Raw genomic sequence first — 72089 nt, 5'->3', positions numbered from 1 at the left:
TATGACGTTTTTTATGACATTTTGAGGTCAAAAAATTTTTTGACATTTTTTGGCCGATTTTGACGCCTTACTATACTATGACGTTTTTTATGACATTTTGAGGTCAAAAAATTTTTTGACTTTTTTTGGCCGATTTTGACGCCTTACTATACTATGACGTTTTTTATGACATTTTGAGGTCCAAAAAAATTTTGACTTTTTTTGTCCGATTTTGGCGCCTTACTATACTATGATGTTTTTTATGACATTTTGAGGTCAAAAAATTTTTTGACTTTTTTTGGCCGATTTTGACGCCTTACCCCCCCATGACGTTTTTTATGACATTTTGAGGTCAAAAAAATTTTTTGACTTTTTTTGTCCGATTTTGACGCCATACTATACTATGACGTTTTTTATGACATTTTGAGGTCCAAAAAATTTTTGACTTTTTTTGTCCGATTTTGACGCCTTACCCCCCCATGACGTTTTTTATGACATTTTGAGATCAAAAAAAATTTTGACTTTTTTTGGACAATTTTGACGCCTTACCCCCCCATGACATTTTTTATGACATTTTGAGGTCAAAAAAAATGTTGACTTTTTTTGGACGATTTTGACGCCTTACTATACTATGACGTTTTTTATGACATTTTGAGGTCCAAAAAAATTTTGACTTTTTTTGGACGATTTTGACGCCATACTATACTATGACGTTTTTTATGACATTTTGAGGTCCAAAAAATTTTTGACTTTTTTTGTCCGATTTTGACGCCTTACCCCCCCATGACGTTTTTTATGACATTTTGAGATCAAAAAAAATTTGACTTTTTTTGGCCGAAAAAAAACGCCTTACTATACTATGACGTTTTTTATGACATTTTGAGGTCAAAAAAAATTTTGACTTTTTTTGCCGGAAAAAAAAGCCTTACTATACTATGACGTTTTTTATGACATTTTGAGGTCAAAAAATTTTTTGACATTTTTTGGCCGATTTTGACGCCTTACTATACTATGACGTTTTTTATGACATTTTGAGGTCAAAAAATTTTTTGACTTTTTTTGGCCGATTTTGACGCCTTACTATACTATGACGTTTTTTATGACATTTTGAGGTCCAAAAAAATTTTGACTTTTTTTGTCCGATTTTGGCGCCTTACTATACTATGATGTTTTTTATGACATTTTGAGGTCAAAAAATTTTTTGACTTTTTTTGGCCGATTTTGACGCCTTACCCCCCCATGACGTTTTTTATGACATTTTGAGGTCAAAAAAATTTTTTGACTTTTTTTGTCCGATTTTGACGCCATACTATACTATGACGTTTTTTATGACATTTTGAGGTCCAAAAAATTTTTGACTTTTTTTGTCCGATTTTGACGCCTTACCCCCCCATGACGTTTTTTATGACATTTTGAGATCAAAAAAAATTTTGACTTTTTTTGGACGATTTTGACGCCTTACCCCACCATAACGTTTTTTATGACATCTTGAGGTCAAAAAAAATTTTGACTTTTTTTGTCCGATTTTGGCGCCTTACTATACTATGATGTTTTTTATGACATTTTGAGGTCAAAAAATTTTTTGACTTTTTTTGGCCGATTTTGACGCCTTACTATACTATGACGTTTTTTATGACATTTTGAGGTCAAAAAAATTTTTGACTTTTTTTGTCCGATTTTGACGCCTTACTATACTATGATGTTTTTTATGACATTTTGAGGTCAAAAATTTTTGACTTTTTTTGTCCGATTTTGACGCCTTACCCCCCCATGACGTTTTTTATGACATTTTGAGATCAAAAAAAATTTTGACTTTTTTTGGACAATTTTGACGCCTTACCCCCCCATGACGTTTTTTATGACATTTTGAGGTCCAAAAAAATTTTGACTTTTTTTGTCCGATTTTGATGCCATACTATACTATGACGTTTTTTATATTTTGAGGTCAAAAAATTTTTTGACTTTTTTTGTCCGATTTTGACGCCATACTATACTATGACGTTTTTTATGACATTTTGAGGTCAAAAAAATTTTTGACTTTTTTTGTCCGATTTTCACGCCTTACCCCCCCATGACGTTTTTTATGACATTTTGAGATCAAAAAAAATTTTGACTTTTTTTGGACAATTTTGACGCCTTACCCCCCCATGACGTTTTTTATGACATTTTGAGGTCAAATAAAATTTTGACTTTTTTTGTCCGATTTTGACGCCTTACTATACTATGACGTTTTTTATGACATTTTGAGGTCCAAAAAAATTTTGACTTTTTTTGTCCGATTTTGACGCCATACTATACTATGACGTTTTTTATGACATTTTGAGGTCCAAAAAATTTTTGACTTTTTTTGTCCGATTTTGACGCCTTACTATACTATGACGTTTTTTATGACATTTTGAGGTCAAAAAATTTTTTGACTTTTTTTGTCCGATTTTGACGCCTTACTATACTATGACGTTTTTTATGACATTTTGAGGTCAAAAAAAATTTTGACTTTTTTTGGACAATTTTGACGCCTTACCCCCCCATGACGTTTTTTATGACATTTTGAGGTCAAATAAAATTTTGACTTTTTTTGTCCGATTTTGACGCCTTACTATACTATGATGTTTTTTATGACATTTTGAGGTCCAAAAAAATTTTGACTTTTTTTGTCCGATTTTGATGCCATACTATACTATGACGTTTTTTATGATATTTTGAGGTCAAAAAATTTTTTGACTTTTTTTGTCCGATTTTGACGCCATACTATACTATGACGTTTTTTATGACATTTTGAGGTCAAAAATTTTTGACTTTTTTTGTCCGATTTTGACGCCTTACCCCCCCATGACGTTTTTTATGACATTTTGAGATCAAAAAAAATTTTGACTTTTTTTGGACAATTTTGACGCCTTACCCCCCCATGACGTTTTTTATGACATTTTGAGGTCCAAAAAAATTTTGACTTTTTTTGTCCAATTTTGACTCCTTACTATACTATGACATTTTTTATGACATTTTGAGGTCAAAAATTTTTTTGACTTTTTTTGTCCGATTTTGACGCCTTACTATACTATGACGTTTTTTATGACATTTTGAGGTCCAGAAAAATTTTGACTTTTTTTGTCCGATTTTGACTCCTTACTATACTATGACATTTTTTATGACATTTTGAGGTCAAAAATTTTTTTGACTTTTTTTGTCCGATTTTGACGCCTTACTATACTATGACGTTTTTTATGACATTTTGAGGTCCAGAAAAATTTTGACTTTTTTTGTCCGATTTTGACGCCATACTATACTATGACGTTTTTTATATTTTGAGGTCAAAAAATTTTTTGACTTTTTTTGTCCGATTTTGACGCCATACTATACTATGACGTTTTTTATGACATTTTGAGGTCAAAAAAATTTTTGACTTTTTTTGTCCGATTTTCACGCCTTACCCCCCCATGACGTTTTTTATGACATTTTGAGATCAAAAAAAATTTTGACTTTTTTTGGACAATTTTGACGCCTTACCCCCCCATGACGTTTTTTATGACATTTTGAGGTCAAATAAAATTTTGACTTTTTTTGTCCGATTTTGACGCCTTACTATACTATGACGTTTTTTATGACATTTTGAGGTCCAAAAAAATTTTGACTTTTTTTGTCCGATTTTGACGCCATACTATACTATGACGTTTTTTATGACATTTTGAGGTCCAAAAAATTTTTGACTTTTTTTGTCCGATTTTGACGCCTTACTATACTATGACGTTTTTTATGACATTTTGAGGTCAAAAAATTTTTTGACTTTTTTTGTCCGATTTTGACGCCTTACTATACTATGACGTTTTTTATGACATTTTGAGGTCAAAAAAAATTTTGACTTTTTTTGGACAATTTTGACGCCTTACCCCCCCATGACGTTTTTTATGACATTTTGAGGTCAAATAAAATTTTGACTTTTTTTGTCCGATTTTGACGCCTTACTATACTATGATGTTTTTTATGACATTTTGAGGTCCAAAAAAATTTTGACTTTTTTTGTCCGATTTTGATGCCATACTATACTATGACGTTTTTTATGATATTTTGAGGTCAAAAAATTTTTTGACTTTTTTTGTCCGATTTTGACGCCATACTATACTATGACGTTTTTTATGACATTTTGAGGTCAAAAATTTTTGACTTTTTTTGTCCGATTTTGACGCCTTACCCCCCCATGACGTTTTTTATGACATTTTGAGATCAAAAAAAATTTTGACTTTTTTTGGACAATTTTGACGCCTTACCCCCCCATGACGTTTTTTATGACATTTTGAGGTCCAAAAAAATTTTGACTTTTTTTGTCCAATTTTGACTCCTTACTATACTATGACATTTTTTATGACATTTTGAGGTCAAAAATTTTTTTGACTTTTTTTGTCCGATTTTGACGCCTTACTATACTATGACGTTTTTTATGACATTTTGAGGTCCAGAAAAATTTTGACTTTTTTTGTCCGATTTTGACTCCTTACTATACTATGACATTTTTTATGACATTTTGAGGTCAAAAATTTTTTTGACTTTTTTTGTCCGATTTTGACGCCTTACTATACTATGACGTTTTTTATGACATTTTGAGGTCCAGAAAAATTTTGACTTTTTTTGTCCGATTTTGACGCCTTACTATACTATGATGTTTTTTATGACATTTTGAGGTCAAAAATTTTTTTGACTTTTTTTGTCCGATTTTGACGCCTTACTATACTATGACGTTTTTTATGACATTTTGAGGTCAAAAATTTTTTTGACTTTTTTTGGCCGATTTTGACGCCTTACTATACTATGACGTTTTTTATGACATTTTGAGGTCCAAAAAAATTTTGACTTTTTTTGGCTGAAAAAAAAACGCCTTACTATACTATGACGTTTTTTATGACATTTTGAGGTCAAAAAAATTTTTGACATTTTTTGGACGATTTTGACGCCTTACCCCACCATAACGTTTTTTATGACATCTTGAGGTCAAAAAAAATTTTGACTTTTTTTGTCCGATTTTGACGCCTTACTATACTATGATGTTTTTTATGACATTTTGAGGTCAAAAAAATTTTTGACTTTTTTTGTCCGATTTTGACGCCTTACTATACTATGCCGTTTTTTATGACATTTTGAGGTCCAAAAAAATTTTGACTTTTTTTTTCCGATTTTGACGCCTTACTATACTATGACGTTTTTTATGACATTTTGAGGTCAAAAAAAATTTTGACTTTTTTTGCCGGAAAAAAAAGCCTTACTATACTATGACGTTTTTTATGACATTTTGAGGTCAAAAAATTTTTTGACATTTTTTGGCCGATTTTGACGCCTTACTATACTATGACGTTTTTTATGACATTTTGAGGTCAAAAAATTTTTTGACTTTTTTTGGCCGATTTTGGCGCCTTACTATACTATGATGTTTTTTATGACATTTTGAGGTCAAAAAATTTTTTGACTTTTTTTGGCCGATTTTGACGCCTTACCCCCCCATGACGTTTTTTATGACATTTTGAGGTCAAAAAAATTTTTTGACTTTTTTTGTCCGATTTTGACGCCATACTATACTATGACGTTTTTTATGACATTTTGAGGTCCAAAAAATTTTTGACTTTTTTTGTCCGATTTTGACGCCTTACCCCCCCATGACGTTTTTTATGACATTTTGAGATCAAAAAAAATTTTGACTTTTTTTGGACAATTTTGACGCCTTACCCCCCCATGACATTTTTTATGACATTTTGAGGTAAAAAAAAATGTTGACTTTTTTTGGACGATTTTGACGCCTTACTATACTATGACGTTTTTTATGACATTTTGAGGTCCAAAAAAATTTTGACTTTTTTTGTCCGATTTTGACGCCATACTATACTATGACGTTTTTTATGACATTTTGAGGTCCAAAAATTTTTTGACTTTTTTTGTCCGATTTTGACGCCTTACTATACTATGACGTTTTTTATGACATTTTGAGGTCAAAAAATTTTTTGACTTTTTTTGTCCGATTTTGACGCCTTACTATACTATGACGTTTTTTATGACATTTTGAGGTCCAAAAAAAATGTTGACTTTTTTTGCCGGAAAAAAACGCCTTACTATACTATGACGTTTTTTATGACATTTTGAGGTCAAAAAAATTTTTGACTTTTTTTGCCCGAAAAAAACGCCTTACTATACTATGACGTTTTTTATGACATTTTGAGGTCAAAAATTTTTTTGACTTTTTTTTTCCGATTTTGACGCCTTACTATACTATGATGTTTTTTATGACATTTTGAGGTCAAAAAATTTTTTGACTTTTATTGTCCGATTTTGACGCCTTACTATACTATGCCGTTTTTTATGACATTTTGAGGTCAAAAAAAATTTTGACTTTTTTTGTCCGATTTTGACGCCTTACTATACTATGACGTTTTTTATGACATTTTGAGGTCAAAAATTTTTTTGACTTTTTTTGTCCGATTTTGACGCCTTACTATACTATGACGTTTTTTATGACATTTTGAGGTCAAAAATTTTTTTGACTTTTTTTGTCCGATTTTGACGCCTTACTATACTATGACGTTTTTTATGACATTTTGAGGTCAAAAAAATTTTTGACTTTTTTTGTCCGATTTTGACGCCTTACTATACTATGACGTTTTTTATGACATTTTGACCTCAAAAAAAATGTTGACTTTTTTTGCCGGAAAAAAACGCCTTACTATACTATGACGTTTTTTATGACATTTTGAGGTCAAAAATTTTTTTGACTTTTTTTTTCCGATTTTGACGCCTTACTATACTATGACGTTTTTTATGACATTTTGAGGTCAAAAAAATTTTTGACTTTTATTGTCCGATTTTGACGCCTTACTATACTATGCCGTTTTTTATGACATTTTGAGGTCCAAAAAAATTTTGACTTTTTTTGTCCGATTTTGACGCCTTACTATACTATGACGTTTTTTATGACATTTTGAGGTCAAAAAATTTTTTGACTTTTTTTGTCCGATTTTGACGCCTTACTATACTATGACGTTTTTTATGACATTTTGAGGTCAAAAATTTTTTTGACTTTTTTTGTCCGATTTTGACGCCTTACCCCCCCATGACGTTTTTTATGACATTTTGAGATCAAAAAAAATTTGACTTTTTTTGGCCGAAAAAAAACGCCTTACTATACTATGACGTTTTTTATGACATTTTGAGGTCAAAAAAATTTTTGACATTTTTTGGACGATTTTGACGCCTTACCCCACCATAACGTTTTTTATGACATCTTGAGGTCAAAAAAAATTTTGACTTTTTTTGTCCGATTTTGGCGCCTTACTATACTATGATGTTTTTTATGACATTTTGAGGTCAAAAAATTTTTTGACTTTTTTTGGCCGATTTTGACGCCTTACTATACTATGACGTTTTTTATGACATTTTGAGGTCAAAAAAATTTTTGACTTTTTTTGTCCGATTTTGACGCCTTACTATACTATGATGTTTTTTATGACATTTTGAGGTCAAAAATTTTTGACTTTTTTTGTCCGATTTTGACGCCTTACCCCCCCATGACGTTTTTTATGACATTTTGAGATCAAAAAAAATTTTGACTTTTTTTGGACAATTTTGACGCCTTACCCCCCCATGACGTTTTTTATGACATTTTGAGGTCCAAAAAAATTTTGACTTTTTTTGTCCGATTTTGATGCCATACTATACTATGACGTTTTTTATATTTTGAGGTCAAAAAATTTTTGACTTTTTTTGTCCGATTTTGACGCCATACTATACTATGACGTTTTTTATGACATTTTGAGGTCAAAAAAATTTTTGACTTTTTTTGTCCGATTTTCACGCCTTACCCCCCCATGACGTTTTTTATGACATTTTGAGATCAAAAAAAATTTTGACTTTTTTTGGACAATTTTGACGCCTTACCCCCCCATGACATTTTTTATGACATTTTGAGGTAAAAAAAAATGTTGACTTTTTTTGGACGATTTTGACGCCTTACTATACTATGACGTTTTTTATGACATTTTGAGGTCCAAAAAAATTTTGACTTTTTTTGGACAATTTTGACGCCTTACCCCCCCATGACATTTTTTATGACATTTTGAGGTAAAAAAAAATGTTGACTTTTTTTGGACGATTTTGACGCCTTACTATACTATGACGTTTTTTATGACATTTTGAGGTCCAAAAAAATTTTGACTTTTTTTGTCCGATTTTGACGCCATACTATACTATGACGTTGTTTATGACATTTTGAGGTCCAAAAAATTTTTGACTTTTTTTGGACGATTTTGACGCCTTACTATACTATGACGTTTTTTATGACATTTTGAGGTCAAAAAATTTTTTGACTTTTTTTGTCCGATTTTGACGCCTTACTATACTATGACGTTTTTTATGACATTTTGAGGTCAAAAAAAATTTTGACTTTTTTTGCCGGAAAAAAAAGCCTTACTATACTATGACGTTTTTTATGACATTTTGAGGTCAAAAATTTTTTTGACATTTTTTGGCCGATTTTGACGCCTTACTATACTATGACGTTTTTTATGACATTTTGAGGTCAAAAAATTTTTTGACTTTTTTTGGCCGATTTTGACGCCTTACTATACTATGACGTTTTTTATGACATTTTGAGGTCCAAAAAAATTTTGACTTTTTTTGTCCGATTTTGGCGCCTTACTATACTATGATGTTTTTTATGACATTTTGAGGTCAAAAAATTTTTTGACTTTTTTTGGCCGATTTTGACGCCTTACCCCCCCATGACGTTTTTTATGACATTTTGAGGTCAAAAAAATTTTTTGACTTTTTTTGTCCGATTTTGACGCCATACTATACTATGACGTTTTTTATGACATTTTGAGGTCAAAAAAATTTTTGACTTTTTTTGTCCGATTTTGACGCCTTACCCCCCCATGACGTTTTTTATGACATTTTGAGATCAAAAAAATTTTTGACTTTTTTTGGACAATTTTGACGCCTTACCCCCCCATGACATTTTTTATGACATTTTGAGGTAAAAAAAAATGTTGACTTTTTTTGGACGATTTTGACGCCTTACTATACTATGACGTTTTTTATGACATTTTGAGGTCCAAAAAAATTTTGACTTTTTTTGTCCGATTTTGACGCCATACTATACTATGACGTTTTTTATGACATTTTGAGGTCCAAAAAATTTTTGACTTTTTTTGTCCGATTTTGACGCCTTACTATACTATGACGTTTTTTATGACATTTTGAGGTCAAAAAATTTTTTGACTTTTTTTGTCCGATTTTGACGCCTTACTATACTATGACGTTTTTTATGACATTTTGAGGTCAAAAAAATTTTTGACTTTTTTTGTCCGATTTTGACGCCTTACTATACTATGCCGTTTTTTATGACATTTTGAGGTCCAAAAAAATTTTGACTTTTTTTGTCCGATTTTGACGCCTTACTATACTATGACGTTTTTTATGACATTTTGAGGTCAAAAAATATTTTGACTTTTTTTGTCCGATTTTGACGCCTTACTATACTATGACGTTTTTTATGACATTTTGAGGTCAAAAAATTTTTTGACTTTTTTTGTCCGATTTTGACGCCTTACTATACTATGACGTTTTTTATGACATTTTGACCTCAAAAAAAATGTTGACTTTTTTTGCCGGAAAAAAATGCCTTACTATACTATGACGTTTTTTATGACATTTTGAGGTCAAAAAAATTTTTGACTTTTTTTGCCCGAAAAAAACGCCTTACTATACTATGACGTTTTTTATGACATTTTGAGGTCAAAAATTTTTTTGACTTTTTTTTTCCGATTTTGACGCCTTACTATACTATGACGTTTTTTATGACATTTTGAGGTCAAAAATTTTTTTGACTTTTTTTGTCCGATTTTGACGCCTTACTATACTATGACGTTTTTTATGACATTTTGAGGTCAAAAAAATTTTTGACTTTTTTTGCCCAAAAAAACGCCTTACTATACTATGACGTTTTTTATGACATTTTGAGGTCCAAAAAAATTTTGACTTTTTTTGGCCGAAAAAAAACGCCTTACTATACTATGACGTTTTTTATGACATTTTGAGGTCAAAAAAATTTTTGACATTTTTTGGACGATTTTGACGCCTTACCCCACCATAACGTTTTTTATGACATCTTGAGGTCAAAAAAAATTTTGACTTTTTTTGTCCGATTTTGACGCCTTACTATACTATGACGTTTTTTTATGACATTTTGAGGTCAAAAAAAATTTTGACTTTTTTTGGACAATTTTGACGCCTTACCCCCCCATGACGTTTTTTATGACATTTTGAGGTCAAATAAAATTTTGACTTTTTTTGTCCGATTTTGACGCCTTACTATACTATGATGTTTTTTATGACATTTTGAGGTCCAAAAAAATTTTGACTTTTTTTGTCCGATTTTGACGCCATACTATACTATGACGTTTTTTATGATATTTTGAGGTCAAAAAATTTTTTGACTTTTTTTGTCCGATTTTGACGCCATACTATACTATGACGTTTTTTATGACATTTTGAGATCAAAAAAAATTTTGACTTTTTTTGGACAATTTTGACGCCTTACCCCCCCATGACATTTTTTATGACATTTTGAGGTCAAAAAAAATTTTGACTTTTTTTGCCGGAAAAAAAAGCCTTACTATACTATGACGTTTTTTATGACATTTTGAGGTCAAAAATTTTTTTGACATTTTTTGGCCGATTTTGACGCCTTACTATACTATGACGTTTTTTATGACATTTTGAGGTCAAAAAATTTTTTGACTTTTTTTGGCCGATTTTGACGCCTTACTATACTATGACGTTTTTTATGACATTTTGAGGTCCAAAAAAATTTTGACTTTTTTTGTCCGATTTTGGCGCCTTACTATACTATGATGTTTTTTATGACATTTTGAGGTAAAAAAATTTTTTGACTTTTTTTGGCCGATTTTGACGCCTTACCCCCCCATGACGTTTTTTATGACATTTTGAGGTCAAAAAAATTTTTTGACTTTTTTTGTCCGATTTTGACGCCATACTATACTATGACGTTTTTTATGACATTTTGAGGTCAAAAAAATTTTTGACTTTTTTTGTCCGATTTTGACGCCTTACCCCCCCATGACGTTTTTTATGACATTTTGAGATCAAAAAAATTTTTGACTTTTTTTGGACAATTTTGACGCCTTACCCCCCCATGACATTTTTTATGACATTTTGAGGTAAAAAAAAATGTTGACTTTTTTTGGACGATTTTGACGCCTTACTATACTATGACGTTTTTTATGACATTTTGAGGTCCAAAAAAATTTTGACTTTTTTTGTCCGATTTTGACGCCATACTATACTATGACGTTTTTTATGACATTTTGAGGTCCAAAAAATTTTTGACTTTTTTTGTCCGATTTTGACGCCTTACTATACTATGACGTTTTTTATGACATTTTGAGGTCAAAAAATTTTTTGACTTTTTTTGTCCGATTTTGACGCCTTACTATACTATGACGTTTTTTATGACATTTTGAGGTCAAAAAAATTTTTGACTTTTTTTGTCCGATTTTGACGCCTTACTATACTATGCCGTTTTTTATGACATTTTGAGGTCCAAAAAAATTTTGACTTTTTTTGTCCGATTTTGACGCCTTACTATACTATGACGTTTTTTATGACATTTTGAGGTCAAAAAATATTTTGACTTTTTTTGTCCGATTTTGACGCCTTACTATACTATGACGTTTTTTATGACATTTTGAGGTCAAAAAATTTTTTGACTTTTTTTGTCCGATTTTGACGCCTTACTATACTATGACGTTTTTTATGACATTTTGACCTCAAAAAAAATGTTGACTTTTTTTGCCGGAAAAAAATGCCTTACTATACTATGACGTTTTTTATGACATTTTGAGGTCAAAAAAATTTTTGACTTTTTTTGCCCGAAAAAAACGCCTTACTATACTATGACGTTTTTTATGACATTTTGAGGTCAAAAATTTTTTTGACTTTTTTTTTCCGATTTTGACGCCTTACTATACTATGACGTTTTTTATGACATTTTGAGGTCAAAAATTTTTTTGACTTTTTTTGTCCGATTTTGACGCCTTACTATACTATGACGTTTTTTATGACATTTTGAGGTCAAAAAAATTTTTGACTTTTTTTGCCCAAAAAAACGCCTTACTATACTATGACGTTTTTTATGACATTTTGAGGTCCAAAAAAATTTTGACTTTTTTTGGCCGAAAAAAAACGCCTTACTATACTATGACGTTTTTTATGACATTTTGAGGTCAAAAAAATTTTTGACATTTTTTGGACGATTTTGACGCCTTACCCCACCATAACGTTTTTTATGACATCTTGAGGTCAAAAAAAATTTTGACTTTTTTTGTCCGATTTTGACGCCTTACTATACTATGACGTTTTTTTATGACATTTTGAGGTCAAAAAAAATTTTGACTTTTTTTGGACAATTTTGACGCCTTACCCCCCCATGACGTTTTTTATGACATTTTGAGGTCAAATAAAATTTTGACTTTTTTTGTCCGATTTTGACGCCTTACTATACTATGATGTTTTTTATGACATTTTGAGGTCCAAAAAAATTTTGACTTTTTTTGTCCGATTTTGACGCCATACTATACTATGACGTTTTTTATGATATTTTGAGGTCAAAAAATTTTTTGACTTTTTTTGTCCGATTTTGACGCCATACTATACTATGACGTTTTTTATGACATTTTGAGGTCAAAAAATTTTTTGACTTTTTTTGGACAATTTTGACGCCTTACCCCCCCATGACATTTTTTATGACATTTTGAGGTCAAAAAAAATGTTGACTTTTTTTGGACGATTTTGACGCCTTACTATACTATGACGTTTTTTATGACATTTTGAGGTCCAAAAAAATTTTGACTTTTTTTGGACGATTTTGACGCCATACTATACTATGACGTTTTTTATGACATTTTGAGGTCCAAAAAAATTTTGACTTTTTTTGTCCGATTTTGGCGCCTTACTATACTATGATGTTTTTTATGACATTTTGAGGTCAAAAAATTTTTTGACTTTTTTTGGCCGATTTTGACGCCTTACCCCCCCATGACGTTTTTTATGACATTTTGAGGTCAAAAAATTTTTTGACTTTTTTTGTCCGATTTTGACGCCATACTATACTATGACGTTTTTTATGACATTTTGAGGTCAAAAAAATTTTTGACTTTTTTTGTCCGATTTTGACGCCTTACCCCCCCATGACGTTTTTTATGACATTTTGAGATCAAAAAAAATTTTGACTTTTTTTGGACAATTTTGACGCCTTACCCCCCTATGACATTTTTTTATGACATTTTGAGGTAAAAAAAAATGTTGACTTTTTTTGGACGATTTTGACGCCTTACTATACTATGACGTTTTTTATGACATTTTGAGGTCCAAAAAAATTTTAACTTTTTTTGTCCGATTTTGACGCCATACTATACTATGACGTTTTTTATGACATTTTGAGGTCCAAAAAATTTTTGACTTTTTTTGTCCGATTTTGACGCCTTACCCCCCCATGACGTTTTTTATGACATTTTGAGATCAAAAAAATTTTTGACTTTTTTTGGACAATTTTGACGCCTTACCCCCCCATGACGTTTTTTATGACATTTTGAGGTCAAAAAAAATGTTGACTTTTTTTGTCAGATTTTGACTCCTTACTATACTATGACGTTTTTTATGACATTTTGAGGTCAAAAATTTTTTTGACTTTTTTTGGCCGATTTTGACGCCTTACTATACTATGACGGTTTTTATGACACTTTGAGGTCAAAAAAAATTTTGACTTTTTTTGCCCGAAAAAATCGCCTTACTATACTATGAGGTTTTTATGACATTTTGAGGTCAAAAATTTTTTTGGCTTTTTTTGTCCGATTTTGACGCCATATTATACTATGACGTTTTTTATGACATTTTGAGGTCAAAAAAATTTTTGACTTTTTTTGGACAATTTTGACGCCTTACCCCCCCATGACATTTTTTATGACATTTTGAGGTCAAAAAAAATGTTGACTTTTTTTGGACGATTTTGACGCCTTACTATACTATGACGTTTTTTATGACATTTTGAGGTCCAAAAAATTTTTGACTTTTTTTGTCCGATTTTGACGCCTTACCCCCCCATGACGTTTTTTATGACATTTTTATATCAAAAAAAAATTTGACTTTTTTTGGACAATTTTGACGCCTTACCCCCCCATGACGTTTTTTATGACATTTTGAGATCAAATAAAATTTTGACTTTTTTTGGCCGATTTTGACGGCTTACTATACTATGACGTTTTTTATGACATTTTGAGGTCCAAAAAAATTTTGACTTTTTTTGTCCGATTTTGACGCCATACTATATTATGATGTTTTTTATGACATTTTGAGGTCAAAAAATTTTTTGACTTTTTTTGGCCGATTTTGATGCCTTACTATACTATGACGTTTTTTATGACATTTTGAGGTCCAAAAAAATTTTGACATTTTTTGGACGATTTTGACGCCTTACCCCCCCATGACGTTTTTTATGACATCTTGAGGTCAAAAAAAATTTTGACTTTTTTTGTCCGATTTTGACGCCTTACTATACTATGACGTTTTTTTATGACATTTTGAGGTCAAAAAAAATTTCGACTTTTTTTGTCCGATTTTGACGCCTTACCCCCCCATGACGTTTTTTTATGACATTTTGAGGTCAAAAAAAATTTTGACTTTTTTTGGTCCGATTTTGACGCCTTACTATACTATGACGTTTTTTATGACATTTTGAGGTCAAAAAATTTTTTGACTTTTTTTGTCCGATTTTGACGCCTTACTATACTATGACATTTTTTATGACATGTTGAGGTCAAAAAATTTTTTGACTTTTTTCGTCCGATTTTGACGCCTTACTATACTATGACGTTTTTTATGACATTTTGAGGTCATACTAAAATATGACTTTTTTGGCCGATTTTGTCCCCTTCCGGCATCAGTTCAATTTTTAAAATAATTTTAATAATTATTTAATAATTTAAAAGATGATATTTTTATTATTGCTCTGTCCATGCAATGTTCTTTTTATTATTATTGCTCTGTCATGCTAATACATGCTAGTTAGTACAGTCTCCACTACATCAAGCCATATTGTCAGAAAAACCTATCCGAACATTGGCAAAGAAGCACGGACACTGCAGCCTCTGTCAACCGCTGGAGGTAGCCAGAGGCCTCTTTACGAGACGCCTAGCCCAGGCGATGCTTTAGCAAAGACCTAACTGCCAGTGCCTGTCTATGGAGCTGTCACTCAACGTAAGCACGTCCTAATTTATGTAAGAATTTGAAGCCTAAATAACACTGAAATGGTTGTGGTACAAATCCCCCCCCACAGTGTTCACGGAGATGGAAACTATCAATAGAAACCAAAAACAAAAAATGTCCCCGGCTGTAAATATGTTTTTTTAGGCTGTAAAGTTGGCTATTTTAACATGGGGGTCAACGGAGAATTGCTCACTTCTGGAGCCAGTCCCCAGAGGCAGCCAAGGAACTGCAGCTTTTTGAACGCGGAAGTGATCCTCACATTCAGTTATCCAGACATTTAACTGAAAACCACAACCTTGTGCTGCAGTTGGTGGCGGAGGAAAAATCAGGGGATCACACACATTCAGGTGAAGCAAGAACATGTGAGAGTCTTGTTTTGATTGAACAAGCAAAGCAATTTATTTACAAACATACACAGGTAGTAAGTATCGCCCGTGAGTCTTTCCTCACAGATTATTTAGTGTGCGTCTTACAGCGGAATCTTTGGGCTTGCAAACAGAAAGAAGCTCAGTATTTTTTTTTCACCTTAAATCAGAAAAAAATCCATGCTTTCCTTATTAAAATTTGGTTAAGTCTTGATCATTTCAACTCAAAAAGCATCAATACTTGAGCAGCATTAAATACTATTTTAAAGTAGGCTTACTGCATGTTCCTGATTTGGTAGCCTCTCAATACTCTGTGGTATTGTGAGATATTTTCAAGGTAATAAAAAGAAAATCAAGTTGAGACCCATGCCAAATAATTGGAATAACAGTTTTTTAAATTGGTCACATTGGCACTTTTCCCCCCCAATTTTCATTGTTTTCTTTTTTAAACATCTTAGATTTCAAATCAATAACTGCTAATTCAAGTTATATGCAAATGTCTGAGCCATCATTGATCCCTCTTAGGATCTCCTTTAGATTTTTCTACTCCTCAGAGGTCAGGGTCAGCTGAAGAGCACAGTCCCTTAAGCCTGAAGGGAATCTGTGTTTTGCTCAAGGACAGTTCAGCAGGAGGACAATTACTGGCACAGGGACTTAATCCACAAGTACCAGGTAAAGGACATTCTCTTTAAAAACTAGAGCACCGTGCTGCCACCCTGCTGCTAATTCTTATCACTGGGTAATGGCATTTTCGCACTCATTAACAACTCTTTAGAACGACCATCTTCACCCCAATATAGCACTGTAAATGTGCTAGCAATACACTCTAACATAGAGCACAGGAAATTCGACACTGATAAAAGTCCATGGCAAGCATTTGACTGGTAGAAAAATGAATGGAATATTTCAGAGAAAACAGGAAGTCCCATCTTGTCTTGCAAGTACCTGTGTACATACAATCATTTCTTTTCATGCTGATAGTTGTGGCTAGAAAGTAGTGAATAAAACACAAGAAATAAAAACAAATCAAAGGCCCATTCAAATGACCTGTGTGGTGCTTGTGAACACAGCTTATTTTCCAAGGTTCGCTCCCAAGCTCATTAAAAGTCTGAAAAAATGTCCCCCGTTCCTCCCATATCTTGCAATATTCAAAAAGTGCACTTTTAGGATGATGACTTGCAAAAAGATGAGTCACTCTGAAGAATAACAGTCCAGCCAAAACCAGCCTCTTAAAAGGCTTTTGTTTAAATTTTATGCAGGCCAGGAGGCAACCAATCATACCAAAGTTTACAAGAAGGAGATTAATGAAAAGAGATGATAAAAATGTTACAATCATTGGTTGCTTTAACTAGGAGAAAAAAAGTTCACCATCAGATTCAAACTGGGAAAAAGCTCTCTAAAGCAACAAGAGAGGTCTAAAATATACAAACGGAAGATGAAGAGATCTGAAACATGCAAACTAGAAAAACTACTTGTTTGCAGATGGTTGAACACTTTCTTTCACAAGTCCATGTAGTGATGATGATGATGATCATTGTAGAAATCAAAAAATGTTTGTTTAAAAATGCGTGTCCCTTTGGCTGATTCCAGGTCTCTGAGAGGAAGGAGAGTGTTGTCTGTAGTGATGAACGGCTGCAGCTGAGAGACAACCAGCGGTACCTTGAAGCTGTCAGACAGCGACGAGGAGAGAGACGGGAGGATGGATATCGTGGGCAGCAGATCAGGAGGAGAACCTGGTGGTCACCCTCCTGATTGATCACTAATGCTAGGAGGTCTGCAGCAGGCGTCTGTAGTGGGGCATGATCTCGTGTTCGGGCAGGTGCAAGTTGAACTCCAGCGCCACCAGGACAGGAAACTCGAAGGCTATCAGCTCTCTGCGGTTCACTCTGAACCTCTCCTCCAGTTTCTGCCAGAAAATAAATCAGAGTTAAGATTAAACAATAGATACATGCAATGCTGCATTCCTAATTGCTTCTCAGTGACTCATTACCGCACCCACTCATTTTTAACCAATATTTCATGTGGGCTGGCCCTGCTCTGCCTCATAAAAGACTTGGACAAGAAAAGTAAAAGTGATGCCTGTCAGTGCAATCACATACATCACATATTGCAATCAATCGCTAATATGAAAGAAATTATGTTGGTAAAGCATGTCAGACCTTAATAAAAAAAAAATCCGCCTGCCATTTATGGGATTTGGAAAGCACTCAACAAGAAATATCAGGTCCTGTTTTCAGGTAAATACTACATCTGACTCTTAAGATCAGCTTTCGTGATACTGAAAGGTTATGTCAACACTTCTGTCTCTTACTGTAGGTGTATTTATTTGTGACTCTGACTGCAATATACTTTGCTGCCCTTCTAACCATTATCTTGATATCGTTTTATGTACATCAAGGCTACACTGTGTCCAGTCTGCTTATAGTTTCTTTCAAAATGTATGCCTAATAACCTCTATATCTTGTTCTTAACACCAGATATTTTACGTTTTGATTTATCTGCTGCCAACTACAGACACATTTTTTAGTGGTGCTCACAGCACCAAAACATTTATTTATTTTGAAAAAAACAAAAACAACATCTTACTGGAAACAATGTCCTTCTTAGACTATTCAAGAGACTTAACTGTGGACAGTTTTCACTATGTTTAACTTGTTGACTTTGATTTGAGTGAACTGCCCCTTAAATCTGGTGCAATGGGAGGATACACGTCTTCATTAAAAACATCATAAATCCACAAATTTTTTGGAGGCATGTCTGAGGAAACTTACGTCTATCAGGAGTTTGACTTCATGTTTCTTGAGATCACCGCCAATCTTGGCCGCCAGAAGGACACAAGCTCCGGCACAGAGTTTCCGATTCTGCTTGTTTAGTTTGCCTTGAAGAACGAGTTTTTCAAAGTAGACGAAAGCCATGGCCACAGTGGGCTCCTCATAACCACATTCATCCTGGGCCAGCTTTCTTATCTCCCTTTTCAAGCTGCACAGAGTGGAAAAAATGAGTACAAGGAAGGGAGAGAGAGAGAGAGAGAGAAAGGGGTCAATGAAGAGAAAGTAGACAGTAAAGAAAAAAATAAACAGTTCATGTTGAAGTTAAATAATCTTTCTTGTGAATAAACACTTGCTTAATGTGACACATTCTATACATTTCTCTATGTTTTACCTCCTTATCTTGCTGAGTGTAAGCCTTATGTGGGGGAATTTCTCCTTGAAGGTTTCGTTCATGTCCTTCTTGAGGTCAGAGGGTTTGACGTATTCAATGACCGTTGTCTGAAAAGGAAAACCAGAGGTGGTGTCAGAATGACCACACTTTCAGCACTGAGCAAGGTGACTGGATCCTCACACCCTAGTGTTGGATTCCACAGTCTCACAATGAGGCTTACTGAGCACTGGTGTTACCCATGCCACTTAAAGGACAAGGCGATATTCTATATTTTTTTCTTATAGTCAACAAATCCTCTGAAAAGACTAAAACCAACAACTGATTCTACTAACAAGTATTTCCTGAGTATCCCAAGCCTGATTTAGTTTATTCCTCTGGCCATACAGCTCCAGCATTGTCCAAAAACTATTAAAAACACAATGAGCCACACTATTGCACTGGGTGACATTTTCCTTCATTACAATAAATATGAGCACTGTAGTTTATTTTGTGTCAATCCCACATACAAGTGCATCAAAACTGGATTTGGGGCCTGAGCGCCACAGACAGAACATGGATTTCTAAAAAGTATTCAGAGGTAGAACAAGATGTACTGGGTTTTGATCTTTTTATGAGATTTGCAGACAATAAGAAAAAAAGAAACTATCACCACCCTTTTCCTTTAAAAACCTAGAGGACACAATACATACGCAACTGCCTACAGAGTTTTCCACACCCTCTTCAGGCTTCTCTTAAACAATCCTTTGAGCTTGTTGCAGCATGCTTTGAGTACTAGGTGGGTGAGTCACATTAGGACAGTTTAATGAGGGGCTGAGAGTTTGGGCTTGGAATATAACCCCTGTAGAACAAAGTGCATTTCTAGCACTTGGTTGAATTCACAACTTGGCATACTGAATCTTTGCTGCTAGATATGCAGGATGATTCTGATTTATTGCAACACATGACTTATTTCCACCCATCATTTCTCCAAGGAATAACAAAAATACTGCACCAATATAATTCCTAAAATCAAACCCCCAGATTTAACAAAGGTGGGTGGGAGGGCACGAAAATTAAAACCCAAAATGTAAAATAATTACCCAAACAATCCTTTGTAAACACCCATCACATTTTACAGACCAACTTCTTTGGTTTGACGCACCATGCTTGGTTTGTATATATTATTCAATGTATTTATTTTCTCTTCCTGCTTCCTTTTGCTCTGACTTCTTCCTTTGTCCTCTGTCTTTTTAGCCTCACACAAGTGCACATATCACTATACTGGATCCAAACACACATATTACACATAAACACCCATATATATATTTTTATCTCCTTATCCTACTGAAAGTAAGCATTACTGTGCTGCAATTCAACTGCAGTAATCGTCCTCCACTTTTCTACTGTATTGTTTTGTTAGTGTTGTCCTGGATGTCAAAATCTCACTGAATTAATTAAAAAAGGACACATATGCTGTAGTTCTAAAAATATAAGGATGTATGTATGTTCTTGCAGGCAGTGTATGAAGCGTGAATAATGGTGTCCACTCTGAACCCCACGCTACTGATTATGAAGCATGAAGGAGAACGAATGCTTATCGATGGTTGCAGCTCTGAGAAATGAGGAAAAAAAAAAACAGCACTGACTTAGCACGACAGAAAATCTTGTCAACTGTGACCATGTCTCACACTCACTTTATGTCAACACACAAAAGCATTATTCCCTGTTTTTACTGAGAGGATTATAAATCACAAACCTACAAGTCACTAAATATGTTTCTTTACCGCACTGAAAATAACTTAAGTGAGGTTTTCCTCACTTCATACTCCTATTCTAGGTCATGCAAGTTTCCTCAGTTGCATGCTGAGGTTAAAAAAAAAAAAAAAAGCTAATATTATCCCCTGCTTGAACTTGAAAGTTCAGTTAGAGAGCCATGTCTCCTAAGCAGACTGTGTTCAACCTCTGAAATGCTGAGAATTTACTGGTTCCATTCCTGTAGCAAACACAATAGCCATTGTTGTGAGACGCTGGGTTTTGTAATTGGAGGAAGAGAAGAGAAAAAAAAGCAAAGCCTGGCCTTGACTGAACATTTCAAACTATGTCAATCCTTGTTGTGTATTCTGCCAGTCTCTGTAACAAAAACAGAGCCCAGGAAAGAATGAGGTGGGAGTCTAGTCAGGTTTTTTTTTTTTCCCCAACCACAATAAAACATCCGTTCTTTTCCGGAAAAGTGAGAGTGATTAGTGCTCAGACATAAACACCACACTCGCTGTTGCACTGGTCAAGTGGCTGTTTAACGGCTACTGCCTTATACATGGGGATAAAGTATGAGCATTCATTCAGGCCCCAGAAGGTGGGAGAGATTCTGGGCCAGCGACCTTCCTGATTAAAGCTGTCCTGGCTCCCTTTCAAAAACTGCTGATAAAATTCAGGAGGACTTCTTAGAAAGAAACTCTTGAACCAGACAAATCTTTCTGGTGTGTTATTGTTCTTGGTTGTGGTGGGAAAACTGAGCACAAAAGGTCCATAATGATAAAAATGAAAAAAAAAAAAAGTATAAACAGTGAGATATTGCAGGACATTTTAACAAAACATGTCAAAACAGTGGTGGATCTATTTCAGCGAATCACATCCTGGACGAAAACAACCTTTCCATTATACTCTCAAGAGGACAAGGCCGCAGTTGCTGTTGTTGTTGTTGTTGCTGCTGCTGATGGTGGTGTGCTAGACGCAGCTAATGTACTTTCTCACCATGTAGGAGGGGAAGATGAGGACTCTCTTGTGTTTTCCACAAGGCCACTGAGGGTCATCCAGCAGATTGGGGTCGTACTCGCGAAAGTCCCCCAAATCATTCCCTGCCATGAGCATAAACAAAACAACAGAGGTTGAGCCAAGAGTTAACATTTGCACTATTTCTTTTCCAATAAAAATATACTGGATAATGGGAAAAAAACAAGTGGGGATAAGGAATACACAACAGTCGCAATATGAATAAGTAAAGTATTTGTTGGCAGCCGACTGACCTGTGTCTAGGCTGCTCTGGTTGCTGTTGGCTCGGCCCAAACTGAGGCTGCGGTGGCTGGCGTTACGAGATTGAGAGAATGAAGAGGTGGAGTCGATGGTGTTTCTTCGACCACCCAGCACATTAGTGGGATACAGGAACTGGGTGTAGGATACAGTCTGTGGACACAGGTATATATGATAATGTCTGCTTCATAAAAGCATAAAAACGTTTACACCTCTTCAACCTTGTCAGATTAATAGATCTATTTTATTTTATTATGTTTTTTTTTTTTTATAGCCACATTTTGTCGAGGCAAGAAAAGCACTGGTGGCATCAATAACATTACCAATGGCTCAGTTTCAAGAAGTGTCCCAGTGAGCTCCCACTGGGACACTTACTGGTATACCAGTGAGCCAGCATGCACATTTGCAGGAGCCTGGATCTGATTTGCCTTAATGGAATGCGGCTGTTAATAATGTGTTGATTACACCTGTCGTGGTATGCTATGACATGTCAAAATACTACATGGAAAAAAGGCTTACGACCTGGTTCAAATGTGCTTAAAGTGTGCTGATTTGTGAGAATTAGCTCGCTGAACGCTATGTACAAAACACACAGGTCTTAAGAGTTTATGCTCTGAAGTAATTTGTCAGACTGGCTAACTTAGTAGGATCAAGGATCAAGGAACTTTATTGTCATACCAGGACATTTACATGTTATGGTACGAAATTAGTACTCAGGTCCCAGTTTAAGCCATTCAGAGCAAGATGTGAACAAGAATGAAATATAAACATAAGGGCAATAATATAAACATTAGAGTAGAAAAATAAATATGAACATTAGAGAAATAAATCATTAGAGCAGAAATATATAAACATTGTGAAATTTAAACAATTAACAAATAAAATAAAAAGATAAGGAAGCTGAAGTTAGCATGTGCACAAGTACCATTCAAGCCCATGTGGCAGCTAGTGACTAACAAGCGTGTGAGCTAGCTAATATAAGTTTTGACTGAGTGAATATCTTTACTACACAGACATTTAAGGAAGTTGTGAATGTGAGGATGCTGTGGAAAATAGTGGAATAGTAATAGTGGCTTTTTTAATATGTTTGTGGTGTAGCCACCGTAAATACTGCAAGCTACCACCTTGGAAGGTTTTAGAAGCAACAGTAAGTTTTTGCCTGCTTTCTCTGCTATACAGTAAAAGTGATCAGAATATTATATTTTAATTATAATTTGAATTCGGAGTAATTTTAGTTTGAAATAATGCTTTAGGTTTTGCTTCAGTTTTTAACCATTAATTTAAATATTGCTTTTTATATCACTTTTTATCCCTGAAGTTTTTTTACTGACTTTTATTGTCATCATGTTGCTGTTTTATAGTTGTAAATTTTAATGATGCAATTTTTTTTTTTTGGGGGGGCTGCATGTTTGCATGGACAGGTGCTATACAAATAAAGTTGAGTGTTGATAGCTTTGTTCATTTTTAATTTGAGAGCTTTCCCAACACTGAATGTGACTAAATCAAGACCCATGTGCACATTCTACTAATTATACTCTACATACTATTGTAGCATCCAACTGCACTCACCAAATACCAACATCATTATCATATCTTTTTTAGTTTTGTGTAAACAAATTTTTTAATAGTTGTAATAGTTGCAGTAAAAATAAGAGGTGATAACTATCTTTATACTAACAGTGAAGACAAGCTGAAAATATCCCTCTTCCACACACATACATTTCTGCTGATTTCTCACCTTTCCATCTGCTCCTAACTCCACTCCCTCCAGCCCGATTACCATCTCCTTGGCACTGACGCCTCCTGAAGGGTGCCGCTGACGCCCTCCTTCCAGCTTTACATCCCTGATGATGAGTACACAACCTTTAAAGTTTTCATAATACAAACAATCCTGCGGCTTGTTTAATTCCCATCTCCTCTTGCTGAGGCCTGCTCTAGCTCACCTTCACATCTCTACCTCACAGATACAGGCCGGGTATCGATCTGAGCTCATCAGCTGGCCTAGTTTCTGTAATTGTCCATGTCTGTGGGTGCATGTCAGGGCAATCAGAAATAAACTACACCCTTGAGAGGAAGGATGGAGGAGAGTTAAGTTTCGTTCTAGCAGGCCTGCCTCTTCGCACTCAGCTGCTGCCTCACCAATGTTTGAAAAGCAATACTGTTGTGGGAGATTTGCAGGAGGTCAGATGGTCTGCTGAAGTAAAAAACAGAAGGCTCGAGAGTAAAGTGTGTCAGCAGAGCAAACAGTGGATAGCCCTTGACTGAACGCATTTTATATGGGCCAGATTTTTATGTATTTAATGCCTGCTGCTGAACACACAGCAGACTTGGGCAATTTCATGCTAAATTAAATTGTGTGCCCATAAAGTTGTATTTAATTTGGTATTTTAATGTTTGGATAAAACCACATGAATCAATCTAAACAGTAAAAACATACTCAGTAAAGTAAACACTGGCTAGTGGTATGATTTTACTTCACTTGATTTTAGGTCAGTGCTAGTAAAGGATAATGCAGAGTGCGTGTGAACTGACAAAGAAGATTACATGCCTGTAGTCCATTTTATTCACACTCTACCATATTGAATAAGTGATAGCAAAGAGGTAATGGAAAGCTGAACATTTTAATTTTTTTTCCCAGCAATTTATGATGAAAAACTCCCTGGAAAATAAAAATGTTCAAAAAGTCAAAGTTGCTATTAATATTTTAGAAATAAATATGGAGAAATTTTTAATGTGCTGAAAGGTATAGCACCGAAATGGTGGGCTCTTGGACTTGCTTTCATCTCAGAGCAAGAACACAAAGATATCCAAATATCCACCTGTGTTTGTGTAATATTAACTTCAGCCTTATTTGAGTTCAATATTTACAATGTAAAGGAATTTTAGAATGACAGCAGACAGCAGGCATTCAGTTGTAACACTGTCTTGTTTTCCTACCCTCCCTAGCTCAGTCTTGCTTTCTGTTTTAAATGGTGCCCAGATAAATAGAATGAAATGACACAGTGGGCCCTCACATGACTCTCCCGGTGTTTTGATGACATGTGGGGCCAATCTGTTATAATGAAAACAGTGTTATCTGGCAAGACAGGCATGTCGGGACACAATGTTGACAGATGCATCATAGACATAGAGATCCTCAGGCAGCAGACATCTTACAGCACAGTGGAGATTAAATAAAAAGGGGAGGAAAATACAAGAGACGGAAAGCTTTCTAGGCAGAGAGCTTTTCTATGAAGCTTCAGTCTGCTGAGAATAAGGAGAAATGAAAGGAAATCATAAGAAAAGCTGATACTGTTAAGTAACATGCATGAATAGGAATCACTGGCTTCAAACATCTGTATGTTAGTAGTGTTATAATAATCTGTGCAAAGTGCTCATGCTGCATCATGTGCCGCCAAATGTTTCTAAATCTAGCATCAGGCGAAGAAAGAATAAATATTAACATGACTAAAAGAATCTTGACCTCTGTTGGCTACTTTACTACCAAATACTTAACAGCTCACATAAACAAGTTAGGCTTGGGTTGACTGGCTTGTAATAATATTCCCCCACAGTTTTGCCAAAGCTTCACCCATTACACTAAATCTAAGAGCATGACTAGGTTATACTTTATTACTCCCTGGGAGGAAATTTGTCCTCCGCATTTTCACTTTTTAATCGGGGAGCCAATTTCAACTACACTCCAATGCCAGGAGCATTACCTAACATGCATGTCTTTTCGGGTCAGAAAAACTGGAGTATATGAAGAAAACTCATGCCAATACAAGGAGAACATGCAAAGTCCACAAAGAAAAGCTGCAGCTGGACCCAGAGGAGTTTGAACCCAGGACTATCCGGCTGTCACAAGACAGTGCCACCCCATAAACAGATGTCCAATTACACACCCCTTTAGTCGGCATAGTTTGTCTTCTTTTGCTTAAAGGAAGAGTTTGACATTTTGGAAAACACGCGTATTTGCTTTCGTACCGACCACGAGATGAGAAGATTCATACCACTTTCATGCAAGTCCACTAAATAGGAAGGTACCACCAGAAACTTAAGCATTTAACAGACATACACAAAAGTGGAATCAATCTTCAAATCCTGTAAATGTCGTAATATTTGAGTACAAGTTCTTTGGGACCATTCCAGTCCGCTTTGTCAAATTTGGCAATTTATGTTCAAGGGGCAGTTGTTACAGTAAAAGTAAAGATAGAATAAAGAAGATTGAAGAAAGAGAAAAGACTACATGCAATTAGTTGTTTGGGCCCAGGTGTCTAATAAAATGTTGTTTTGCAGTCACAACCAAGGTCTAACTGTAAACCGTCAATTAGCAGCCATGAGCTGTCAAATGTGCGAATCGGAAATCCCTGGGGGTTTATTAACCCTTGACCTTGCACTGATTGGCTGGCTTAGGAAATTCCACAAACGGATTGAGCCTTTTATGCTCTTCACTAAGCCCCAGTGTGAAGCTTTTCTTTCTGTGCATTGTATTCTCTGGTGTTTATCTGTCCCCTTTCTCTTTCACTTCCTCCAAAACACATCGTTTCATGTGACTGGAGGTGTGTGAGAGGGGGTTGGGGGGGTGGACCAAGGCCAGCGTCAGGACCAAGGCTGTACCAGAGCTATCCCTGTGTAAGCCTGGGTTGCTTTAAAAAAAAGAATTTTCTGTTCTAGTCCCAAGAGATGTAAAGTCAGGTCAGGTCAAGTCTATTCTATACCCAGGTATAGAATAAACAAAAATGGTTAATAACAAACTGTCATGACTGTATACACACAACAGATGTTCCAGTCTGCCAGCACTGTGGATGATTAGACCACTGAGCAATACGTTAGCTATAAGGGTTAAAATTTCTAAATCTAAGAAGAGCAGGAACCCCAGGGAAAAGTGAGTCTTAATGCTACACAGCAAAGCCAGCAACAGACAAAAATGGGTTGACTTGAACAAAAAAGGATGAGTGCCTAAAAGCCACCAGAGCCATTATGGAAAAAGCGATACAGGCGACAAGCATTAGGCTACAATGTGGTCTAGATATTTACAAAAAATTAGGCCTTTAAAGCCTATTTCAGCTCAGTGTTTATTTATTAATTAAATGTTAAGGTAAAAATGCATCCACCAAAACCAACCCTCAGCGATGTATGCACCAGTCAAAGGAGAGTACATCCACAGAAAAAGAGGGATGAGAAAACAAAAGGAAAGAGGGAGCACAGGCTGGAAGAAGTTACAAAGTTTGGCATGCTGTCGGATACATACCCTGTTTGGCTACAATCTCGATAGGGCAGGACAGAAAATACACTATAGAAGGATCTTCTGCCACTGATAAGGACTATCCTATAAAAACAAAAATGGTAAACAAGCTAATCAATGTCTATCTGACAGGATCCACAAGTTAAAGTTGGAAAAAAGTGTGCAGTGAAAATGAAGAGAATGAACTGAGAATTCAGTATGTGTGTGTATGTGTGTGTGTGTGTTGTTCTGTAGTATTGTAGCATATAGTCAGTGGTTTGGAAGCAACATTGATGCATTTTTTATATAAGATCTTATTTTTTTCCAATAACTTCATTTAAAACTTGAGCTATTTGCTTTGTGTAAACAGTGTCTAGTCTGACATATTTCCCAGTGACCAGATGTCAACAGCACAGAAGGCAGGATAACTTTGACTTTAAACTACACTATAACAACCTCCAAATGACTTCTTCCACATGGTGAATCTCACTACATGACCAAAATCAACATCAGGACATAAACAGTGTGTGAGTCACAAAATACCAATTGTTTCAGCATCAGTAAATCAACAAGCAGTTATTAATGGTGTGGAAAATCCAACGCAGCATTATTCCTCATCAGACTTGGAACTCGATTTGAGGAAAAACAACTTCATCTATCGACTCATTTAACAGGTGGAACTTATCAAGATGGTACACAGATTGTCTAAACCAGTTGTACTGGCCTTCACATGAGATCTGCTTCTCAATGTCAAACAAATGCTGAACAATAGAACTGACAGCTTAATAAATACATCTACACTTAAAAAAAAAAACAAAAAACAATTGAACAAAAACTGAACGAAGGGTTCTTTACTCAAAAAGCACTGAAATTAGACTCTGCCTCGCTAAACAATAAAAGAAAAAAATAAAAAGCTAAGCCCATTACCTTTCAAAGCCAAAGAATTTGACAGCGATAATGATGAAAATCGCCAGAGGATTTCTACTCAACACTCCACACACTCCACTGGTCTCCTGGCCTACATTAAACCACCATCAACACTGACACCACTGTTCTAAACGTTGTCTGTATTCAGGGATTTGTCTGCAGGATACATGCTTGTATAAACTCTGACACAATGATATGTGATTTTGCATTTAGTAGTCGACTGGAGTGATTTTATAGTGTGAGTCCAAAATTTCAACAGTGATCAAATAAAGATCAAAATATACTAAAATATGTTTTATTTCTCAATCAGTTACATTTTATTTATAAGTCAGAACAACATGCTGTGAATGGGCCAGGCCTTCTCGCCTGTGATGTGGCTTGTAATGTGAGAAACATCCAAACTGTAGTTCATTGACTGGGGCAGTCTGCCATTATCCACTGAGGACTTGTATTGACTAAAGGATGGCGTTGTTTGCCTTCATACCTTCCATTGCGCATATCATGTTGCCTCATGTTCTTTATGAAGTGGACTTTCTTGAAGCTCTTTGGTCGGGGTGAACCCGATAGGGTTCGGCATCTAAAATGTAAAACAAACACACAACATTAGTTCCTATAAAAAAAAAAGAGAGAAGCTGTGCCAGGAGGGTATTTCTGTGTGGTTTACTACCTGCGGAGAGGAGCATTTTCCTCGATGTCCTCTAGCGTTTCAAGCGAAGAGCGCTGAGAGATGAGTCTTCGTCTGAGAAGACAGACAGAGGGGAAGTTTTGAAGTTAGGGGAAATGAAGAAATTATCATACCAAAATCTTAGAGGACCAGCTGTCACTCTGCAAAACAGCTCTTATTTGAACCAACTCTGGCAAACTAATAATATAATAATAAGAAGAATAATAATCCTTGTCATGACCTTTTCTGGCCACAGCAAACACATGAACACATGGGACTGCAAAGCAATTTGATCAAAAGGCGCAACACTAAATCAAACTCTGCTCCACAGCAATACCTGAAATGGAAAAAGTCAGCACAGAAAATCCATAAGAGGTCATTTCCCACATAAATTGAGGTCAGTCTAGCTTTTAGAACAAACTAAAGTATCAGCGTTTACCTAATGTCTACCCAAATCTCCATTTATCTATTTAACTCAAAGCAATGCATGGATAAGCCACTACACAGCTCACTATGCTTTTACACAACTACTGAGAAACTGAATAGCACATGAGGACGCATACCCCTCATTTTCCAGTGATAAAGACTTTTTCCGTAATGAGTAGGGATGAGTATTGTTTGAGAATGTTTAACAACATGATGCCAAAGTTTGGATATGGGTTACAAAAAAACCTATCAACACCTTAGTTTGAGGGACAGAAGCACGTTTAACCCAATGTCAAATGGTCATTGGTCAATGGTGTTCAATTATCACCTGTTTCTATATGTTCCATGGTTAATTTACACAAACAAGTCTTGGATGGTCAAGTCATGACTGCCATCAATCAACACCACCGTGTTCCTGTGTGGTCAATGATCACTCCTCAGCCTTGCATAGATCACAGAAAATTTTCCAGGATCTGAGCTGCTAAGAGGATAACGAGCTGGCTCTGCAAGCACTTTGTGTAACACATTTTGTCACAGATGGCCTTTATTTCACACTTTAGTTGCACGACTCAACAGGCTAATTCTGCTGGACCACTTTTATATGATCGGCTGCCAGTGTCAGAAACAAACCCACATGTGATAGCTAAGTAAGCCCGAGCCGTTTCCAAAATTAGGTTGTAATTGCATGTTTAGCACCGCAATAACAACATAATCCAACTCATTAGTCTGCCTTACAAAGTGGTCACAATTGAAGTAGTGGAAATTAACACATTAGTGGTCAAATAACTAAAACATGACACATTCTCCCAAAGGATCTATCTATCATCAAGTACTACTTAGCTCTGTAGCTGTCTACTCTGCCAGGCCTAGTCAGGGCACAAACAAACGACAGTTCACACCATGCATACTGTATGTCATCCTGGACCATCTAATTATTTTCACGAACAAAAATGTGTTGTAATGCTGTTAGATCCTGGGTTGTAAAAGACAAGCTGATGACACTTAACCTGACCCTATCGCCTCCTCACCGAGCATCTCAGCCAAAGGGAGAGACGGTGGAGCGTAAAGCAGGGTGGCTGGTTAATAAACGACAGAGCATGAGGACAGATTAACAAAAGATGACTCTGTCTTGAGGATCTCCCAGGGTTTAAACCAACACAAGCCGAGTGAACTCTGTATACCGGGAGGAGATGGGGTGAGATAAGTGTTTACATGAGAAGCCAGACTGTTGAAGCAGACAAGAAACCGAGGGCCATTATTCTGGCTAACCCTCTGCACTTTATATTATGACCCTAATGATCATAAACTGGAGGGAGGAACAGCAAGCTCTGGTAAAAGGGCATGAACTGTAAAATTCTTAGTCCAAATGATTACAACAGTGTGCAGCTGCATAACCACTGTATCCACTCCTGTGAGCTCAAAGGGTCATAATGAAGGGGTCTGACCTCGGCCTGAAGGTCAGACGAGTGGGATCATGTGATTTATGGTCAGTCTTACATCATCCTCCTTCAGTGACAACCCTAAGAGATTGATTGGCTAGATAAGGATCTAAGATTGCCGGTAGCCTAAGAGCACATGGCTTCTAGTTTGCACTGATGGCTCATCAATTCATTCCTAAAACTATTTTATGCCAAGTTAAGTTTTCAGAACCTTTAGGTCAAAAGGAAATATTTCTGTGGTGTATATTTTGATGTATTTAGAGATAAAAGGGGAAATTAAAGTTTAAAAAAGCTAAACAGTTAAAAAAGCTGATAAAAGTAGTCTTTAACAATTTAACACTAAAATTAAGGGTTTCTATTTGAAGCGATAAAGTTGCACTAATCAATATTTTCATGTGAACAATGGGTCACATGACTATGGGTAACATGAAAGGCGTCTCTTGTAGTAACAAACACACAGAGAATTATCAACCCAACACTGCAGCTCTGTGGAGTGCTTTAGCTTTTGGTAATGGTCATTATTTTCTGATAAGGCTTCAGCTGTCTGAGTGGGTATCCTCCAAAGTTATTTTAAAGTAACTTTGGAGGATACTCAAAGTTACTTTAAAATCTTTTGTGTACAAAATTCCCTTTTTGTAATTCCCCAAACTGTGTTTTCTTGCAGAGCTACAGCGAAGTAAAGAATTAAGTAAGAATTTTTGCACAAATTCAGAACTGGACAGGAGAAATTACTATAGCGATCAAACCCTCTCAACATGCAAATAGCCATGTGAATTGAATAAAATCCAAATCTGTCTGGTAACTCTGCAAACAGAGTACTACTGTATCCCTAAACTGAAAGAATAAATAACCTCTTATTGTACCCATCTGTCTACATTCTGTGTGACATTTTGTCATTTTTCCAGTCCAAATCTGTGTGAATCGTTACTTTCCTTCAAAAATCATTCACCACTTGGCCAAAGGGCGTGTTTCCAGTTCATGAGGACACAACAGAACTGTGCTTGAGAGGACTTTGATCCAGCCACAGTAGATGAACAGCAGCAGCACGACGTGACTTTAATGCAAAAGACGTTTTCCAGGCTGGTACAAATCCTGGAAACAATAACACAGACCAGGCCAGTCATTCACTTCAGGCACGAATGATAACAACTAGGGTTAGAACAATCAGTTTCTATACAGTTTAACATTAACGAGGCTCGGTCAGAAGCTTCAAAGAAGCCACAGCATAAATCAGTGGCAAAGGAGCAAACAATAGGCATCCCTCAGTGCCCTTGAAACAATTTCTGCTATTGCTGCCTCAAGTCATTTTCTATAACACGATGTAACTTTTGTTGAGCAGCAATAACAATGGCCTCTGCAGCCATAAGGGGTAATTACAGGATGCTGGCGCATTAAATTTTGTTGGGTTCTGAGTCTGAGCAGGGGTGGGAGGTGCGTGGGGTTGGTTCGGTGACTGTGCTTATGTAGAGTATTTATGACATGGACTGTAAGCCCGGTCCCAGAACACACATGAAGCATGGTCTCATGAACACCCCACTGACAGGTGCCCAGACAGGGCCAGTAAAAATGTGGACGATGGCCACTACGCCACTGAGCTGGTGCCTTTGAAGCTATTATTTTATGGTATAATAATTGCAAAATGTTGCTTTAACCATTTTTCATATATAACACATCCAGCATTAAGCTATTTCTACTTAAGAGACAATAACATCCTCCTGAAATAGAAAATGTTCGAAAAAAAACCTATTGATAATCCTGCCCAGTGATGCCATGCAATAAAGCTATAAAAGTCAAGTGGACTATTCAGAAGTGGAGATTAAACAGCTTCACACGTACACCCTATTGGCAGCCTGCCACAGGACACAGTCTTCCATTTTGCCAGAAAGTCACCGAATGGAAATAAATCTAATGTTCTGGGCCTTTTCACACAAATACAGTCCAGGCAAACGGAAATGTGATTATTCTGATAAAAACAATCCAGTCAGAGCAGTACAGCCTCTCTGATCCTAAAACACAGAGGGAGGGTAAATGGGATGGATCTGCAGATTTGAAAAATAAATGAAGTTAAAGACACAGAAACACAAACACAAATAAAACAGTTCAGCAATACATGACACTGTTAGCTGTTCAGGGTGAGAAACCAAACAAGTCGTAATGTGGATATTTAACTGAAACTGCATGAGGTAAAACACATGCTGACCCTTGATACTTGTCTTATACTCAGAGGATTTTTTTCATTCAGATCTTACAGGCTTTACTGAGCATTTGTTGACAGCTTAGACATTCAGAGAGTCTGTGTAGGAAAATTAAACATTCTTACATTACAGCCTGTGATTATGCCAACCATGACCTCAGCGAACAACAATCAACATCATAACCAGAAGTATGTGACCCAATCACACAAAAACTCCACAGGACCATTATAATGGCTTGTGCTCCTTGTTTCCCAGCCACAGCCTCTGCTGCCTCATGCTAAAAAAATCTTGTTAAAATACTGTAGACTACATGATTCTGCACTTTAACAGTGATGGGAACCTCACTAAAAGAAAACATGAGAAGACTTGGCCTGCCTATATCTTGGTGGGGAAAGGATGAAATGAAAATAGCTCTGCACCTTAGGCAGACAGGGCCTGATGGTAATAGGTATGCTATATTTAAAGAGCAGTTCTTGGCGTGCTGATTCATGATGGATGAACGCTGAGGAGAGGAGGGAAAGCTGAATATGAAATCATCCATAATTTCCATCCATTAGATTCTGATTAAGATATGGTCTATAGCGGTTTTGGCCTCAGAAAGTCTATTCTGGCGGCACATCAGAGGCTCTGCAACTTCCTGAATGGGAGCGGGACTGAAGGCCAGAAAGTCTGAGGGGAGAGTGTGTCTCTGATGCCCCTGGGAGAGGAAGTGGAGGACAGAAAATACAGAGCCCAGGGCCAGGCTGCTTCTCAGAAAGCCTGGGCATCCTGCCTCTCCCAGCCAGGGACCTCTGGACACGTTTCCACCAGCTGCGCTCAGAAAACAAACCAGGCACTGTGCAGAATGCTTGTCTGTCTGCGCGCCGGTGGAATATGGCCGCTCTCCATCGACAGGTTGCTTGCTGCTCAGCATTAGAATTCATTTTGTGTGGACGTCCTCCAAACACATTTTCCAAAAGCAGGGTACAGGCAGGGTTTAACAACTTTGTACTGTATTTACTAACTCAACAACAGAAGCGTGCAGTGCATGGGAGATGTCAGACATGCAACAGCTGGGCATCAAACCTCAATACTTCTCTGGTTCTGAACTGAAATGGAGTTTGCCCAGCTGTCATGGAACTGTACGTTTTCAAATTTCTAGATTTCTGAGTAAGGACTTCTCATCCACATTGAGTCAGAATTTGAAAGGTTTAGAATAGCTGCCAAATGGACCTTTTGGTGAATTTATCTAAACTTCAAATCTCCACTTTTAAGCCAACATGAACAGGAGGTCCTTAAAAGTGCTGAGAAAACTGGAAATTCAAATATCTACAACTGAGTGATACAATCAGAAACTCCACAACATCTACTAAATGGACTGCGGTGAGGTGTTTTTGTTTTGGTCAGCTAATGTTATTTTTTGTTATCGTAGTGGATTGTTCTTCATGGTAAAGTGTTTTTGTTAGTTTGTTCATCCCCTGTACTGTAAACAGTCTCTCATTTTAAAAAATGATTAATGATGTCTCAGGTGTTATGTAACTTTTTTTAATGCATCTCTTTCTCTATCAAAAAGTACAGATTAAGACTTTCGGAAGCTGTTAGTTCAGCTGTGCAATTTCCATGAGGTCAGGAAGGGGAACTAGATGCTTACTGAGTGTTTCACCATGTAGCAGAGCTTCCTGAGAAGCCTGGCAGAGTCACCAGAGGGAGGAGAGGATTTGGGTAAGAGAGGGGCTCTGAATGTAGAGCAGACCGGAGAGGATTTGACAGCAGGTTCTGACAGTGAGAGAGCCATGAGACGACTGTTACTGACAGCTGTCCCGCTGCGGGGTGAGACCCTCCAACCTCTCCTCGAGTCTCCAAAGTGAAGAAGACAAAAAAGCAGACAAAGAGAGCAAATAAAAGACATCCACAAGGAGCAGCAGGTCCCTGTTGTATGTGCATTTGAACAGGGGTGTAGAGTTACAGGATGTTTAAGTCACTCAAAGGAAAAGAAGGAGGCAGCAGGTGTGTGCCAGGTTTTGGAACGACATTCACTAAAAATAATTTAATAAAAACAGGTCTAGTAAATGTGACATACAGCATGAGAACACTGTGTGTAAGTAAACAAGAAGGCAAGACAGAACACAGAAACACTGAAAGACACTGATGAGGTGCACTGCTGAGTTCCCTCTCCAGGGAAACTAGGTTACAGCTCCACAGCTGTTGGCCCTGAGATCACACTGAACGTATCTGTCCCTCTGCAGACCAGTGAGTCATAAGGCTGCAAACCGTCTGTATGAAGTAAATATACAAACAGCTGAACTTTCCCCTCCTGCCATGTATTGTTGTGTCTGGGCAGGCTGCCTTGCTTGGAACCAAAAGAACCTTTTCCAAACAGCTGACTGTAAGAAATCAGCAAGAAAACAGTTCCTGGAGCTCATTCATTCAGGGCCGCAGTCAACGTGGTTGTGAGGAAACAACAACAAACACAAACACTTAACCAAAGGGAAGTTCCACATATAATGTGTGAATCAGGTCTCACACATTAATCAAAGTAACAGGCTGATAAGTGAAAGATTTGCCTAATTGTGAAATACACAAGGAGCTAAGCTGATTTACTGAAAAATAACAAATGAAATGATGATCTGACTGCTATGATTGGCTGGAACTGCATTTGGAATTGAAAACAACAGAACAGAATGTAATGGAGGGAGGGGGGTGTTGTTGAGATCTTAATTTGACCATTACTGTGTACAGAGCACAATTTGGAAACAAATGCAACCTTGACAGTCGCCTTCAGGACTTACAGAGGACTTTGCCAAACACACATGACTGCTCCTGTGCATGTTTGCAGTGGCACCCTTTTGAAATCTTGTTGAGGGGTTGTATGGGAGCATGGCTAAGTTTTTGTTTGTTTGCAATGATAACATCAACATACAGTTCAATGGTCTGACTGCAGAATCCTGCAGACAAGCTCGAATCTTTAACATCATCCCAACACCAGACACACTGTACTACATGTTCCCAACATCAGACAGTTAAGGAAAATCGTTGTTCACTCAGTTACCTTGACCTCTGTAGCTCTATGGCAGAGTTGGCTATCTGTCCGCCCTCCAGGCAGTAGTTTTGGGAGGACTGTCTGGAATAGGAGGCAGGAAGGATTCCCTGAGTGTACGTCTGCAGCCTCCCTCTAGTCGAGGCTGGGACAGCCGAGAAAGGCGAGCTGAACGTCGAGGACACGAAAGCGTCTCCCTCCGTGTCTGTACCCGCCGGGGCAGTTGCGGGACTCGTCCCAAAACTAGCCCGACTGCTGGCGAGGAGAGCCTGGTTTGCAAAAGCTAGCGCCTGGGCGGCCGAGGTCGCCGCTGCCGCAGCAACTCCGGCGTCTGCAGCCCCGTACGCCGAGCGCTCCGGGGAAACCAGGCTCTGTGTAGTCCTAGGTTCGAGCGAGTTATCCTCTTCGTTTTGATTGTCTGCATCGTCTTGCACGGGGCGCCCATCTAAAGAAATGTTGCTGAGAAAAGACAGCGCCGCTTGCCTCCTCCTCGGGTCTATGCGTTTCCGCGTATGCTCGATACTGGGGTGCTTTATCTGAAGCGTGGCTGTGGATGTGTTGCTGCTCGTGGCAGCCGCCATGGTCCACTTCCAGTGATCCGAGTCCCCGCAGCAGCGATCTTACCTTGCTGACATTAATAACGTGTTAATCGTGCTTGTGTTGGTGAATGGTAGTGGCCTGTCTTTTAAGTACATGCGTCTAACTGGGTGAAAACAGGGAGGTCACGTGTGTGCAGTATTGTGGCAGCACAGGGAAAATTTGGACCAATGGGCTGTCAGGAATACATGTGTGTTTTTTTCATGCCTTTTCCTGACTGCTGAAGCCTCACTCGTTTGTCTGACAGTGCATGCCAAAATTACATAAACCAGGCGCCGCATCTCTAAAACAGTCAGATCTGGTATCAGTTTTGTAACCAACGTTTTTTTTTTTTTTTTTTTTTTTTTTTTTTGCCTTCAATTTGCATAACGCATTCCTACAAGAAACGTTTCACATGAAAGAATCTAAACTTTTAAAGCAGCTTCCTGTATTACACATTTAAGTCAAGCATGGCGAAAGTGCTGCGTGCAGCTTCCTCAATCCGCACAAGGCGCAGTTGCGTGCACATTGATCTGTGGTCGCTGACAGAATGGGGCCTGACTGTTTGTTTTGAGAATATAGATCATTTTCTGAACTGTACAAGTCAGCATCTCTGCGACAGTTGCGCCATCTGTCTGCTTGACATGCATTGCGTCTGCTGTTTCTGGCTATAGCCCAATTAAATATGCCATCTAGTGGTTTTGTGCGGCAGCCACATGTAAGCTTACATAGGAGCATAACCAGCACATTTTGATGAAGAGCTCAGGAGAGGCAAGACTGGGGGATGATCAGACGCTGGTCATTAAATTGTATTGATGTATTTTATACCCTTATTTATACTTCCAGAATTTAAGTCTTGTGGGAGCTGTTGCTCATTCCCAAAATAAATTACCCCTTTGTTTGAAAAGTGAAAATAGATGCAAAAAAGGAGAAAGAACTACAGACTTAAAGTGTTAGGGGGTCTTGGGGGAGCGAAAATTGCTCCCGGGTCCCCACTGATTCCTGCTGACCCCTTTTATGTACCCTGTTGTTTCCAAGTTCCTATAAAGTGCAGTGCACACAGAAGAAATAAACACACATAGCAGCTTCATTGTAGGCCCAGAAATCAACCACCCCAAAATTATTTCTGTACAAGGCTTTATGTACGTAAATTTGATTTAACACAACTTTATTTAGGATTAGCCACTATGTCAACACAATATAAATCCAAATACTAAAATGTAAAACCAAACACAGGGCCACAAGACTCTGCAAGTCTGGCACCATGATTAGGTAACAACGCTGGAGCAGCCAAACATAATTTGCAATTGATCTAATTACCATCAACTGAAAAAACAACTTTGACCAAGGGACATAATGTTGGTTGCTACAAGCAGAGGAACACATTTAACAGTAGTTCACAGCACATGCTAGTTCACAGCACATGCTGTGAACATGCATGATGTATAATAACCAACATAAATGCTGCAGATGTCATGCAGAAATAATAAAGGGAAACATCTTGTGATAGAGACGATCCTCATGGCGACAACATCATTAATGCTGTCCTCATATGAAAAGTCAAACAAAATGGTTTGACATTTATTTACCACTAGAGGTCTCTGCTGGACCTCAAATCTGCCCTGTGATTCATGTTTCCAGGGGTCTTGTATTATGTCTTGTATTTTGTATTACACAAAAGAGCACATAGTAACTGATGTTTATAAAGCCCCTGGGTGGATGTGCATCATAGCATCAAGTGTGTAAGTACCTTGAAACCCCCCCCAGCAGTGTGTTTTATTTCTGAAACACCGTAACACTGTTTGAGGCAGTATGACTGATGATATTTACTCCTTAGCATTTTTAATAAAGTCCTCCTGTAAGGTGGAAGCCAATGGCTAATGACAATGATTCAATGTCAGGTTATTTTTTTTGTTTATTTTGTTTAATTCACTTGTGCTTCCAAAAAAAGGCTCAAAGAAGTTTTAATTCTTTCTCTCGAGTACTTATTGTACAGGGAAAATGTCAACTTTCGAAACAGGAATGCTATGCACAATATATCTACATTTAACATTTAGCATGGGGTAACAACACCATACTGTACAGATCTATGCTCTGATGCCTTTCTGCATGTAGACAGCCTGGGTAACAATAAAGTATAGGAACTACAGGGTCTTTGGCCCCAGTTAATCTGAGCGTCTCATCAGTCCACAGTAAAGACTCATGGCCTTGGTGAGAAACACTGAGCTTCCTGTGTTTGTGTGAAGTTTCCTACTCATGAAGTACTCCAGCACCTCATTGTGAGGCTTCATGCACATAGCTCTGCTATTATTTTTACAATGATTAAAGACAAACATGCCAGCATGCATCATAAATTTTCCCTCACAGCCAAAGATGTACTGCAATCTCTTAATGGATATAGCATTGTACAGTAGTGCAATAGTGATGGCCGTAATAGTGAAAGGAGAAGTTTGAAAGAAAAATGGCATTAAGGTGAGAGGAAAGTATGTGGAAGGAAGAGGGCAAAGATCAGAGACAACAATAGGGAAATAAAATTTAGTCATCCAGGTATTTATTGTTCTATTTAAGTCATGGAATTTAGCACTTATTGAAAGAAACTCCCCACCTGTGACGTACATTAATGTTTTTAGTAATCCCACTCCTGGGAAAAGTTTCACCCGTTGGTTTTTTTTTATACCAATAACATTTTGAGTCATTGCAGGGTAAAGCAATTAAAATGCCTGCCAAGCTATTTTGAGGGGTGCTAATGTCCCTGCTTGCCTTAGTTGGTCTTGCTGGGACACACTCTTTACATGCACACGTCACACACACACACACACACACACACACACACACACACACACACACACACACACACACACACACACACACACACACACACACAGCCAAGAAAGCATGACAGCATCACCTATAGTGCCTCAGCACCTGCAAGAAAACTATACCATACTAATACATTGCACGGTAGACAATGCTTACAGTGTAGCAGAGCCCAAAGCATTAATCTCAACTACAATGGGATCGTGAAATTGAAACGTTATTATATCATTTTTGACAGTGATTTCTCCTTTATTCCCCAGTCGAGAATCAAATCTATCAACATTAGCAGCAGTGGTCAGATTAGGTGTGTGTTGATGAAGGATTAAGATAAGAGCGAGTGTGTGAGGCCAGCGCTGAGCTCTCACACAGGGGACGGCTCGTCTTAATGGGACCGGGGTCTTATCAGAGGAATCTAAAGAGCTCCCTGAAGTTCACCTCAGTTTAATCTTAGGCATTCACTTTCACGAGAGTGAAGAATCATGGGAAATAATTTAGTGGCATAGAGATGTAAAAAAAGAGAACTTATTTGGGGAGTAATGATGAGTCAATAGTTCATCAAATCTCAGAGGAAGATTATGAGGAAATAAGCTGCAATGCATTTAAAGGAACCGTTTGATGTTTTAGGAAATACACTTGCTTTCTTGCCCAGAGATACATGAGAAGATTGACACCACTCTCATATCTATCCATTAAATTTGTAGCTGGAGCCAGCAGCCGGTTATCTTAGCTCAGCACAAAGGCTGGAAACAAGGCGACAAAGCTAGCCTGGCCCAAAGGTAACATAATCCGCCTTTCACCACCTCTAAAGCTCACTAATTTTTTGTTGATGTTGTATCTTGTTTATTTAATCCTCACAAAAAAGTGTGAAAATTAGGCATTGTGGTTTTACAAGGGGTGATTTCTTGGCCCGGTGCAGTGACTTCTTGGAATTTCCCAAAATGTTGCACTCTTCCTCCAAAGGGTGATTGTACTGATTAAGGAATATGTGTCTGTGTGTCGAAAGGTTGTCGTCTCCGAGTCTACCTGTTTGTGCCTGACAGAGACAGATATGCTTATCCCGGCTGAGTGTTAGTGCTCTGTGGTCAAGAGGGCAGGGCTGGATGTTGTGGTCGGGTACGCGTTCAGAGGAGTAGGGGGGTGGGGTGGAAGAGGAGGGAGGCGGACAGGAGGCTTGGAGAGGTGGTGGGGTCTGCGGTTGTGGCCTGGAATTGATGACTCTGTTATAGGTCGTGGAGAAAGAGCCCACCCGCGTGCCGCAGCCCCCCAACATCAAACATGCCGTATTATGTTGATATATGGAGATGGCTGGGCAGCACTTTCAACTGATGCAGGCCAGGTCCATCAAAGGATTTATCTCTTCACAAGATTAAAGGGGGCCAAGGCGTCTGCCAAACAAAGGCTAACTCTGAGGGTCAGCCCAGGTCCTGCACTGAGAGATTTACTCTGAGACAACCTTCACATCATAGTATGACCCAGAAGAAGACAGTAAATCTGTAGTAGCAGTTAGCAGTTAGCTAGCTGATACTCATATCATGATTGTCCACCATGATTGATACATTATCTGTTAACGTGATTTTATAGTAGATATCTCCGCATGTATGCGTTGTTGTAAATGATGATCAGTATCATCTAGCACTATATTAGCACATACTTTCTGTCAGACCGTGAGGCAGGCAGGGTTAAAGTGATTCAAAACCTCCTTTATATTTCTGACATGTTCCTGGCATCTTTTAGGATTCCACTGTAGTGACGAAATCACTTTTTGGGAACATTAGGTCAGTTATTTTTTCATATTTCCTTTTAAATAGTAAATTGGGATCTGTACTTAATCTTGTACATGAAAATTTGAGCCACTTTTTACAAATTTGTGTCACATCCAGTGACTTGTTCCTGTTGCTTTGACCTTTGCTCTCCTTCCTATCAGTCACTTTGTAATGTTTTTAGTCTAGGAATGTAGGCCTGTTTCACTGTTGCCCTTATTCTAAGATGCTTTGGATAATTCACAGCTAAATGCCATAACATGAATGTGTAGAATTTCAAATGCATTACAATGTGAACATTAATTATTAACCATGTGTCTCACTTTTCTGTGAAGGGTTGGCTCTTCCTCATCTTTCCTTTGTTTACCAGCTCGTAGTTTGCACATTAGCCAAATGCAGCCATGAATTTGGCCTTTTTTTTTTGCAAGAATTTCCTACTTTGTTTTTCTTTTAGATGAGTATTAGCCAGTGTTTTTGGTAACATACTTTTCTGTTTTCGTTCTGTCTCACAATGAAAACACTCATTTGTATTCATTTGGAATTGAGTGGGTGAGAGACATAAAGTGGTACTGGTAGGAAGATACGATCAGGCGCTGTAACTAGGACGAAGTGGTCTCTCTCATGTGAAAAAGGAGGTTTTAAACGAGCTAAGACCCAAACTTGGACAAAAAAGCTTTAAATCAGGGTTTGCAGGAATGTACCTTCACATACTTTGCAATTCATTTCACGTGGGGATATTTGTCTCACTTATAAAATCAGTAGTGGAGAGTGTTGGGTGATGTTAATGGAGGAGTGGGATGAAGGGGAAGAAAAGACTTTTATTTGAATTCTTCTGTTCCTCTAAAGCAGTCAATCCATAATAACTATAAAGTAAAAAATAAAATGTGACCTGTGCCGACTTTTTATACACCTCATCATTAATAAAGCTACTATGCTGTTTTGATTGGCAGCCTACTAGCCATTGTCAAGCCCATAGATAACAGTGAGGATGATGAAAGACTGCAACTGATCCTTTTACTGCACGCTAAAAGCAGCCATTTTGCAGAAATAAACACTGCAAAGCAAAATTCACTTCTACAAATTCTGAACTTTGAATGTCTTTGTGCAATGAGCAGATATCACCGTCTTTATTCTCTGAGTGTGTGTAGACGTGTATGTTTGTGTGTGTGTGTGTGTCTGTCTGTTGACCTGCGAGCGTACACGCCTATCTGTGTATGCACATATCAGTATTAGCACAGTGTTGCTACGTGCTGCACCACCGAGCCTCGCCCATAGTAGGAGGAGAGTACAGGGCAGGGTCAACACTGTGTGAGCCAGAAGAGACGCTGTGCCTGGCACCGACACACACACACACACACACTAGACAGGCAACCTTGTGAATCACAGCCAAAGCAGAACAGAATGTACATTAAGGAGGCCGTCTCTCTTCTCTGCTCTGTATTTCTCCCCCTTCTTCCTCCATCCTAACAACATTGTAAGGCTAAAACAGTTGCCTAAACTCTCCAAACTGAATTTGTAATTGGAGGATTAATCCATGTCTTTCTCATTCATGCTATACTTCCCACTTGCTTCACAGTTCAGTCAGTGAAATCAGAGAGGTTTTGCATCCAAAACATGTGGCTCAACTCACACTTCTACCATTTTACTGCAATGTTTACTTCTTTACGTCAAGAACGTTTAAAGGTTGAAGAGCAGTACGCCATAATCAAGCCGTCACCCTGCTGCTCCCTTCCTCCTTAAGTCACTGTCAAACAGTTTTAAAGCTGGAGGTCACATGGCTAAACTTTGCCTTGTAAACACCCATCGCAGGGTTTTACCTTTGTGTTAAAGGTCCTGCTTTAACAGTGCAACCAATGAGTAGCAGATGAGGGGAGTTGTGCGGGTAAGGTTTATAGGTGTGCATGTGTCAGTGTCAGGTGTGCTGTCATGTAGGACTTGGGGGATCTATTGCAGGTCTTGGGACTAGTACAGGGGGAATAATACTGTTTTACAGCCAAAATGTGAAACGTTACCCTAGAAGGTAACTGACCCAAAGACCACAGAGGAATATAAAGCTATGGAAGCCAGATAGGTCAATTTTGATTTGTTTCTCTGTTAGGCCCGAGGATTGATCTGAAAAATACGATTTTCCGAAGAATTTTTCAGATGTTTTTTTCTGCTTTAAAGGATAATTCTCCTTTTCAACTCGGATTTACTTTTTTCAGTTTTGGTCATGTTAACATTGTTCCCACCAAGGCCATTGCTGAAATCTGGTAACATGGTGACATTGTGCAAAAGTTGGTGGATGGGCATGTAGCCAGGCGAGACCTTCATGTAGGAGACGGGAGTTCGCAGTCCACAACAGGCTACCCAAAGTTATTTGCTAGAGGAAACAAAGGCAAATGATACATTTGTTGCCCACATTATCACTGTAAACATCCATCATAACAGACCAAGTCACAGACCAACTTCATGGTTCAACTTTGACCTTGCGTACTTGCCATAATTGTGAACATACGGTTTACATACAGTTTCCATGTTCAGTGAGGAATTATGATTACCAGTGTTATGGGTTGGTTCACTTTCAGTTGTACTGGTGCTTGTTCTGGCTAAACTGGTGGCTTGTTTACAACCCGTGCAATTATCTCCCATCTTTTCATACTCCTTATTTTCTGCACCAATGTTGCCAGTTTTGAGCAATTATTTTGGAAAGAGCAATGTTATGATAACCAATAGAAGGGGATAATAAACCACAGCTAATCTTGTAAATGATGGGTTGTCTTGGTCGCCTAGCTGTTCAGATGCATCCCATGAAACTTTCATGCAACGTCCCCACTTTGTTTTCTGCTGAGGACATTTGTTACGTGTCAAACTCCTTTTTCTGTCTCTCCTGTCTCCGTCTAGTCTGTCAACTATGAAGCAAGGGCAAAAATAAAGATTTAAAAAAATTGCAAATGCTGTATTCTTGATGTTTAAAAAGTTTTTCTGAGAACACAAGTTTCAGTCCTGTCTTGACAGCTAGCTCCACACCTTGTCCCAACAGCTCAGCATTGTCAACTACTTCTTCCTGTTATGGATCCCTGCTGCTGTTGATGAGAAAGGGTTGAGGGAGAGAAGAGAAAACACAAGCAGCAGATTTCAGGCATTCTACAATGCATTAGGTCATGAGAATTGGAACCCGTACTGTTTAAATGATGAAATGGCTCACCAAAGGGACCTCGACTGAGGTCCTCACAATTGGTCACCAAGAGGTCATCTCCATCTGAGAGAAGGGAAGGAATGATAAATACGCTCAGCTCCATGCAATTATTAAATTTCTGCGATCTTTTTTTTCTCTGCACAACAGTAAATGAAGTTGTTCTTGAGGGTTGTTTAGGTTTGAACATGAGCTTGGTCTTAGTGTGGGAATTTGAATGTGACAGACATGCAGAGAGCGACGAGGGCCAGAGAACAGAGAGGTCGTAGCCAGACATCAGAGCTATTTTTGTTTATAGAAATTCAGAAGTGGTCCTGTTACCCTGGAGGCGGCTCGTGTTTTCCATATAGTTCAGCGACTTGGCAGGCCTCTGCAGGGGCAATTTCACATTGAGCCCCCTCCCATCCCTCCCTGCCTCATGCTCCTCTCTCCCCCCTGCATCTCCCCCACCCTTCTCCCTTCCTCCCACCATCCTCCTCTCACCCCCAGCAGGAAAACGCTCGTGGCCCGCAATGGAGACAGCCTGACTGCGCAGGCGGCCCGGCAGATGCACTGGAGATAAGTTTGTGTGCGTAAGCTGGGCCGCGACCCTACGCGGCAGGACATTGACCAGATCCTGTCAGTGAGAGGGCAAGCGGCCGGCCCAGCACCTCCTCTGCTCATTTGCTTCCATGCAGACCCCCCCCCCCCCCTCCCAATCCTACTGTCTCCACGCCTGGCTTCCCTTGCAGCCCAGCAGGGGCCAGAGGGGAGGACAGGCCCCCTGGAGCCAAGACTTTCCTCTGGGATCCGAGGCTCCAGCCCTGGGCTCCTCGACACCTCCTGTATGCACCACAGAGGTGTCACAAACACACTTACACACACAGTCAAAACTCCACCAGGCACACAATAGGTCCCCAAGATAACTTCCCCTGTCCCACGAAAAGATAATGGATGGTGGTGTGTGGAAGGCTTTGTGACAGAGACGCCGAACCACTTACGAAAACATCATCCTTCATGCCACATCAGCACTTTTTGGTTTCTTTTGTCTGTGAAATGGTTTCAGAGGAAACACCTAGGCTGGAAATGTGAATGATTTGTCATGTGAAAGTGTAGCTGGTGGCACCAAGTGGAGACTATAAGAGAAAGCTACTTAAGTTTTTGAATTGTCAGGGCTTTGCAACACTAGGGATAATATACAACAGGATTTCTTCTTGTCTCAAGTCATTAATTCAAGGAGTCAGTGAAGCTGAGAGGAAAGGTGCCTCTGACAAAGACACACCACTAGATCATAAAGTACAGAAACACAGCCTAGTTGAATATATGCTCCAACAAAGATGATTGTTTCTGTATATTATGCAGTGCTTCACCTCTTTCACCCCAGAATGCCAAGCTGTACCAATAACTTCCTGACTCCATCTAAGTGCCTGGCCCTTAAGGACCATGGGCAGAGATGAAAGAACTGGCACAACTTGAAATGCCACAGGGAAGTATTGACAATTTGGTTGCTTTGAAGTACAGATAATTGAGCTTTCACTCGTTATTATCTCCTCCTGAGACTATATTTAAACCAGCGTGCACTGGCCAGCGTCATTTAGAATTAGCCAGCAAACCAGTGGCCAGAGCTCTGTAAACACAAATAATGATGATTTAAGCTTTGCAGTTTGCAGTAAGGTGTTTTTGAAAACTTGACTCTACTTTTTCAGCATGGCAGTTTCAGGCATCCAGTTTCTATTCATTTCTGTATGGTATAAAAATCTACAAGCACATTCTCACACTTGCTTGATTTGCCAATCAATAGTCTAAATGCAATTTGCATTATTGTTCAGAGGCAATTCACTGTAGACTTTTCAAAACAATTTGCACTTAAACTGCACGACTCTACAATGATAATATAACTTTGACACTTTGCCCAAAAAGATGTTTACTCCATTTGATTACACATCATGACAAATCATACATTTGAAAAGTGTCACCTCCGTATAGATTTAAGTCACACATCTATATTTGAGAATTACAGAGTTTTTGTTTCCCATTCTAATCACATTTTAAATTCCAGAGTCACTTACATGCCCCTATCTGTTGGAGTATGACTAAAGGTGCTTGTGACTCAAATCACAGCATGCTGGAAGGAGCATAAATCCATACCTCCTTCCGCCCTGAATCATAACCTACCACTAGAATTCATCTCTCACCAGACAAGCAACTCCTCCACACAGAGCAATAAGAAGCTGAACCCAGCTCCTCATAGCTGGGAGGTTAAACCTAGTTTGTCATCAGATTCCAGTGGGAGGGAGGGATGAAGACATTGTGCAAAGAGCAACCAGGCCTGTTCACAGACAAATCTGACTCCTACTGACACCTCTTCTAAGAAATCTCATTAGAAATTCCCACTGAAACCAGAGGCTTCATGTCTTTCGGTACGCTTACTCCTCTTCTTTTTGCTCGCTTTCCAGAAAAAAAGCAAATTTGTGGCAACTTCGGAGCATCACCATCTTCACTCATAACTCAGTAAAAAATTAAGCTCTTTCTAGTTTGAAGTAGCTGACTGAATCAACCTTTTTTAAAGGTGACGTTCGACATTCTGGGAAATACACGTAAACGATGAAACGATCAAACCTGTTAATTGTATTAATTGTTAATTGTATTAATAAGGAGACCGGTTTTGTTACTTACTGATCATTTATCACCTTTTTTCTGATTAATGGCGTCCAACACGCAAGGGTTTAAAGGAGTAGTTCAAACCCAAACACTGATTCATAAATCCTTGTTTGCATTTGTAAAGATTCCTTGTTGATGGTGATGTGAGGTGGAAAAGTGAAATCCGTCCCTGGCCCCTGCTTCTCGTTCACCTATACAAGTCATACAAGTTGTGATAGATGGCGAGCTATGATGGGTCAGGGTCCAACACGTAGCCTGCCATGTCTCTGAGCCAAATAACAGTTACAATTTATGACACAGTGATCACCTAATCTGATACAGCGGCCAGGTCTGATCTCAGCTTTAGAAACCTCCAAACAACTGAAGTCAGCAGGGAATCGCAAGGCTGAAAATGATACCATACAAACAGGTCATCCAGCACCATCCAAGACAGTGAGTCCAAAAAAGTCTTGTATTTACAGTAATATTTTTTTAAACTATTGTACACAAAAAGAGGAAGAGACTTGTTGTAGGTCACAGAGGCAGATTAGTCCAGTTCAGTGGACCATGTGGAGGTGACAAAGCCAGTGACGTTGCTCATCAGGTGTTGTGGTCTAAAAGAAACAATGACAGATGTGATGTTGCGTGCAGGCACACCCCCACCGCATTTGCATGAATATCCTGTTGCATTGCACAACATCTGAGAAGCTGTTATTCAGGGGAGACTCACTTTGAAAGTCTACTGGTCAGAGTATGATTCGTCATCACTATGCTGCTGTCAGTGTTGCATGAAAGCTTTAATTTGTGTGTGTGTTTTTTCAGACTCAGATGTTCCTCACTTGTTTCATGGGATGGAGGGACCTGTCACTGGAAGACATTCTGCACATTAGGTACTTTTCCTTTTGATACTTCAAATAGATTTTGTGGTTCATACTTTTCCTTAAAGTAAAATTTAAAATATATCTTTACTTGTAATTAAATATTTTCATGTTTTAGTATGACTGTTTTAACTTAACTAAAGGATCTGAGTGCTTCCTCCATCACTGCTGGTGGTCTGCGTCAAGATGTGCACTGATTAACTATGAATCTTCTTTCATCAGCCCTTCTCTCACCATTCAACATGTGCAGACATTGTTAGTTTGGTTTGTTTTCTGCTGTCACAAAAATTAATGGTGCTTTTTATGAGAAACTGCTACACCATAACTCATGTACTTCAGGTTCAATTAGCATGTGAATGACCATGTTCTTGAGGGAGTGTCTTGTTACAATTAACGCGCCATTCCTTTACACGGTACTCATCGGTCCAGGGAATATATTTTTTGTTCTTAAGAGCTTGTCTTTCAGCAGAAGCAAGTTTTGCAACAAAGTGAAGAGATTGAATGAATATTAGAAAAATGTTGGGTCACTTCCCAGATTAGAAGATCAATGATGTTAAAGTTGTTTTGTCCCCCAAAACTCTTCTGAGACTGAGCGAGGAACATTAGTGTAACAAATGCCGCATATTTGCTGTGGTAATGGCTGAACTGTCCTAGGTTTCACTGAAATACATCTTTGTTTAATTTGGATAAAAGGTTACCATAAATGGCTGATAACCGTAAAACACGCAAAACCGGCAGCTGGAGCTTATTGAATAAAATATAATACAATATATATATTTTTATTCCCACCACCAACACCTTTAGCTAAAATAAATTCACATGAGACAATATCTGTCATTAAGGTCAGCCACTCTAACTCTTGCAGCTGTAACAAACAATCATTTTAAAAAAAACTAGTAATGTAAAATAGGCCCATATGTTGGCCATGTGCATTTGAGTCTAAAATGTCCACTATTTTGCCTCTATTTTATATCTACTACAGGAACTACAGGAAATTCCAGATCAAAAGTGAAAACAAGGAGAGAACAAACTGAACACACACAGTCCTGGCAGCCTCCAGCCTTTCAGTCAAAACTCAACATCAAGTGGAAAGAGAGTTGAGTGACATCAACATCCGCTAACTAAATGTGGAGTAGGTAAAATATTGTTCTCTGCTGTTTACCTCACACACTGGCTGCCTTTTAATCTCTAATCCCTCTTTTAGCCCTCAGACAACACAGGCCAGTGGACCCATTGTATGGAATTCCACGTTGCTCTCTCAAGGTGTGTGATTAACCCCTACTGTACACAAGAGTAAACACCACATCAAAGGCAGTCACTGAGGGTGTCTGCAGGTAACAGGGTCAGCCGGAGGTGAGGGGTCAGTCGCAGGCTGAGGCCAGTTCGAACAGGGATGGAGAAGATCATCCAAAAAGAAGAATAACGCTGAGCGGAGCTTTTACTTTTGCCATTCAACCTCCTTCACCTCAGCTGAAACCAAACTCTGCTCTTTAAAACCAAATAGTCCCAATGAGCCAGATGAAAAATGATTCAACACGCTCCGCTGCTGCTCGTCACGCAATGAAGTGGACAAGACATATTTATCAAAGGATTGGCTGAGTAATCCGTGGGTCTGACATAGGCAGTCATGTTGAGACGCTGTTCCTGTAACTTATTTGTCTAACATGCAAGAGAACATGAAGTCTCCACAACAGTAACTTATACATGTTATATGTGAAGCACGTGAACCGTATCGTGTATCAATATAAATTGCCTGTGATGGCAAAAACACAAGAATGTGCAGACTAACACAACAGAAATGTAACATAGCTTTTTGTTCCCACAGCTCTCCAGCATGTTTCATACAATTCCGGAAATTGAATTCTTTGCTTTTTTTAAAAAATCACTTGTTCATTCTTGATTCCTTTGCCCAGCTGTTACATCTCTCCAAATTGTCCTTCATTACATTGTCTTTTAATTTTTGTGCCTCGTTTTGGTCACACGTGCACTGTATACCTCTGTATAAAATTTTAAAATCCAGTCTGTAAAATCTTATTACAACTCAGCAATTATTTTTACAGTGGTCAAGACAGTTCATTGCTCTGAAACTTAAGATAACATTTGCAAACAGATGACACAAAAGCAAATCAAAAATAAATATCAAAAAACTGTCAGTTTTAAACATCCTTTATAGTGGTTCAAACTTCCTGGTTCAACTTAGCCCTACCGTACCTGCTGTAGTTGTGTGCACACAGTTTTCCTGCACAATGAGAGATTATCACTGACATTAGAGGAGCACTCATTTTCGGTTTTACCTTTAATTTTTTGATGATCTGGCTAAACCTTCCATCTTGTTTACAACTTATCTGATCTTTTCATTGCGAATGTTTCTCGTCTGTTCAGTGCCGTACAGCTCAGTTCAGACCTTTGAACTTTGTTATTGCTCTGTCACCACGTCTCCAGATCTCAGCAGTTACTTGGGTGAGTACAATGTTGTTATAAGCAATGGAAATGAATGAAATGAATAGAAATGCCAAAACTGCAAGAAGAGGACATATGTTATAAAAGAAAACTGAATCAGCTATTAAATCCTTGAATCTCTGAACAGATGACAAACCATGTTGATGGGATATTATACATCTTTTTAAAATGCAGTCAGCTTCTCTTTGCATCGTTTCATGTATTCCTGTCACGCAGATGCAGGGGCAGGTGTTTTTAAATTCATATTTGGATGATGTTTCTATTTTGCAGGTCTTGGCACTCGTGTGAGGTAAAGTTAGGAGGTGATGTTACTCTCTATAAACAGTAAGAGAGTCAGCACAAACACACACAAGCACAGTCACACCTCTTCCCGCCAACAGCGAGTCAGCCACAAGACCACACAAACTGTATTTACACCTTGCATTTCTCTGCATAAACACTGCTGCTATTAATTGAGCTCACACTGTTTTTGTGTATTGATCTGTGTTTCGCTAGTGTGGGTTTTGGAGAACAAAGATATTTCAGATCCCTTCTCCTCCACCTCCTCCTCCTCCTCCTGCACTAATTGAGTGATTCAGAACAGGGCTCAGACTCGCCGGCCCTGCGACTCTATCTGACTGGGATATTATCGGAGTGGCTGTCAGATCAGGGTCCAGAGCAGCTTGAGAGGAATGCAGCTCACAACTGTGGGCCAGCAACAGACCCTCTTCTGCAACTGCAACCCCCCCCATCCCACCCAACCACCTCAGGCCAATCAGTCAACAGGACCCCAGGGGCCATTTTCAAAAACAATCACTCTCTCTAAGTAGTCAAGAGGTGCCAGGGCTAATTATAAACAAACTATTGATGTTCTGGCAAAGGATTGTGCTAGACTATGCCAGTGCAGTAAATGTTTGTGTGTGCATGCATGCGTGTGTGTGTGTGTATGTGTGTGTGTGTGTGTGTGTGTGTGTGTGTGTGTGTGTGTGTGTGTGTGTGTGTGTGTGTGTGTGTGTGTGTGTGTGTGTGTGTGTGTGGTGTGTGTGTGTGCATGTGTTAGGGTCACAGGAAGGTTCTGCTTGACAGAGCATTCAATTGGCCATTTAACAGACCTCACCCGAAGTGAACGCTCCATGAAGACAGCTACAGATTCCTGATGACAAGTGCTTGGATTTTGCGGAAACAAATAGCAGGAAACTGTAAATAGGACAAAATAATTGCTCAAGTCCGGATCTTTATATGTTTTTGCCAATTTTAAGTAAACTGAAAGCAAATATTTTGAATTTAAAGGCACTCTAGACTAAGGTCCTTGTGGAGTGAGTTCAAGTTTGTGTCATATTCATCAACAAATAACGTATTCATCAAAAAATAACGTGTTTCATACTAAATAAACTTTTACAAATGCCAGGGACAACTGTCCCTAAATACACAAATATTCCAAATATAAATACTAAAACTGAAGCTTCAAATTATATAAAATACTGAGGAATGACTAAGAAAAATGGTGGATGCTGTGACTATTGCCATCTGTGTCTACAGCCATGTTAGAGGCTCCACGAGGCTGCACAGTGACGAACTAAGCTAAATGGTAATGCTAGGATGGGATCATGCTAACACTGACAATACTAATGTGCTGTTGTTTAGCAGCTATATTGTTAACCATGACCAAAGTCCAGACCAAAGTAGTGAACTGACCACCAAGCTAAATTTGACATCCCAATAGCCATGCCTCTTGAAAGGCTAAATTGTTGTATAAAGATTACAAACCAAATGCTCAGTATCAGGCCATTAACTCTACAGTGACACCCAGTAAATCTGGTTCTACCACTGAGTGTTGCGACTGCAGCCGGCCCACTTTAAAATAATGGATTTAGGCCTAAATCATGCGATAAGGCTGCTACATGCTGCTGGTCTGTGCTGTGTGACAGAGAAAGAGAGCAGAGAGTGACAGACACTCTGCAGAGCCAAACAGTTCCATCCTCCTCCGGTTAAAACAACAGCCTTTTCAGAGGAGCTATCGCACTATGACACATGGTCTGATCCAAGAAAGCCGTATTTATTTTGGTATGGGCCACATTTCTTTCCTTTAAGTAATGAATTAAGAAAACACAGGGCCTGGCGCTGGGATGTGGAGATGTGTGGGAGAGAGCTGTGTGCACAGTCTCATTGCAAACGGGAAAGGAATGGCGCTGGGGGGTTGGGGTTGGGGTGGGCGAGAGGTATCCAAGGATAGGAGCGTACCCTCATCCTTTCATGCTCTCATCCTTTCATTTTTTTGACCCGACGACCTTTCTCTCTGCTGAAGTCATGTTTTCAGTCCTTTGTCCCAGAGAGACAGCCAAACTTGGGAGGACTGGATGAAGTGGGAGATGGAGAGTAGGGAAGTTCAAGGGAGTAGGGGAATGTCTTGAGAGCAGTCTGAAACACTTAATGGCAGAGAGAGAACAGCAACTGTATGTCTATACAGTGTTTTAATGTATGAATCTTTCAAGGGATTTTTTTTTTTTGCACGGGCTTGTATATTTGTGTTTGTGAGCTCCTACGAGATCAGTTAAGGTTGGTAACGGGGTCAGCCAAAGAGATTTGGGAACGGCTCCCTCCTCTGCACACTCTCTAACGGAACACCTTCTGCAGAGGGGTTAAACAAATGTTAGTGATGTGATAACCAGCCTGTTTATTGAGGGGCCTCTTGCAGGACAGCTAGTAGGCCTGCCTGGGTGTCCTCTTTGATGATGTCATACCGCCAGTCCACCAAATCAGGCATCCGTTTACTCCCGATCAGTCCTCATACATTGCTGAATTTGGAAGAAACACTCTGAATTCAAGCCCAGGATCCTGTTAATCTTGCCAAATAAGTCACAAGTAAGCAGGCCAGACTCCTTTTTGTTTAAATTAACAAATTATATCAAGTGTTTTTTTGACTTTCTTCAGCCTTCCTTCAGACAATGACAGGAATTCAGCCACTTGAGGCTGAACACATTTTTATTCATGTTATATTATACTGCCATCGAGAATGTGCTGAGTTTGGTAGGTCTACGTGACCTCTCATTTGTGAAAGTCAGGTCATGTCCCATTGTAAACAAACCAGCACTCAGCGTGAACATGGTACATGGTGGCATAGGTGGATCATCTGGCATCTGGGTCAGCCTGTTTAGCTTTACACATCCAAATATCTTTTGACAGTTTGTGTTGAGATTGGGTATCTTTGAAAGCCATCTGGGGAGCTTATTTTTTTGTGGCCTCACTGGAACTTTTGTAACACCTGTTATTCAGTTGAATCTTTGTCACTGTCTACAATAACAGCAGTGAGCACAATGTTATGCTAACCTACACCTAGAGGTATATATAACACATTCTGTAGGGATACATATCCTTTAAGTAGGTTGGTTAGAACTGCCAGAACAGTGTCAGTACCACCCAGGGCAGGAATCATAAAGATCTATTTCATCATTGATACTTTATATTATCAATTAAGTACGCACTTTCGCAAATTAAATTTTATGACCCTACATACAGTACATGTTACTAGATAGAAAGTATCATATCTCACTCCAGTAATTTCTCTTGTATTGTGCTTCAGTGCAGACACTCGCAACAGATCCCCCTCTCCCCACTGATCTGACAGAAAGATCCGACAGCAGAGAACAATAGCTGGCATTCACCTGTTATGTCTAATGAAAGAATTTGTCACTTCCCACTGGACTTTGTTCTTAAATTAGGGCAATTCCAGATTTTTCTAAAGAAACAATCCACATGAATTCCCCCTTTTAAAATGTTCCAGCCTTGGTTTTGCACCTACGTATATATGTCTTCATTTTCTCCTCCTTTTTCCTGTTTCTCCAGTGAAAACACAGAGGGTGAGGCCTGGAGGTGAGTTTCAGTTCAGAGTTGAAAAGGGCACCTCTGAAAAACACTGGCAGGTATTCAACAAGTGTGGTGCATTTATGATAACAGTCAAGTTGACTTGAGCACTGGCTGTAGATTTAGTGTAACTGAAAAAAAAAAGCAGCAGAGAGAGATATGGAGTGCTTCTGCTGTCAAGGTCAGTTTGTAAGTTTATGTGCAGACTCCTTTACTTAGCTTACATGGCAATAGTGAAGCTATAGTTGGACCAAACAGGACAATATCTCCTGTATGCATGCTCTGTGGCCGGCCAGTTGAATTGTGCAGTGTAAGTGAAAGCTTGACCTCATAACTGCTTAGTGTTAATACTGCAGGAATTCACTGGAATTTTGTTTTCACAAATGAGGACAGGAAAGGGTAACAGTGGAGGCATAAATCAGGGAATTTTTTTTTTCTCCCTCCTCAGAATAAGTCACCACATGAGTGTAATAATAAACATCTCAGGCAGAGATTGATGTTGGATGGGCCTGACTGAGGGCACGTAGTTGCTAATCCGTGCACGGGCAGTGCCCATCTCGGGCACCAACTCTTCTCACAATTCCCACATTATTTGGGGGCGAAGCAGGAAGAAATGACAGACATAATTTCCCTGTGATCAAACACTGTTGATCCATGCATTAACACGACTGATGCAATCTGTACTAGGGCACAAAATAATTGAATGTGCTGAAACTGGGAACTATTTTGAGGTATTTCCTCTCTTTAGAACAGCGGGGCAGATTGGCTTAATTAAGGAGTGGAAAACAGGAAGTTTTAAAGTCATGTCTATAATTAATTGGACGTCTCAGCCAAAGGGTCTGCCTGGTCAGGGGAGCACAAGGAAGCAGCTCTGTTGTTGTGCTCAGTGGCTGGGTTCACATCAGATTTTTCACAGATTGTTTCTGACGCTGTTAAAAGGAAAATTACAGCATATAACCATTTGTGTTATATAATATTGTAGCTTGTTCCCACCAAAATGCGAATATCCATGCAAACTTAACTTCTAGTTAATTGCATTGTAATTTCAATACTATTCTCAGCAAATTCTCTCTTTAGTTCTTCGGGGTGTGGGTCTTTGATCCAACAAAAAGACTCCTGCCGACCCTGGTCTGGCTAGAAGGACATCAAACAATGAAAGCAAAACAGCTATTGTACAGTAGAAGTTCTGCTCAAATGTATCTGTAGCAATGTATAAACTCACTGCCACAGTGATCTGTTTAAAAAAAAATAAATAAAAAATAAAAATAGCTCACACAGGCTGCAGTAAACATGCAAGCAAATCAGCCCGCTAGCAGTAGTGCTAGCTCAGTTACCCTTATCAGTAGTGTGGCATTCACCTTTGAGAGCCCTTTAAGAATCTCCCCTCTGCTGTTGTTCATGCTTCTAGAGGAGAGCTGGGGGTTGTAATTTTACCGTATGCCTTTGTTTTGTCTTCAAAATAAATTGGACTAAACTGTTTGTTTACAGCCTTTATGATCATTTGGCTGCTTGTGCTTGTTGCCCTGTTGTGCCAATTTTTCCTTCTTCCTTTGGTTAATTTGTAAAAAAAAAAAAAAAAAAAAAAAAGAAAGAAAAAAGTGAAAGTAGGGTATGATAGAAAATCTGAAAAGTTTAACTACAATGGCTGGTGAGAATTTAATGGGTGGCTGTATCTTGTGTTTGGGTGCCTGCCTTGCGTCAGCCTGTTATTTATTTTAGATGCTCATTTGGTTATCAGGAGCGTTCATAAGAGGTCTCAGCGGAGAGCTGCCCAATCAGCAGACAAGAGAGGAGCCTCACTGGTCTCCTCCGTCAGGCTGCTGCATCCTGCAATTTATTCCCCGTCCTCAATATGTTGCTCTGCTGCTATCTTGAGCTCTAGATGAAAATTTATTGCATTTCAAGACTTCAGGGAGCCAAATGGTGTTTACACAAGCATACCTCTTTCTGAGAGAGTGTGGGTCCTAGAGTCTGAGAAGCTGCATTGCATTCTGGGTAGGAGGGGCTGGTAAAATCCCATCAAAATTCATAGCCCACTTCTGACCCAAATGACTAACGCTATGACTCTGTGTTCTCTAGAAGCCCAGAGACTTTGAGCTCAGCGACAGATTCTGAAGGACTGGTTTCCTCCTGCCTTCATCCAAGTCAAACACAGACACGAAAACACAAACATGCAACATGCTGCACATGATCAAGCGTGGAAATCACCCGTCTCTGACTCACTTTATTGCTTTATCTGTTTCACACCAGATCTGAACAACCAAAGATAAAGCAATGTAAGTAAAGCAATGATGAACTGAGACAATCTGGATACGTTTATGCCACTTATTTTCACAAAATGTAATCAGCGCAGTATATTTCTCATTTTCCTAAAAACAGAGACTGAACCCAGTTTTGCCTGTAAGTCCTTTCACAATCCTGATTGACTTCCTAACCATACATCACCAGCTGAGAATGTGCTCTCCCTGTCGAGACAATGATTAGCATATTGCTTGTTGACATATGTTTAATTGATTAAAACAGGCCTGCTGTGATTTCACTGTGTTTTGTTTTTAAAGGCCGGGGTTCTGACAGAAATACTCCGGGAAGTATTGCATTTGGCGGTGAGCTCGGGTTCCCATACACGAGCGCGCTGAACTTAATTCAAAACGCCTTGGACGCAAGGCTGGCTGTTGGGCTAGTACGAGAGGAGAGATAGCTGTAACCTTAAAATGAACTCACAAGAACCTCAGCATACTCCTTGGATCGTGACAGCCGAAAATACTTACACGAGTTACATGATTTAGTGGCTGAGTTTCAAAGCCCAGACCCTGTTAGGCAAAGGTAGAGGACTTGGTAATGAAATAACTTTTCCATTAGAGAGTAACAGAGCTCTTACCTGAAAAAAAAAAAAAAAAAAAAAAAAAAAAAACTGGCAATGCATTGTCTAGAAACAGGGACTGATTTGTTAGTCAAATTGTTCCAGGCCTGTGACAGACATTACATACCTGACTTTGTTCCTTCAAATATACACAGCATGAAAAGAAATGTTTCTACCGTTGAGGGGGAGTTTACTGAAGCGTTGACCCGTAACAAGATCCGAGAAACAACATGACTTCGTGGCCACAATGACAGGCCTTTTTTGGCGCAATAATAAATATCTGTGTAATATTATTTTAAGTTATCATTTTCAAACTTTCTTTGACACAGCTGTGTCTCAACCCACATGTCTCTGCCATCTGAGTTTGTCATAACGATAATAATATTTTCGTGATGGTTAAATAGGAATCCATTTTTGCTACTCTCTGTCACGAGCTGATAAAACGATTTTGTTTTTGCTTTATTATAGAACAGAAATGTTTACACACTTTTAACAAGTTGTCTACAACTGTCCTTCACAGTGACCTTGTGTTTGTGTGTGCCTAAGTGCAAGTTTGGCACACTAGTCGTGGCAGAAAGTTCCCAGCAGTTTGTGCCTTTAGGAGGAACAACAGATTGAACAAACACAAAACATGAGCAGCTTTTTCAGCAGCAGGACAGGCGTTTAATCCCGACGCTGTTTTATTTGTCTTAAATGTTTGCATGTCAGAGTAGAGCTTTATTTATCGCGCTTGCAGCAGCAGGCGTATTCGAGAGGTTTTTTTCTCACACATACACGTATGTGTAATTTCTCTGTGACATCTAGTTTTAGTTGTTTGACAAAGGAGGGTTTCAGAATTTCTATTGTAGGGTAAATGTAAAAAAGAAAATGTCTGCAGGACTCAGCCTCAGGGAGAACTGCTTTGCTTAATTACCACCCAAACAGAGTAACTAGCACATCTAAATGTTGTTCCCTGATTCATATACACTCTTTAACAATATATGTGATTTTATGTGGCATTATGGATATACAGTGTGTACGGAAAGTATTCAGACTCCCTTAAAATTTTCACTCCTTGTTATATTGCAGCCATTTGCTAAAATCATTTAAGTTAATTTGTTTCCTCATTAATGTACACACAGCACCCCATATTGACAGAGAAACACGAAATTGTTGAAATTTTTTGCAGATTTTTTAAAAAAAGAAAAACTGAACTATCACACGGCCATAAGTATTCAGACCCTTTGCTCAGTATTTAGTAGAAGCACCCTTTTGAGCTAATACAGCCGTGAGCCTTTTTGGGAATGAAGCAACAAGTTTTTCACACCTGGATTTGGGGATCTTCTGCCATTCCTCCTTGCAGATCCTCTCCAGTTCTGTCAGGTTGGATGGTAAACATTGGTGGACAGCCATTTTCAGGTTTCTCCAGAGATGCTCAATTGGTTTTAAGTCAGGGCTCTGGCTGGGCCATTCAAGAACAGTCACAGAGTTGTCCTAAAGCCATTCCTTCGTTATTTTAGCTGTGTGCTTAGGGTCGTTGTCTTGTTGGAAGGTGAACCTTCGGCCCAGTCTGAGGTCCTGAGCACGCTGGAGAAGGTCTTTGTCCAGGATATCCCTGTACTTGGCCGCATTCATCTTTCCTTCGATTGCAACCAGTCGTCCTGTCCCTGCAGCTGAAAAGCACCCCCACAGCATGATGCTGCCACCACCATGCTTCACTGTTGGGACTGTATTGGACAGGTGATGAGCAGTGCCTGGTTTTCTCCACACATACCGCTTAGAATTAAGGCCTTCTTCTTCACCTTTCTCACCAAGGCTCTTCTCCCCCAGTTGTTCAGTTTGGCCGGACGGCCAGCTCTAGGAAGGGTTCTGGTCGTCCCAAGCGTCTTCCATTTAAGGATTATGGAGGCCACTGTGCTCTTAGGAACCTTAAGTGCAGCAGAAAGTTTTTGTAACCTTGGCCAGATCTGTGCCTTGCCACAATTCTGTCTGTGAGCTCTTCAGGCAGTTCCTTTGACCTCATGATTCTCATTTGCTCTGACATGCACTGTGAGCTGTAAGGTCTTATATAGACAGGTGTGTGGCCTTCCTAATCAAGTCCAATCAGTGTAATCAAACACAGCTGGACTCCAATGAAGGTGTAGAACCATCTCAAGGATGATCAGAAGAAATGGACAGCACCCGAGTTAAATATATGAGGGTCACAGCAAAGGGTCTGAATACTTATCGCCGTGTGATATTTCAGTTTTTCTTTTTTAATAAATCTGCAAAAATTTCAACCATTTCGTGTTTCTCTGTCAATATGGGGCGCTGTGTGTACATTAATGAAGGAAAAAAAATGAACTAGCAAATGACCGCAATATAACAGAGTGAAAAATTTAAGGGGGTCTGAATACTTTCCGTACCCACTGTATACTTGTGATGATAATCATGATCAGCAATTGAGAATCTGTCTATGGAAAGTAACCATGAAATAACCATCTTTTTGTGTTTGGTTAAACCATTACATTAAATACATGACAATCTGGATACTTTATCACACAGTGATGTCAAAAATATATATATATAAAAATGAGATATTGTCAGTTTTATCATTGACTGCAACATTGCCCTCTTGGCATTATATATTCAGAGATTTCAAATGGCTGGCCACTAGGGTCACATGGTATTCAGCATGTTGTCACATTGTCCTGTTAATATTAACAGCTGAATTTTATGAGAACAGCAATGAAACACGTCAACTATTTTAATATAAAAATGTCATCTGAAGCTATTTGTTTAATTTAACAAGTGAAAGAGTTAGAAGTAATTCAGCACATGACATTTTGAGTTTGACTGCTTTTTCCCATGATGTAGCTTCTGATTCACTTTCAGGTTAAAGGGCTGTAGCTTGTCAAGGAACTTTTCCTTTTTCATCATAACAAAGCTCTTTCCTTTCGTCTTTTCCTCCACTTTCAGCGTTCAATATTTCCTCCCATTAAGCCCCCATTCCTGACAACTTCCTGGCAATCCTTTGCAACACACTCACGTACGTGCACACACACACGCATACGCGGACGCGCTCACATTCATTCAGAGTCAGGCCAAGGACTTGTGTCCCACCCTGTGATTTTTACTCTTCTCCGTTGGAGGTGTCATTTGCTCCAACACCCAGCCTTCCCTGAACACACTCCCACTGTTACAGTGATAAGTAACACTGACTATACATAGCTGCAGTATATGATGTCATCTCTGCACTGTGTGTAGCCATTTCACTGTCATTTAGTTTTTTGACAGCAGTGATCTTGCTTACTTCTGTTTTATTATTAGAGAGAGAGGGGTTGAGTTTCTCATCATTGCTTATTAGGTTGAACTGAAGGTTCCCCTTGTGTGTAACAAACTTCCTGTGAGTAAGACTGTGAGAGTTCATGACGAGGGTGGAGGAGGTGCCTTTATTCTTTCCTATACGGTTGTGGCAATGTTTACTAGAGCTAACTGAGAGGGCAAATGCTCTGTAGACACAGCTTTGAAAGCATAGTTTAGCTTTCTATGAATCTGACAAGGCGAATAAATCACAGAATAATAATACAGAACAATAAAAGGTTTCTATGCACAAACACACTTTCCATTAGAGAGCTTTTGATGGTACTCCAGATCTTGAAAAGACTCCACAAGCAGCACAGCTATCATGTTTTCAAGTGTTTTTTTCTCCCAGAATGTGCCCCCGTGTCTGTCGAGGAAACCCAAAAGGGCTGAGTCAGAGATCCCATCTCTTCCGGAGGCAGGGCCAGCGGTGCTCTCCTTTGAAAGGCAACATGGAAAGATCAACAGGCATCTCCTGAGGGAGCCACTGGGCCATACTGTGCTGCTGCCCCATGGCCAAACAGCCCTGGGGCCCGCAGTCTGCTGCTGCTGTTGGGTTAGCTTGCATTGTTTACTTTGGGAGGACTTTCAACCCTGCACAGCCATCAAGATATCTGTATTCTCCCTCTTTTGTCTGTCTGCGTCTGTCTCGGCCGTCCTATCTCTTTTCCTCTTTTTCCAGCTTTTGATCACTTATTTTGGACAGAATTCCTATTCTGTTCCAAAGCTGCAACTCTGTGACAAACATCACGCATATCCCTTCTCCATCACCCTCACAGATAATAACTGTAAGCAACGCTTTGCATGAATGTGGTGGTTGATGTGACCCTCAGCTTTGTGAACATCTATCCAGATGAGAGTGCAGGGAGGATTTCTGTGCTGTTGTGTTTATATTTCCTCCCTCACAGCACCGTGGATACCAGTCAGACAGTGCCAAGGTAGGACCACATCATAAATTAAGAAACCTATAAATATTTGCTCGTGTTTTGAGTTTAACCCTAGTTTGCATTTACATATCTAAAGGCGGTTTTGTAATTTATCTGCTTGGAAGCTCGAGGACTCGATGCCGGTTGGTCTCGTGTACAAACTGGGTTTTATGTAACACCTAGGACAGAATGACCACATGCCAGACCTTTTCATTCGCCACTTGCCGTCACACCCCACACTAGTAGTGCTAACACTGAGAAAATAAAAGCGTGTGATGAACAGACTTTGGCTGAAACTAATTGCAGCAACTGTATCGTTCCAGTCAAATGTCAAAAAGTTTGATTTACTGCCAAAGTTTAAAAAAAAAATACATTTAAGTGCAATAACAGTATTCATGTCCAAACTGCGGATGTGGCTAGCACATTCCTCCACACTCAATAAACTCAACTAAATCAATATGTCAAAGAGCAGACAGATAACACTAAGCCTAGACATAAATCTTAACCATCTCTAAAAATCTTTTCATGTGGTATTACTCACAGGCCATATTCGCTTAAGTACAGTAAACATAGTGACAGGTACTTTGAGCTGCTGGTTCAAGAGGACACAGGAAAGTGGATTGTGCTTTGAGCCTTTGAGGGCTGGTTAAAAAAAGAAAAACTCTTAAGTAAAAAAGCTGTCAAGAAGAATAAGGGCTTGCTTTAATGAAACATAAGCAGAGTGTGGAAGCAAACCACCCAGAAAAACATTGAAAATGTTCGATTCGAGACATGATCGCTTGAAGTATTTAGGTTGGATATTTGTCTTTCTGAAAATGAAGCATGAATTTTATTTTTCATTGCATAGTGAAGTCCTTGCCTTGCATTAGCTGATCTTGATTTTTTTTTTCCCAAGCATGAAAAAAATCTGAGAAGCTATTCAGTTTTTCTTCAGCCTGCGAGAAATGGGGTGTTAAAGCATAGCTGTGATTGCCTCATGTAAAAGTATGCCTGAGTAATATTGATATTATGCAAGAACACGGTTCTTTCCAGAACTTCAAAACACTGATGATGCCCTTTCGTTGAAACATAGAATAACGGTAAATCACCAGAACAATTTATTGGGCTGAATTTTAAATAATTTCTTATAATGTTCCAGAAAAAAAAAAAAAAAAAAACACAACAAAAATAAAATGATGCTAAAATAAACATGATATTTCGAAAAAATAAATAAGTCCAGAAGAATGACATGCTCTTTTTGGATGAAGCAAGTTGTGAAAAGAAAAAAATTAGAGTAAAATTAAAGTAAAAACAAGAACTAACCCTCGTTACGCCAAGTTTCACATCTAGCTCATCAGCTCATTACCTTCAGGTTTCAGTCTCCCCATGGTTATTTGTAGCCTGAAATGGCATTTTGAGTCTCCACCCACACCATGAATGGAGGACTTGGAGACATAAAGGGTGAAGAATCAAACATTCCTCTCAAATTTCTTTTTTCTTTTCTGCATGCCACACATTCTGCTGTGAATTCAATTTTTTTTTGCCACAATGAGGCTGCACATAAAATATTATTTTGTAATAAAAACCGTTTGCTTCTTTATTTATTTTTCTGATTGTCCACTTTAACACCTTATCATGTTCAACTATTGGGCCGTTACACTCTTTTTAATCCGTACTGGGACTAGTCAAAGTCATCAAAGTAACGTGAATTTGTTCAGAGGTGACCTCACTCTCCACTTTGGTCTAATTTTGGTCTAAAAAAAATGATGCAACAGTACATGCTTGCATTGGGAAAGGTATACAGTTTATGTTGAGTCAGGTAATCCAGCCAAGAGTCTTCTTTTGCAGTTTATGTCTTGTAACATAAAGCTCAGTAGGCTCGCAGCTAATCTGGGTGTGCTTTGTTCAAACAAGCCATCCAACTGCTTTAAATGTAAAACAGCTTTTGTAGCCCTGCTTTAAGAGAAGTACCTTAAATGCTACCCAACAGCTGACAGCGTTTCAGTATCAAAAAATAGTCTGAAGGAGTTGATTATTTGCAATTTTCAGTAAATAATTAAACAAAAACACTAGATGACATAGTCATTTATACCCTGTTTAAACCAAGCTAGTTTCAGTCAAATACAGTAAGAGCTTTCAGTGGAAAACATGTGCAGGTTCAACACTACTCTACTACTAACAACAACCACTTATGAAGAAAAAAAAATTAGAAAAGAAGACATCAGAATGGTTTAACTTCTACTCTATATTGATATCTTTATTAACAATCATAGCCATGTTTTCAACAATGGAAGATTTATAAATATTTTCTTCTTTTGATTCATAAAAGTTGTCTTGGCACTTGTGGCATGATTCCAGTTGTGGAAAAAACAAAAAAAAAAATAAAATCTAAAGGTCCTTAAAGAGTATAGCACTTTCTGAAGCGCTGGTATCCGATCAGAGAGGAAATCCATTATGTACATGATGGCTTTCTTTTAAGAACTCAGATCTGGTTCGGTGCCATGGATGGGAGAGATGTCGAGTTCACGGCAGGTCCAGACACTATCCACAGCAGGCCACCTGATTGATGATCTGGCCTGGCGTTTCCCTTTATTTTATTTTAATTTTTTTTTGTTTGTTTTTCGTTTTTCTTTTTTTTAAGGCAACACGATCCCCACACCAATCTGGAAAGAAATCCCAGATATTCCAATCTTGCAGCGTGACCTAAGGTGGTCTCACCCTTCTTTGCACCCTGTCCGACTCTTCTTGCATCAGCTGCGAGGAAAGAACCAAAGACTGCCCCCGAATACTTCCACACTACATAGCATCCAGACAGAAGGGGCCAGGGATTGCTGTCCTCCCAAAAGATTTAGATGTTCAAGCTAAAGCCATGGGGCACCAGGGTTCACCCCTCACTGAAGCTACATCTGATGGCTGGGTCAAGCCCACGCTGGTGTACAGGCTGTCCTGTGCCGGGTACTTCACCGCTGAGCCCGAGCCTGTTCCCTCCCCCGAGCTGGACAGCACAGACGAACTGACCTGCAACATCAAAGCAAAAAAAAAAAAAAAAAAAACTATCATTAGCTTGAGTGTGTTTTTAAAAAGTAGCTGTTCTGTGTATAAAGTAAGCCCACATTTGGACTGTGATTCACTTTTGGCTTTGGGACTCAGATGCCATTTGCATTACACAACTGGGAGAAAAAAAAAAAGAACCAGATCATGAGAAATGTGAAGCTCATTTTACTGTAATATTATGGTGACATATTGGTTACCAGCAGTCATCACCACAAAGCATCAGTCAGCCAGCATGTGACCACTTTACCTAAACACCTGCTGTAGCAAAGGCTGCAGTGTTTTCATTACAAAATATTCAACCCTGAGGATGCATCATGGTGTTTTCAAATTATTAACACCCATAGTTTTTATTTCAGGTTTTATTTAAAAAAGATTAAAAAAACTCTTGTACCAGTTCATAGCTGCATCCCATTATAATTCATGTGATGCTTTGAATTAAAATGAAGCACAAGAAATTTAATATAAAAAATTTAAAATAAAAAAAAGTAGAAGTCTTACCCCTGACACCTGTCCAGAGGGAGAGCTGGTTTTTGAGCAATCTTCGGAATTGGATGAAGAGGTGGATGTGGGAGTCATAGAGATAGAGCTGTTATTTCCTACAAAACACAAATTACGTTGTTATGATGGTATTTTAAAAAGCAATGAACGCAGGGCAACGAGATTCATCAGTAACTTACCAGAGGATCCCTTTGTTTTATTCAGTGTTTTCGGTTTTCTTTTTCTTGTCTGAATTCCCTCTTTCTTCATGGCGAGCGGCCGAGGTACCTGCAGATTGGATGATTTTTGGAAACCGTTTATTATATTTGATTCGCAATGAGCTAGTTAATCCAATGAAGGTGGTTAATCGCTTTTTTTTAAAAAGATGAAATCAAATCTTAACTCACCCCGTGTAATTTTGTGTAGAGCCCACATGCGTTACACACCGGCTCTCCCTCGGCATTTCTGCGCCACAAAGTCGTCGTGCTGGTTTGACAATTAGCGCAGGACAAGCCGATTCTTCTGGACGTTGACTGGTGATAGAAACACAGCATTTAAAAAAAAACATTATTATGATTATCATTTCAAATAAGAAATTAATTTTCACGGATTTGTCGAGTCGAAATGATTTGGGCGTCAAATAAAAAAAAGTTTTTAAAGTGAAAGCCACACTCCACTAATTGAATTACAATTCGGCCAGTCACACCCTATTTCCTAACAATAATAAAGGTCCTGTTATGATCTCCATTTAAATAGCTTTTACGCACTGCTTTTTTCAGGATGTTGATTTTCAAAGAGTCCATACGTGACATTTGATTTCCTTGTAAAAACTGTGCGTAATATGCTTTGCGTAATGGCACCAGGAAAGAATTTGCCCCCGTGTCGCCTATTTAGATTAAATTACTCAACAGAAGCACTGAATAGGGTGTGTGACAGATTAAGTGCCTGATTAATTAGGCTAACAAATGTCCTCTGTGTATAGGCGGTTTCCGTTAAAACCAAATTATGAGAAATTTTCTAAGAGACCTCTTCTTCCAAACCTGCATCAACTTAACACCTATGATTGTTGACTTTAAATTAATACTATTAGTTAATGTGCTAAACGATGTCATCAACTTACTCATTCTATGTCAAATGTACGTCTTACGTATTTTGCAAGCAGATTTCAGTCCGTTTTATCACAGACAAAATTTATCGGATTAAAATCAAATCTGAACTAAAGGCTTGATATATCGCCCAAAGGTAGAGCATTACATACTACGAATATCATTGGGCGATAACCTCCAGCCATTGTTTGAGACAATTAGGCAGGAAATTGAGCGGATAAGTGGTCCCCCTGCTTACCGTCCGTTTCTGTGGTTTAATTAATGGCCTGCTCAGCCCATTCATTTTGCTGTACAGGCCGCAGGCGTTACAGAGAAAGTGGCCCGTGCCGTCGCGCCTCCAGAGCGGCGTGGAGATGGAGCCACAGTTGACGCACTCTCTGCTCTCCCCCATGTCGTCGAGAATATCTGAAACTAAAAAGAAAAGATTTAAATCAACAAAAAGCACAACTTTTGTGAGTGGAAATCTGTTTTTTCTTTTCTTATTTGTGAAAGAATTTGCGTTTCTCGTACAATGAAAACAGGTCAGGTGGAGAAAATCAAATCACATCCACTGATTTCCTGTAGTAAAACAATTATTTATAGGGAACAGATTGCATCATTACATCAAAATGAAGACTTATAAATCCTAAACGCTTTCAGCTTATTTTCACTGTTGTGAAAATGTTTTATGATTAAACGTGTTTTGGCCAGCCGTAGGTCTGCGCACAGAAATAGGCCTAATTTTTCTTGAAGGAATGAGACACACACGGTCCCTCAGGCCAAATCCAGCACGATTTTCATCAGAGAAAGAATATTTTTGTGGTACTTTATTAAACATTTTTTGGGGGTAAATTCTTTTTTGATATGTTGAGCTTTGGCCTCTGCAGGGAGATCAGTCTCTGTTACCAAAGCGCACTAAAGACACTTCAGCAGCTGCATTTCTGATTAAAGGACTTTTTATTGTTATTTTTTTTATCCCAGACACTGAGAATGAAAACTGTTCTATCACTCCCCCTCTCTACACTTTGCATTTTTTTCTTACCTCCGTTTGGTCCTCTGATCAGGGGCGCGCCTCTACTCTGCAAGGTGTGCAGCATCGTGTTATCGAAAGGTCCCCCGGTCCAAGGCGAGGGCAGCTGGGAGAGCTGCGGTGCAACATAAGGAGAGTATGGACTCGGATAGGTCCCACTGAGGGGCCGGGAGAGGCCGTACTGGTCTCTGTTGCTCACATTCAGCGTGTTACTGTAGCCGGTGTCTCTCGGCGTCCCGTTATTCATGGGCGGACTTGGAGGATAGTGGAACCGGCTGGCGGTGTGCGGGCTCCCGGTGCTGTATGAAGGGCTCTCCGGGGTGGACTGCGACCAGACCGAGTGGCTGGACACGGCGTGGCTGGGCTGCGCAGAGCCACTGGCCTGCAGATAAGAAAGGCTGGGTATCATGGGGCCCACCCGGGAGCTAGGCACGTACACGGGAGAGTTGGGGTTGGAGTGCATATAACCACCGGAGGAGGAATCATATCCAGTCTGGCTTTGGGCTGCGGCGATGGCCAGTGTTTGATACATGTCGGTGGGGTCCACCAGCAAGCTCGCCTTGTGCGCTCCGCTGGAGAGGACGAGTTTGCTGCCCTGGTCTAAATCCGTAAACAGCGGGATGTCCTCGGTAGTGGTCAGGGTGTTGTTATGGTGTCCGAAGTGAACGTAGGAGTGTAGTGATCTGCCGTCGGAGCGGCGGTGCCCCAGTGCGTCAAGCTCGCTCGGAGGTGTCCTCAGCTCATCCGAGGTGGGGCCGTCCCTCCTGCTGTCACCGGGCAGGTAGGTCTGCTCAGCCGGTGACCCTGGGCTGCTGGATACTTCTCGCTTGACCATGGACCAGCTGTTTTCGCCCAGGTCCATCCAGGAGCACTTTCCATACACCGTTAGGGGTTAATAAAATTGGTCAGGGAGATTTCTACCCTGTAAAAAACGAGTGGAAACAGTTAATTAACTCCTGTGAAGTTCTGGACAACTGAATTCAGAATCAGTCCCAAAAACGTCTGGATAGAAACTCGCCGATGCTGTGGAAAACCGTAAATCCATCTCTGACACACAGCCTGTTTTCATCTTTAGAAGAGTCGCCACAATAAAAAAAAAAAAGAAACAAAAACAAAATAACAAACAAAAACAAAATGAAACTGTGAAACTGAAAATTAATTTCACGGCATGTTCACCAACCCTGTATCATCCCTTACTCCAATACAACACATCCAGTAAACTGTGACTGCCATACTCCTATCAAGAGCTCTTAATAAGAGCCATGGATCCATCCGCGTCAAATCCCTGTCCTCCCACACACAAACACACGCACACACATCCACACAAGTACACACATACACACACACACACACACACACACACACACATAACAGATAGGAAACAAAACGCAATATGTCTTCACAGCAAAAGAGATAACCGTTTGATAAGACCCAAAACAGATAAGAGCCGAGAGGCAGGCCGGAGCGATAAAACGATACCCCGAAATGATGAGCTCGGACCTTCTGCGCTCGCCGCCTCTCCGCCAGAGATTTAAAGCAGCTGTTTGCCACGAACGAGAAAAGACAGTCAGAGGTGAAAAAGAGGAGACATTAGTCGCTTTTCGCCACGTACCTGCTAGATGTATGCCATAGGTCGCACTCAAAAGTTCCTAATAAGTGAGCCGCTGCTTCTCCTGGAAGTAATGGGAAACGTTAGCGCGGTGTGACGAGTGTTTATGAGAGGAGGCGCTTCTGGTGGCCGCGGCAGCAGGAGGCGGACCAATCATGTGGAGTGTGAGCTGCTGGAAACACGATGGGGGTGCCAGCCTATGAAGTCCTCCAATCAATCACACGGGAGAAACAGAAAGAAAGAGACCTCATCACGTCTGAATCGCGCAATAAGGTGTAAATGCAATCATGCATCCGACAGTTCTGCACACTTTTGCTTTTTTTTTTTTTTTAAATTTGGACAAAGATGCAGCTCCGCCTCCTCTTCGAGACTCTGCTCTATGATTTATTAGATGTTTTTTCCAGATCACTTGCTAACAACAATTCTCCTGAGTTTAAATATATGCGCGGTCTAAAGTTCAACATCATACATTTCTGACAGATTTAAATTTTTGATTTATTTTCTGTTATCGTTCTGATTTATAGCCGTGATTTAAAATCGTTTCTGACATGTACTACAATTTTATTTAGATTTTTTTTTCAGTGCTTCAACGTTATCCTACTAAATACTTCTACTTTACTACAATTTAAAGGGTTTAAATGTTGTACTTTTTTTTTTTTTTTTTTTACTCCACAGCATTTATCTGACAGTTGGTTACAATTGGTAATTGACATAAAAATCACATGACCGGCTAGTGGGACATGACAAATTGCTAAATGTGTTTAGTTTAGTTCCAGCGCAGCTACTTCCAGTCCTGTGGGAAAATATATATGTGCTTTTTTTTAAGGTAAAATATCAGATTGTTTTCACCACTAATGGCTGATAAGTCCACCTAATATTGGACTGTTCCGACAAAAAATATGTCTAAACAATTTAAGATTAATTTTGATTTATCTCTGTAGACTGAACTCATAATTAGACCATCAACTTTGCAGTATTGCATGGATATGGATCATTATATAGATGCGTTTAAGAATATTAATCACTTTCTAATACAATATATTTTCTCAAAACATGATGCAAAATAAATAAATGTAATCGCTGGGGTTTCTTCAGGGCCCTGGTGCCTTGAAGTCTCGATTTGGAGGCGAACGCCCTCCCTCTTTGTTTATTCTCGATATTCAGCGCAGCGATGGATAAATCTCCTCCTAATTAGTTTATTTAAGTCAGACGCTTTGGTTGAGGATTAAATGGCTTCATCAGTGTGGAAGCACAAACTCTCAGCACGTCTCTCCGCTGCCGCCGTGAACGGCTTCGCTTTGAACCGCGATGATTCGCTCAGGGCCGAATATACACAGCGCTGAGTGAAGTGATCAAAAGTGCCGAGGTGTCAATTGAATCATTCACTCATTCAGCGGCTCTTCTCGTGCGTGTTCACAGAGGTTAACAAACAGTTCCCGGTTCATCACACTCGCGACCATTCAGCACGTATTTGTGTCTGTTTACATTTTGTCTGGATGGGAGATAGCTGAGCACTAAAGGCTGAATTTACGGCTAATATCACCATTACTGCGACCACTGCTGCTGCTACACGGCAGACTGGAAGCTGCAGGGAGAACCGAGTACTCCACTCTAATATTCCCACTACTACCATTATTACTACTATTACCACTGCTGCTTACAACTGCTATTAATACAAGCCTTACCACTATGATCGCTACAGTCTGCACTGGAAGCTACACAGAGACCTGTACTGCACTGCATCATATTACCAAATTACTAATATTACTACTGCTAGTACACTGTAGTCTGTCCTTGAAGCTGCTCAGCTAGACTCCGAAGATTAAGATGAATATTGCTCATATATTAAATTAATATTACTTACAACTTTCACTGCCTTTAGTACAACTATTATTATTACAACTTCTGTTGCCACTGCAACCACTGTCAGTAGGCCACAATTAGTCTACTGCTACAACTACTAGTTGCTATTAGTTGCTACTAGTAGCTATTAGAGCTGCATGTACTATTATTATTATTATTATTATTATTATTATTATTATTATTGCTTCTATACTACTCTCCTCAAACTGCTCCTCAACTCCTGCTGTTGAGATGCTGCAACTACGCTAATATTAATATTCACTTTATTTATTCTTGTGGCCTAAATGTGGCTATTTGTGTTGTAAATCTAAGCAGAGAACCACAACATTAACACATGTAGGCATGACTATGCTGCAGCAGCTGCCGATAGGCCTCCTGCTATTATTGTGTAGGCTCTGAGTGTCTATCTGAGCGCTGGCAGTGGATTTAAGTATATCTGATGTGCTACAGATCCAAATTCTCATTTCAAACTTTAAAAACTGCTCATGTGGATTCGTTTTTGAGGACATATTGCAGACACACTGCTGTCTTGCCAGGTCACAGGCCTTCTGTCTGACAGAAACCGGAGAAGTTTTGGAGTTGTTTTTTTTTTTTTTCCTAAATCAGAGGGAGTAACCAAACCATGCGCTACTGTCTCCCATCCCATCGTCTCAGAGAACAGTTGTCAGGAAGGTGCGAGAATACAAAATCCTGTTGTCGCCCCCCCCCCCCCAACCCCCCTTTTTTACTTCTTACTCGCTGGCTGCGGAGCCTCGAGTTGATGAATGAGGTGTTTTCGCAGTGATGTCAAAGTGTGCTGCTCTGACACACGGAGCCTGTGAGGAGAAGAGGCAGGACGCCGCCCTGTCTCCACATTTATCCACACACGGTCAAACACCGCGGGCCTGCAGGACTGTCAGCCCCAACCAAGACACGCAGGCCCATAATCTAATTATCTTTATCGCATATTTAACTGGAAAACGCCATTTCAGGTCTTGTAATTCTAGGCTAATGGGCCTAGAATTACAGGACTGCTGCTGGTAGCCTAATAATATGAATAAGAATAACAATAACAGTATGTTACATTAAATTGCATTTAAGTATGATTAAAAACAAACAAACAAAAAGAAACACCAAAACGTAAAATTTAAATTGACTCTTAGAATGAAACTAAACTAAATGAATAATAATAATGATAATGATAATAAGAATAATAATATACAAAATCTGATAAATTATCGTATTAATTTGAAATCGAAAGAATTTGTTTCCTTGTAAAATGATTTTTTTTTAAACTCCCACCGTGGCTATAGCTACAGTTTTATCTGAATAATGTTTGTTTCTTTCAGGAGGTGTACGGGCTAATGGTCGACCCTCTTCAGGTGTCAGTGCCTTATGTACCGACTTGATAATGATTATCTCCAACACTCCAGCTCTTGTTATTGCCTGCTCCTGATTAGCCAATACTGCTGCAATATGCATGATGTTATGGAGATAACAAGGAGCAGGAACTCCGCTGGCTTTTAGAAATTCTTCACTAAAACAAGGATTAATGTCAGTAGTAATCATTATTGCTCGGTGTGATTCATTATTAATGTCTCTGAATGTAACGTGGTGATTATTGTCATGACTGCTCGTCAGTTACGTTGTGAATTGAGCCAAAAAGCTACTGAGATCCAGTCTCTCTTCTCTGTTACGTGGGATAATAAAAAGGCGCCGTGGACATTTAATCCTCCCTATACACGAAAACCTTTATGATACGTATATTATAATAAATAAAAACCGATTGTAGCTACGTGTAAAAAAGCAGGGAAGAGATTTGATCAATCACCACTCAGCTGTTTTGGACTCACTTTATTTTATCTTGGTATTTTACACAGAGACTAAGGTGTGGTTTTAAGCAAAACAATATGTGTTATATAATAGACTTTTAATTATTATGGAAGTCTACAATCTAATACTTGATTTGAGGACATGTTTTTACTGCTTATGGGGAGAAGGTTGAGCTATAATACTTCGATACATCGAAACTAAATTGCTTTTTCTATTGATAAAATTCCAAAAACGATCAGTTTCGATCAGTT

General features: G+C 38.9%; 2 protein-coding genes across 2 annotated transcripts; both read right to left on the bottom strand.

Annotated features, from left to right (window-relative positions):
• Nucleotides 1-15685: 15685 nt before the first annotated feature.
• Nucleotides 15686-36381, bottom strand: cables1 (Cdk5 and Abl enzyme substrate 1). Its single transcript, XM_041055672.1, has 10 exons — nt 35710-36381; nt 28625-28696; nt 28442-28534; nt 27058-27135; nt 23563-23668; nt 21821-21977; nt 21549-21652; nt 18819-18925; nt 18428-18635; nt 15686-17562 (listed from the first exon to the last, which is right to left on the bottom strand). Exons 1-10 carry the CDS (start codon nt 36276-36278, stop codon nt 17422-17424), a joined length of 1635 nt encoding a protein of 544 aa, XP_040911606.1. The 5' UTR covers nt 36279-36381; the 3' UTR covers nt 15686-17421.
• Nucleotides 36382-62068: 25687 nt separating this feature from the next.
• Nucleotides 62069-68246, bottom strand: gata6 (GATA binding protein 6). Its single transcript, XM_041055595.1, has 7 exons — nt 68167-68246; nt 66567-67476; nt 65784-65956; nt 64847-64972; nt 64640-64727; nt 64461-64558; nt 62069-63926 (listed from the first exon to the last, which is right to left on the bottom strand). The coding sequence occupies exons 2-7, from the start codon at nt 67414-67416 to the stop codon at nt 63765-63767; spliced, it is 1497 nt and encodes a 498-aa protein (XP_040911529.1). The 5' UTR covers nt 67417-67476; nt 68167-68246; the 3' UTR covers nt 62069-63764.
• Between the last annotated feature and the right edge of the window lie 3843 nt (nt 68247-72089).

This window comes from Toxotes jaculatrix, chromosome 14, assembly GCF_017976425.1.
Source record: "Toxotes jaculatrix isolate fToxJac2 chromosome 14, fToxJac2.pri, whole genome shotgun sequence".
Lineage (NCBI taxonomy): Eukaryota > Metazoa > Chordata > Actinopteri > Toxotidae > Toxotes > Toxotes jaculatrix.
Note: the sequence above shows the minus strand (reverse complement) of the source record. Positions and strands in the feature narration are given on the sequence as shown.

Coding starts and splice junctions, on each gene's coding strand:
- cables1 (XM_041055672.1), bottom strand. CDS start 36,278: ATGGCGGCTGCCACGAGCAGCAACACATCCACAGCCACGCTTCAGATA. Junction 28,535..28,624: donor GAAAATGCTCCTCTCCGCAG/GTAGTAAACCAC, acceptor TTTACATTTTAG/ATGCCGAACCCTATCGGGTT. Junction 18,636..18,818: donor ACACTCAGCAAGATAAGGAG/GTAAAACATAGA, acceptor CACTCTGTGCAG/CTTGAAAAGGGAGATAAGAA.
- gata6 (XM_041055595.1), bottom strand. CDS start 67,416: ATGGACCTGGGCGAAAACAGCTGGTCCATGGTCAAGCGAGAAGTATCC. Junction 65,957..66,566: donor GATCAGAGGACCAAACGGAG/GTAAGAAAAAAA, acceptor TTTTCTTTTTAG/TTTCAGATATTCTCGACGAC. Junction 64,559..64,639: donor TAAAACAAAGGGATCCTCTG/GTAAGTTACTGA, acceptor TGTGTTTTGTAG/GAAATAACAGCTCTATCTCT.